Source organism: Beta vulgaris, chromosome 3 (genome assembly GCF_026745355.1).
Source record: "Beta vulgaris subsp. vulgaris cultivar EL10 chromosome 3, EL10.2, whole genome shotgun sequence".
In the NCBI taxonomy this organism is placed as follows: Eukaryota; Viridiplantae; Streptophyta; class Magnoliopsida; order Caryophyllales; family Amaranthaceae; genus Beta; species Beta vulgaris.
Genome location: NC_079204.1, coordinates 20,161,693 through 20,233,781, shown reverse-complemented (window position 1 = coordinate 20,233,781; position 72,089 = coordinate 20,161,693). Strand labels below are relative to the sequence as shown.

General features: G+C 34.6%; 6 protein-coding genes and 1 long non-coding RNA gene across 10 annotated transcripts; 5 read left to right on the top strand and 2 right to left on the bottom strand.

Moving 5' to 3' along the window:
- The first annotated feature begins 17,823 nt into the window (after positions 1–17,823).
- On the top strand, positions 17,824–18,632 carry LOC104906942 (monothiol glutaredoxin-S1). The gene has a single exon (XM_010695776.3). It carries the CDS (start codon positions 17,993–17,995, stop codon positions 18,299–18,301), a length of 309 nt encoding a protein of 102 aa, XP_010694078.2. The 5' UTR covers positions 17,824–17,992; the 3' UTR covers positions 18,302–18,632.
- Positions 18,633–20,843: 2,211 nt separating this feature from the next.
- On the top strand, positions 20,844–21,389 carry LOC104906941 (monothiol glutaredoxin-S1). Its single transcript, XM_010695775.4, has one exon. It carries the CDS (start codon positions 20,983–20,985, stop codon positions 21,289–21,291), a length of 309 nt encoding a protein of 102 aa, XP_010694077.1. The 5' UTR covers positions 20,844–20,982; the 3' UTR covers positions 21,292–21,389.
- A 5,274-nt stretch (positions 21,390–26,663) lies between these two features.
- Positions 26,664–27,521, top strand: LOC104906940 (monothiol glutaredoxin-S1). The gene has a single exon (XM_010695774.4). It carries the CDS (start codon positions 26,858–26,860, stop codon positions 27,164–27,166), a length of 309 nt encoding a protein of 102 aa, XP_010694076.1. The 5' UTR covers positions 26,664–26,857; the 3' UTR covers positions 27,167–27,521.
- A 633-nt stretch (positions 27,522–28,154) lies between these two features.
- On the bottom strand, positions 28,155–29,487 carry LOC104906939 (late embryogenesis abundant protein D-29). Its single transcript, XM_057393661.1, has 2 exons — positions 28,928–29,487; positions 28,155–28,400 (listed from the first exon to the last, which is right to left on the bottom strand). The coding sequence occupies exons 1-2, from the start codon at positions 29,175–29,177 to the stop codon at positions 28,276–28,278; spliced, it is 375 nt and encodes a 124-aa protein (XP_057249644.1). The 5' UTR covers positions 29,178–29,487; the 3' UTR covers positions 28,155–28,275.
- A 4,043-nt stretch (positions 29,488–33,530) lies between these two features.
- On the top strand, positions 33,531–35,990 carry LOC125496008 (uncharacterized). Its single transcript, XR_007272599.2, has 3 exons — positions 33,531–34,145; positions 34,911–34,975; positions 35,620–35,990. It is a non-coding gene; the product is annotated as an uncharacterized LOC125496008 (long non-coding RNA).
- Positions 35,991–50,098: 14,108 nt separating this feature from the next.
- Positions 50,099–55,387, top strand: LOC104906938 (uncharacterized). The gene is made up of 6 exons (XM_010695771.4): positions 50,099–50,266; positions 50,355–50,448; positions 53,863–54,002; positions 54,087–54,449; positions 54,582–54,644; positions 55,023–55,387. Exons 1-6 carry the CDS (start codon positions 50,198–50,200, stop codon positions 55,257–55,259), a joined length of 966 nt encoding a protein of 321 aa, XP_010694073.2. The 5' UTR covers positions 50,099–50,197; the 3' UTR covers positions 55,260–55,387.
- A 1,810-nt stretch (positions 55,388–57,197) lies between these two features.
- On the bottom strand, positions 57,198–64,215 carry LOC104906936 (protein TRIGALACTOSYLDIACYLGLYCEROL 4, chloroplastic). 4 transcript variants are annotated; one of them, XM_010695768.4, is made up of 6 exons: positions 64,055–64,215; positions 62,988–63,266; positions 60,973–61,219; positions 58,789–59,143; positions 58,276–58,613; positions 57,198–57,738 (listed from the first exon to the last, which is right to left on the bottom strand). In XM_010695768.4, exons 2-6 carry the CDS (start codon positions 63,257–63,259, stop codon positions 57,541–57,543), a joined length of 1,410 nt encoding a protein of 469 aa, XP_010694070.2. In that variant the 5' UTR covers positions 63,260–63,266; positions 64,055–64,215; the 3' UTR covers positions 57,198–57,540. The 4 variants fall into 4 exon arrangements, with proteins under 4 accessions (XP_010694070.2, XP_010694071.2, XP_010694072.2 ...); XM_010695769.4 differs by having other exon boundaries at positions 62,988–63,486; positions 64,055–64,213; XM_010695770.4 differs by having other exon boundaries at positions 62,988–63,482; positions 64,055–64,213.
- Between the last annotated feature and the right edge of the window lie 7,874 nt (positions 64,216–72,089).

The following is a 72,089-nucleotide window of genomic DNA, read 5'->3' as shown; positions in this document are numbered from 1 at the left end:
GTTATTTAAACATAATATTTGTGATATTAAAAAATAATAAACCTAAGAAAAAATAACAAACCTAAATTATAATGTAAATAAAACAAAAACAACTAAACCTAATAACATGAAATAAAAGAAATAATTCTAATAACACACGAAACAAAAGAAACTAAGTTAAGCAAAGATAATCATTTGTCATCATCAAAATAGTGAAACAACAGAAAGATTAAAAAAGTGAACAAAAAGTTAAAATTTATTTCCTTCACAATTGCTTGCAAAGAAAAAAAACTCATCACACTGCTTCAAGGATGGGTTTATTGAAAACTTTGTTGATTCATAGAATTGGGACATTGTTATTGGCTATGTTTTGGTTGATACTTCTAGTGACTTTTGCTCCCTCATTCTTGGTTTTTCCACCACATTTCCTATACATATTCCCTACCCTTACCTAAGCCCCATTACAACCCTGAAAAAGTCATATTGAGCTTGTGCTTACATTGTTTATTGGATTGATGTGGAGTCAGTTTGTCAAAGTTAAAGAGTACGTTCGCTACTTGACTCGACATGGTTAGGATGAGTGACATTATTACCTTTCTAAACACATGAGAGTGCGAGTGGGAAGGGTTATTATGGTTGGGATGGTGAGTGATCGGGCATATCTTTTGTTTGCCACAAAAATGTTGAGAGGAGTGACACCCTAGTTAGTGCCCTTTCGAGATTAGCTTGTCATATAAGGCAGCCGCATTTGACTGCTTATTTCGGTGATTGTAAATAGATTAATCTGAACAGTTGAACTTGAATTGTGCCTGCTTGAATGATTTATGAGCCTTATAAAAGATTTTGATCATCTCTGTTTTCATATATAAAGGGGTGAAGCTATCATATTCTTATTCATGTCATAGTTTTGCTTAGGGACAAGAAAAAGGTTAGCTTGGGGGATTTTGATGTGTTTATTATATATCGATTATTTACTCCAATCCCCTTAGTTTTGATAGTCGATTTGAGCTATTTTGAGCTCGTTTCTTGTGGATTTGATGCGTTTGGAGCTCTTTTCGTGTGTTGCATGTTTTGATGCAGATTAGACACTTGATGCCTTTATGTAACTCGCGACACGGGAGTCCTATGGTCACACAAGGTCCCAGGAGTATCCGGAAGATTGCACGAGCGATTCGGTTGGATTGCATGGAAAATACACGAGAAAACACACTCGCTTGGTCGACCGGGCGAGCTACAAAACCTGAGCTGCTACATATTCATTTCGCCCGGCCAACCGGGCGACCAAAGGAAGAAAAATGCTTACGCGCCCGACCGCGCGAATCAAGAAACTCAAATCTGCCAGTATTCACTTCGCCCGGCCAACCGGGCGACCAAAGGGGAAAATTCGCTTACGCGCCCGACCGGGCGGATTTGCTGATTCGTCGTAACTTGTCAATCACCGTCGCCCGGTCGACCGGGCGGTTTCTCGAGAAGGGTTTTTCCGCCTTTTTAGCCGGTTTTGTAAAAAGTATAAATAGGCTTTTAGTATTTTCGATTAAACTATCTTATTTTCTACGTTTTTAGGGCCAAACACTTAGTTTTTCTCTCTCTAGTTTTGTATGAACTTTTACCATTGAACATTATAAAGATAATTGATTTCGTTTTCCATTATTCCTCAATCATTTGGTATTCGTCCTTACTTTGTTTGATTTAATGAATTCTTTTACTTTGATCATGTTTATTGAATTTATTATTATCATGAGTGAGTAGTATATTTCTAGGGTTTAGAGAGGGAAGCAATGTTTATACCTTTTTTATTGTGGTTTAAAGTTCTTCGTTATTTGGATTGAATTAGAATAATTCATGTTGATTTGTTATGTTTGTTTAATTCCTGTAATTGCACAATATTATGAGTTATGTTTAGCTAATAAGAATTAGAATCGAAAGATCCTATTCATTAGAGGCTTGTTACAATAGCTAGGTTTGATTATGTTGAGTGACCATACTGGCATATGTTAATCTAAGAGTTGTTAATGCATGACCAAGGATTAATGAAATACTCTATTTATTCGAATCTCAATCCAAGTATTGTTGAACTATATTGTAGTGATTAGGTTGGTATAAGCATGGTAGACCGATCAATTGCCCTAGGTTTTCAATTATTTGATAAACTTACTACATCATTTTGTGTTCTAGTTTATTCTAGTTTAGTTATTAATTCATCATTCAATTTTCTCTCTTGAAGTAGTTAAATAATTGACCATAAATCTGTAGAACTCCTCTCCCTGTGGATCGACCCGTATTTGCCAGTTTCCGCTAAACAGACACCTGCACTTGCGGTATATTTTAAAACCCATCAGTTTGTCAAAGATGCTGATTGTTATCTAGATGTTTCAATTGCTTACCAAATCCTACTAACAATGTCGATAACAGTCGCATCTGTAGAAAGAAGTTTTTCAAAGTTGAAGTTAGTGAAAAGTTATTTGAGATCAACAATGTCATAAGAGAGATTAAATGGTTTAGCAATGTTAAGTATTGAAAAGAATATGTTGGAAAATATTGATGTTGACACTATCATCAATGATTTTGCATCTAGAAATGCACGGAGAGTCGGAGACAATGTTTTTTATAATAATTATTTCTATCATTCTATGGATAAATATTATTTTTAAGATTGATTTTTGATTGTAATTGTAATCCCCCGTAATTTTAAAAAAATTTCATAAATATATTAAAGTATTTATGTAGTTATATTTGAAATCCAAATGAGTTTGGAAAATAATTTGACTTTTAAAAAGGGTTGACTATTTTAAAAGTCAACTGAAATTATTTTTCATAGCTTAATAAAATTTGAAATATTTTAATTAAGCATGTTTTAATAAGAGTTTTAAATATTAAAAGTATATTGAAAAGGTAGTTAATGGAATCGAAAGCCCAAAAAGTGATAAAAAGGGAAAGAGTCATTTGATGACTAAAGTTTTAAATAGCCCATCTTATAAGTCATCAAGTTTCATTAATTAAAAGCTCTTTTCCTAAGCCCACAAGTACAAGCATTTATATAAATATCCTAAAAACCCAATTATTTTACCCTACACACTTATTTTTCTCCACTTCACACGTAATTTCTCTCTCTCTCTCACTTGGCATTCTCTCTCTCTCCTTGTGCGTCGTTTATTCATCTTTTCCTCTCAAAAGTTCGTTTCTTCTTCTTCTAGTAACGTTTCTTGTTCAACAAGAAACGTCACAAATCTTTTCTTTGAGCCAGGAACCGACCGACCGTCGGTCCCCTGCCATGGCTGCTGCTGTCCGACGCCTTTTTCCTCATTATTGTTGGTTGTTTTTCTTTCTTCCTCTCTAAGATTCCATTAAAATACTAGTTTTTATGTTATTATATTGATATTTATCATGTTTATGATTAAAGTACTGTTTTATTTATATAAATAATTTTCGGCTATTATGATTATTATTATAATAAATTTCAGATTTAATATGTTAAGTTTATTTTAGTTTTTATCATGAAATTTATAGTTTTTAGGGTTTTTAATTACTAGAAACTATATATATAAAGTATAAATCATGAGATTTAGTACATAATTTTATATGTATTGAATATATTTTCAGAAGATTATTATATATTATAAGTGCTGTAATTTCGAAAATAAGTATTTTAAGAGTTTTAAAGGATTCTTAATCACTAGAATAGTTGTACTATACTAGGGATTAAAAATAACGGAAGTTTGGTACGTAAAAACGATTTTAAAACACGTTTAAGGGGGTTTTGATCGTTTTAAAGTTGCTGTAAATTTTTAGTTCGAGATATTTATTTCATTACTTTATTTTCTAGGCGGAGATTTCGTTGTAGGAGACTTTTAGCGAGTAAAAGTGGCCTACCGATTGGTTTATACAAGGTACGTACATCGTCTACGTGCTATGTGATTTAGAAGCATGCTCTAAGAGTATTTTATTTATTAGTATCATGTATAGGACGACTCTATTTGTTCATATATATGGTTACTGGAATTATTTTTACATGTTATATGCTTGTGTGCTACATGTAAACCAGAAGTGATTATATGATTATAAACGTTTATATGGAAGATTGATGCAAGTAGGATAAGTCAAGTTTATTTATTAATTCGTGAGTGAATTAAAATAAGTTAGAGTGAATCATGTCTTACATGTATTCTTTGAGTATTATTTACCCTATCTTATAAGGACCGTGGATCTTATTTGGTAAGTTATAAGTTCTACCTATATAAAGGTAAAGTTTATTGTTGGCTAGGTTCAACAAGCAAGTTAGTAAAGTATATAAAGGAGTTAAAGGAGTCTTGATTGATGAGTTGTGATCACTTGTTAATCCAAAGATAAAAAGAGTTTCTGTTATGACTGTTTGAGTATTAGTTATGTGTTGCTTGTTTGTTGTGTCAACACAAGTAATGAAATATATTCAACGTAAAGTGAAACGAGAATAGGTTATAGACTTTAGACTGGTGCACGTCTAGAGTTGGACACTAAGGGTTGGAATGCATGGTGAGCTGCCATGGTTCTTCTAGGAATGGATTGATCACCATCCCTCTTTCTGTTCAAAGGTTCCTCGATATCGCAGGTCATTTTTGGAATATGTGGTAGCTCCTATATTTCCTATTTTTAGATAAGTCAACTCGTCCAATAACTATTCCATTTAAAGGAAAAAATAAAGTTTAGAGTCTAAGTTCAGTAATAGTTGTCTGCAGATTATTATATGTTTAATTATATTATTATTTGTCCCTGCAATTTACTTTTGTAGTATCATGTTTAGGATTATTTATGCCTGATATGTAGTACTCAGCTTTGCTGATTACGTGCTTGTTGTGTGTGTGATCATGGCTTTGCCTATTGATCCTGTGGTAATCCTTCGGGGGAGCAGAGTCGAGAAAGCATTGACATTTCAGGTTCGCAGATGCATCTCATTGGGAATCCGGAATGGAGAGACTCATTGTATTACTAGTATTATTTAAGTTGCTTTCGTAGGAACATTTACTTTTCAGACATTAGTTTTAAGTTGGTGTGTTTTAGTTTCCGATATTGTTATTGATTTCATAAGCTTTAATAAAGTTGTTTTTAGTAAGTTGTTTTCCGCTGCAAAATTCTGAGTAAGCCGAAACGTTATCACACGGGCGATAATGCCTGGGTAATTCTCTAAGGTTTATTATAAAAGTATTTTCTAGAAAGAGAGAATTATCGGGGTGTTACAAAGTGGTATCTGGGAGCTTTATTTAGGTTAGTTTAAGACTCATAGGCACCTAACTAACTAGCTTACTAAGTGATTTTAGCTTACTAAGTTACCTAGCTTATTAGTTATTTGAAGGAAACCTTAGAATTGCTCCTACGTTTTCATTTCGAAAGTTGGTCATAAACCGAAATTTTTTTTTCCGGAAATTCAGATGGTGCGTTTTTTATTTATTGTTCGAAAATTTTTTTTTATTCGAAATTTTTTTCGAAAATTATACGAGTTCGAAATTTTTTCGAAACATCTTGATTAGTCGGAAAATTTTTTCTGTAGGACGAAATTTTTTTTTTCGGGTGCATAAGTCCCAAATTTTTATCTACTTGAAATTTTTTATTATTCGGATTTTTTTTAGACACTTAAGTAATGTTATTCATAAAAGTGTCTGCATTATTTTTCATGCCTTTAAGGTTTATAGTATTGCATTGTGAGAATGGGTAGTATAAGAAGGGCATATAGGATAGAAATATTATATGCCTGCATTAGAAAGTTAGTTCAGCATCATTATTATTTTCTTCCCTGCAAATAAGTGCATTATTTTACTTCCCTGCTAATGATGCATGAATATTTATTTTTCCTCCCTGCTAACCGTTTATAATTCTTGCCTGCAAAGTTTATATTTACATGCCTTTGTTTTGTTTACCTCTTGTTATTTGTGGGAACACGTTAGAGAGAGTGCTAAACCTTCTGGTTTATTGTGTTGTAGCTCTACGAATATGGCTGCTAATCTAGGCAATTATTTTAAACCCATCGTTCTGACTGACAATGAAGCCGACGACTTTCATGCACCCATTGACCATAGAGAGTATGAAGACCTGCATTGGACAATGCGTTGCATTTTGAGGAAGGAATTTGCTAGGGATGATGAAGTCATCATAGAAATGGACCGTGCTAGAGGTACCACTAGGGACGATATCTATGATGCATGTTTCAGGTATGCATCTGAACCTGAAGAGGACGAAGACACCATACCTATTAGAAGATCTAAGATCCAGAGAAAGTTCATCAATTATTATGAGGACGAAGAAGAGGATGAAGCTAGTGATGAAACCTTCATACTTGAGCAGTATAAGGAAGATAAGGATAAAGATGGCAATGTAGTGCCATAAGTTATATATATACTTATATACTTTTTTTTTAATATATATAGATATACATAAGATATTAGGTATAAATAATGTTGGATGTGTGCCAACAAGGACAAAGGTGTTTTATAGAGTTATTATTTTAGGAAAAATATAGATACTAGTGTGTTATTTTTATTTCACATTTTTCCCTTCTATGGAAGAATAAAGATATTGTTCATTTTATTGGAGGAGTAAGAATTTATTTTGGGCATATAATGGGAAATATTTTTATTTATTTTATTTTCATTATGTGATTATATTTTCTTGCTCAATTCCATTTCATGTTGATATGAATTTATTTACGTGAACAATTATATGAATATTAGAGAACATTTCATGATTGGAACAAGTGGAATTGTATGTTGATGCGATCTTTAATGATCAAATCAAGTGTTGCCTTGCTTAGATGACTATATAAGTATACTGGAAACCTGAGTAGAGTTATATTACTTTCAGGTCCCGGAGTAGAATGGCTAACAACACTGAACTAGCTGATGCTATTTGCCTCTTGGCGGAGAAACTGAATCAGGACAAGGTCGAACGTCCAGAGACTGCTGGAGAGATGTTCGAAAGACTGGCCAAAGTGAAACTACCTTACTTTAAGGGGCAATCTGACTCTACCTTCCTAGAAAACTGGATTAGGGAATTTGAGAAATTATTTGAAGTAGTAAATTGCCCTGCTGAGTTGAGGGTAGGCCAGGCTGTATTATATCTAAAGGATGAGGCCGATTTGTGGTGGAGAGAAAACGGGGCTAGATTGAGTGCTGCTGAGGGATTCAATTGGGAAGCCTTTGTGGTTGTGTTGAGGGGAAAGTTTTACCCTGCCTTCATGAGAAAACAAAAAGCTCAAGAGTTCATCAACCTTAGAATGGGTAGTATGACTATCTCTGAATATTATAGTGAATTCATAACCCTGTCTAGGTTTGCACCTGAGGTGGTAGCTACTGAGGAGCTTAAGGCTCAAAGGTTCGAACAAGGGTTGACTGATGAAATCCAGTTGGAATTAGGGGGTGAAACCTTTACATCTTTAGATGTGGTGTATGGGAGAACTTCACATATTTATGGGTTGCAATCAAGGAGAGATAAGAGGAATGTGGTAATAGGCGAAAAGACAAAAGAGGTTAGTACTGGGGGAAACCAAGGTAATTTTAAGAAAAACCGAAGTGGAAATGGGAATTTCCAAGGGAGGAATAACCAGGATAGTCGCAAAGGGAAACCTGAGAGAGTGCATCACTGCAAGTTTTGTGACAAAAACCATCCTGGGAGAGACTGCAAGGGAGATTTAGTAACCTGTAACTATTGCCAGAAGAAGGGTCATAGGGAGTATGAGTGCTTCTCCAAGCAGGGGAAAGATCTGAGGACTCAAGGGAATGGTAATCCGGCTAGATCAGGATCCAATCAGTCAGGGAACCAGGGTCCTAAGCCTGGAGGTCAGAATAACCAAGAAAACTATAGTAAGCCTGTAAATGAGAATCCTACCCAGAATAAGCCAGCAGGAAAAATGTTCGTGATGAGTCGTAGCGAAGCGGAGAGGTCCGCTGATGTGGTCACTGGTAATTTCTCTATTAATTCAGTTTTTGTTAAAACGTTATTTGATTCGCGGGCGACTTATTCTTTTATTTCGTCTTCTGTCCTAAAGAGTCTGGGGTTAGTAGAGTATGAATCAATTGACTTGTCTATCAGTATTCCTACTGGAGAAGTCATAAAGTGTACTAAGTTGTTCAAGAACCTGCCTTTGAAGATAGGAGGGAGTGTCTTTCCATCCGACTTAATTGAGTTTAACTTAGGAGACCTAGATGTGATTCTTGGGATGAACTGGTTGAGTCTTTACAAGGCCAGCATTGATTGTGAAGTTCAAAAGGTTGTAACAGCCCGTATTTTTTAAGCAGGTTTCATTAAAAGATAATTATATTTTATTATCTTAATTGTGTGTTAAATTATAGTAAAACATCTTTGAAAAACTTTTTCTTTAATGTTTAAGTAGAGGTTAGGTTTAAGTTATATTTTGGAAAAATATAACTAAAAGAAAAGCAGAAACTATTTCTCTCTCTCTCTTCGTGGCTTAGTATGGTGTTGCCAAATTAAATAACATCTTTGAGTTATCAAAATACCAAAGCTTCATCAGATTTTTTTAAGGGTTTAGATATCTTGCAACTCATTCTCAATTCTAGAGATTCATCAACCAGAAAATCAAAGAAACCCAAAACCCCAATTTTTCTTTAATGCGTCTGCCTTCTTCCTCTAGTTTCAATCAAACTTCCGGCTAGTTTTCTGTCCGGCGTTGCGCGCTCCGCCGCCGCTGCTCGCATCTATTCTTTCTCTCTTCTCTGCTTTGTCGATGCTGCTATCACAAGTTCCGCTGTCTTTCTCTTTCCTCTGCTTCGCCATTACTGCTGTTGTGTATCGCACCTCCGCGAGTTGGTGTTGCGAGTGCTTCGCTGGTGGTGGTCGAGTGCATCATTGTTGCCCTCGGTTTCTCTCTCCTCTATTCGGTTGCTGCAGTATGTTGTTGTTGCTGTAGCTTCAGTTCTGGATTACGTTGGGAAAGTATAATTTTGAGTATTGTGAATCTTATTTCATCAAGTTCAATCTAATTTATATATGAATAATGGTTCTGATTTTTATGGTTGAATTTGTGATTGAGTTGGAAAATCAGATTATGAGTTTTAAATTGGTATTATTTGGGTTATTGATATTAAAGAATGAATCTTTTCACTCTAAACGATGGGTTAAAAGCTCAAAATCTATATTTTTGTTTCTTAAGATTAGTTTGAGAATTGTTGTTGATTATGCTATTTTTGTATTGAGGTGATTGTTGGAGAATGCTTTTGAGAAGTATATAATTCAAGCTGAAGGTCAAGTTCATGATTCTTGGAGATTGCATATAATTGTTCTTGAGTTTGAGGTAACCTTTATGTTCAGTAAACTGAATTTACATGCCCATGTTATATTGTGTTTTCAATATCATACATTGTTTATAGTCATGGCCATGGTTATAGATGCATTTACATGTGTGAGTTATGAAATTATATTGATTAATATAAAGTATGTTTGATTTAGTTATTGGAATTGTTCGGAAACTATAAAGTATTCTAGAAATGTGATTTGAGTATGATAATGAGAAAATATTTTCAAAATGGTTTTAGCTGGCTTAGTTTATGAACTGAGATGAAGAGTGGGCAAGGTACATGTGGAGTAAACTGATTCATATATGAGTTAAGACCAGATAAGGTCGAATATTATGTTAAGTTATGTTATAAGCCTGTACTTGCCAGCGATTTATGTAATGTGATTAAGCTATGCCAGCGATATATTTAAAAGATGAATTATTTTCGAACAATTACCAAGTTGTTTCTGATATGAAAAATGTTTGCGAACCAAAACCGTTTTGACGGGCTGAAGTAAAGTTACTGAGTTTTTCGCTCATTTTAGTTTTGTTTTTCTTTTGTATTTTCTTCTGTAATTTGCAGGTTTGTATTGGGAGCTCATAGTGGATCGAAAGTAAAGAGTTGATTATTGAATTGTAAATATATTAGTGATTCGAAGTTAGACATAGAATATAAGTTATTGAATATAAAGTCCTCATTTCGTGTTTAAGTATTATATTGTTTGGGAATAAAGTAAATTGTAATCTGTTATTGGTTGTGAAGTTATTATGTTGTGGGCCCTGACCCACAGGTCCAGGATCGTGTAAGAAGGTTTTGTTTCGCTGCAAGATAATGTAAATTTGAGGTTATGAAGTATTAATTGAGTTTTATGAATGTTAAGTATAATTAGCTAGCAACTCGGAAGTGCGGGCTGTTACAAAGGTAGTATTGAGAAACCCTTCGGGAAAATTGACCTCATATAGACGTTTTGGGAAACCCAAGAAGTTTTGAGTTATCTCTGCTATGCAAGTGCAGAAATTGATGAGGAAGGGGTGTGAGCTATTCTTCTGTAGCGTGCAAGATGTTAGTAAGGAAGCTGAACTAAAACTTGAGGATGTTCCAATAGTGAACGAGTTTATGGATGTATTTCCAAGTGAGATTTCGGGTATGCCGCCTGCAAGAGCTGTTGAGTTTACCATAGACTAAGTTCCTGGAACTGCACCTATATCTAAGGTACCCTATATAATGGCACCTCCTGAGATGAGTGAGTTGAAGACGCAATTGCAAGAGCTTTTGGATAAAGGTTATATCAGGCCTAGTGCATCGCCTTGGGGAGCTCCTGTATTGTTTGTGAAGAAAAAGGATGGGAGTATGAGGTTATGTATCGACTATAGGGAGTTGAACAATGTTACCATCAAGAATAAGTACCCTTTGCCTAGAATAGATGACCTATTCGATCAACTGAATGGAGCGAGTGTGTTCTCGAAGATTGACTTACGTTCTGGGTATCATCAATTGAGGGTAGCCGATAAGGATGTGCCTAAGACTGCCTTTAGAACGTGTTATGGTCACTACGAGTTCACTGTAATGCCATTTGGGTTAACCAATGCTCCTGCTATATTTATGGACTTGATGAGTAGGATCTTTCATGAGTTTTTTAAATAAGTTCGTAGTGGTTTTCATTGATGATATTTTGATATATTCAGGAATGAAACCGACATGATGAACATTTAGGTTATTTTGGAGACTTTGAGGAAGAACCACTATATGCCAAGTTCTCTAAGTGTGAGTTTCGTTTGGAGAAAGTAGCATTTTTGGGTCATTTTGTGTCTAAGGAAGGAGTCTCAGTAGATCCTGCTAAGATTCAAGCTGTGAGTGAGTGGCCAACCCCAATGTGTGTAGCATTAGGAGTTTCTTGGGTTTAGCTGGCTATTATAGGAGATTTGTGGAGATTTCTCAAAGTAGCAAGACCTATGACAATTTAATGAAAAAGGAGTCAGTTTGAGTGGAATGAGAAGTGTGAGGAAGCTTTTCAGATCTTGAAGGATCGTTAACCATCACCTGTTTTAACCCTACCTGATGGGAATGAGGGATTTGAGGTCTATAGTGATGCTTCGAAAAAATGGTTTGGGTTGTGTGTTGCAACAGAATGGTAAGGTAATGCTGTATGCATCGCGTCAATTGAAACCTTATGAGGCTAATTACCCTACCCATGATCTAGAGTTAGCTGCCATAGTGTTTGCATTGAAAATTTGGAGACATTATCTTTATGGAGCAACTTGAAGATATTTACAGACCATAAGAGTTTGAAGTACATATTTACCCAAAAAGACTTGAATATGAGGCAAGAAGATGGTGAGTTGATTAAGGATTACGATTAGACATCCAGTATCATGAGGGGAAAGCAATGTGGTGGCTGACGCCTTGAGTCAGGAAATCGAGTCATAGCTTGAGTCTTTGATAGTCCCTGAGGAGTTGTGTAGAGATATGCAAAGGTTGACCTAGAAATTTTAAATCCTGGGGAAAGTGAGGCTAGACTTGTAATCTTTCTTTGGGAGTGTCGTTTTCGACGAGATTATTGAGGGTCAAGTCGGGGATGAGCACTAGACAAGATAAAGAGAAAATGAAGCAAGGAAAGGAAGTAGACTTCAAGATTCATGATGATGGGAGTCTAAGGTTTAAAGGGAGGTGGTGTGTACCACAAAAGTGCAAGACCTTAAGAGACGTCTTATGGACGAGGGGCATAACTCCATATTCTGTGCACCCTGGGGTGACAAGCTGTATAAAGACTTAAGGTGACTATTGGTGGCCAAACATGAAGCGAGAAGTAGCGAATAGTGTCTAAGTGTCTAACCTGTCAGAAGGTGAAGATGACCATAAGAGACCCATGGGGAAAGTTCAACGTTAGAGGTCCTGGATGGAATGGGATTCTATTTCTATGGACTTTGTGACTGCCTTACCCAAGACGAGGAGTGGAAATGACACCATTTGGGTTATTGTGGATAGACTGACCAAGTCCGCCGTGTTCATACCTATTAAGGAGACATGGAAAAAGAAGCAACTCGCTAAGCCTATATCAAGCATGTAGTGAGATTGCATGGAGTTCCAAAGGACATTATCTCGGATCGTGACTCTAGATTTCTATCTAAGTTTTGGAAAAAGGTCCAATTAAACCTTGGGACAACATTGAAAATGAGTACCGCCTTTCACCCTGCGACCGATGGTCAGACTGAGAGGACTAATAGACTATGGAGGATATGTTGAGAGCTTGTGCAATGATTTTCAAGGAAGTTGGGAGGACCAATTAGATTTGATTGAGTTTTCTTACAACAATAGTTACCATGCGAGTATAAAGATGGCACCATTTAAGGCATTATATGGACGGAAATGTAGAAGTCCCATTTGCTGGAATGACTTTAGGAAATATAGTCTTGGGGACGAATTATTGAGGAGACCGTAAGAATGTCAAATTGATTCAGGCTCGAATTCAAGCTGCGCAAGATAGGCAGAAAAGTTATGCAGATTTAAAACGTCCGAAGATGAGTTTGCTGTAGGTGATAAAGTATTCTTGAAAGTATCACCCACTAAAGGCGTTATGAGATTTGGGAAAAAGGGCAAGCTAAGTGCTAAATATGTAGGCCCATATGAGATTTTGGAGCGCATTGGGAAAGTAGCTTATAGATTGGCGCTGCCAATGGAGTTTGAAAAGATGCATGATGTATTCCACATCTCCCAACTTAAGCGCTATATCCCTGATGAGCGTCATGTGTTAGAGCCTAAAGGGGGGTAGACTGTAATCCCCCACAATTTTAGAGAATTTTCATAAATATATTAAAGTATTTATGTAGTTATATTTGAAATCCAAATGAGTTTGGAAAATGATTTGACTTTTAAAAAGGGTTGACTATTTTAAAAGTCAACTGAAATTATTTTTCATAGCTTAATAAAATTTGAAATATTTTAATTAAGCATGTTTTAATAAGAGTTTTAAATATTAAAAGTATATTGAAAAGGTAGTTAATGGAATCGAAAGCCCAAAAAGTGATGAAAAGGGAAAGAGTCATTTGATGACTAAAGTTTTAAATAGCCCATCTTATTAGTCATCAAGTTTCATTAATTAAAATCTCTTTTCCTAAGCCCACAAGTACAAGCCTTTATATAAATATCCTAAAAACCCAATTATTTTACCCTACACACTTATTTTTCTCCACTTCACATGTAATTTCTCTCTCTCTCACTCGGCATTCTCTCTCTCCTCCTTGTGCGTCGTTTTCTTCATCTTTTCCTCTCAAAAGTTCATTTCTTCTTCTTCAAGTAACGTTTCTTGTTCAACAAGAAACGTCACAAATCTTTTCTTTGAGCCAAGAACCGACCGACCGCCGGTCCCCTGCCGTGGCTGCTGCTGTCCGACGCCTTTTTCCTCATTATTGTTGGTTGTTTTTCTTTCTTCCTCTCTAAGATTCCATTAAAATACTAGTTTTTATGTTATTATATTGATATATATCATGTTTATGAATTAAGTACTGTTTTATTTATATAAATAATTTCGGTTATTATGATTATTATTATAATAAATTTCAGATTTAATATGTTAAGTTTATTTTAGTTTTTATCATGAAATTTATAGTTTTTAGGGTTTTTAATTACTAGAAACTATATATAAAGTATAAATCATGAGATTTGGTTAGTACATAATTTTATATGTATTGAATATATTTTCAGAAGATCTATTATATGTTATAAGTGCCGTAATTTCAGAAAATAAGTATTTTAAGAGTTTTAAAGGATTTTTAATCACTAGAATAGTTGTACTATACTAGGGATTAAAAATAACGGAAGTTTGGTACGTAAAAACGATTTTAAAACACGTGTAAGGGGGTTTTGATCGTTTTAAAGTTGCTGTAAATTTTAGTTCGAGATATTTATTTCATTACTTTATTTTCTAGGCGGATATTTCGTTGTAGGAGACTTTTAGCGAGTAAAAATGGCCTACCGATTGGTTTATACAAGGTACGTACATCGTCTACGTGCTAGTGATTTAGAAGCATGCTCTAAGAGTATTTTTTTATTAGTATCATGTATAGGACTCTATTTGTTCATATATATGATTCTGGAATTCTTTTTACATGTTTATCTCCTGTGTGCTACATGCAAACTAGAAGTGATTATGATTATAAATGTTTGTATGGAAGATTGATGCAAGCAGGATAAGTCAAGTTTATTTATTAATTCGTGAGTGAATTAAAATAAGTTAGAGTGAATCATGTCTTACATGTATTCTTTGAGTATTATTTACTATCTTACAAGGACCGTGTACCTTATTTGGTAAGTTATAAGTTCTACCTATATAAAGGTAAAGTTTATTGTTGGCTAGGTTCAACAAGCAAGTTAGTAAAGTATATATAAAGGGTTAAAGGAGTCTTGATTGATGAGTTGTGATCACTTGTTAATCCAAAGATAAAAAGAGTTTCTGTTATGACTGTTTGAGTATTAGTTATGTGTTGCTTGTTTGTTGTGTCAACACAAGTAATGAAATATATTGAACGTAAAGTGAAATGAGAATAGGTTATAGACTTTAGACTGGTGCACGTCTAGAGTTGGACACTAAGGGTTGGAATGCATGGTGAGTGTGCCATGGGTTCTTCTCGGAATGGATTGATCACCATCCCTCTTTCAGTTCAAAGGTTCCTGGATATCGCAGGTCATTTTTGGAATATGTGGTAGCTCCATATTTCCTATTTTTAGATAAGTCAACTCGTCCAATAATATTCCATTTAAAGGAAGAAATAAAGTTTAGAGTCTAGTTCAGTATAGTTGTCTGCAGATTATTATATGTTTATATTATTATTTGTCCCTGCAATTTACTTTTGTAGTATCATGTTTAGGATTATTTATGCCTGATATGTAGTACTCAGCTTTGCTGATTACGTGTTTGTTGTGTGTGTGTGATCATGGCTTTGCCTATTGATCCTGTGGTGATCCTTCGGGGGAGCAGAGTCAAGAAAGCATTGACATTACAGGTTCGCAGATGCATCTCATTGGGAATCCGGAATGGAGAGACTCATTGTATTACTACTATTATTTAAGTTGCTTTCGTAGGAACATTTACTTTTCAGACATTAGTTTTAAGTTGGTGTGTTTTAGTTTCAGATATTGTTATTGATTTCATAAGCTTTAATAAAGTTGTTTTTAGTAAGTTGTTTTCCGCTGCAAAATTATGAGTAAGCCGAAACGTTATCACACGGGCGATAATGCCTAAGTAATTCTCTAAGGTTTATTATAAAAGTATTTTCTAGAAAGAGAGAATTATTGGGGTGTTACAGTAATACTTCTCTTTTGATTAATTTAATGAATGATTTTCATTAGTATTTTTATATTGTATATATCTTTCAGCTTCTCGTGCGTTCGGGGCCCAAATTTTAAGCTCGCCCCGGGCCTAGTAATGTTCAAGAATTGCCCCGAAAGAGATGGGTGGGATTAATTTGCAAAGGTTGGTGTTTGGGAGAGGGAGGGAGCATGGTGGTGGAGGAGGGCGGGGTTAATTTTCGGTAGGTGGTTTAGGATAAAGAGGAAATTAATAAAAATAAAACTAAAAATAATAAAATAACATATTGCACAGGTTGTAGGTTTTGTAGCTTGATAAAAGAAAAATTCCCTATAAGATTAACTCATTCAGAAATAAGTCAATGTTTCATTTAATTTGAGAAGATAATAAGTCAATGTTTCATTTAATTTGAGAAGATAGTATAGTGAAAAGATTAATTTATTGTATGCATTTTTTTCAATATATTTTGAACAAACTTAATATAGTTTCAGTAGTCCATGCTTCACAATTAGAGAAACTCTATATTTCTAAGTTCTAACCATCTATACTAATATATTAAAAGGCGTGTCTAAACCAGGAACGGTGCCATGTGGCGCTTTCCCTAAGGGCGTTATACTCCATGTCATCCACAACAGTAAAAAAAGTTAGAAATTGTATAGTATTATCACTAGACCAAATAACATTTAGTATTATCATTTTTAAGTACAATATTAATAAATTGAAAAATTTTCCTTACTAGGGGCGTAGCCCGGGTCTAATAACTAGTTATAAGTTATAACAAAGCAATTTACACCAAAAACTTCTTTACTCTTCCCAAAAACCCTTCCTATTCTCCCTATAGCTGCCCTAAACACTTTGGTATAACTTATAACAGTTGAGAATATGCTGACACCTCTTCACAAGTACCATACTAACGAATCCGTTTATCTAAAATTGTACAGTTAAGCAAATGCATCAAATCATTCAAATCAAAAATACAGCCCAGTGTTGATATCCAAAAGGAATATTGACTGTAGTAGTGTACAATGCAATCTAGATAGCATAACAAATAACATGGAAAAGGCAACTAAAAAAGAAGCCAGAGTCGTGATCTTAATTCTTTCCCATGTAAATATTGAAGTTTATATGAGAAATAAGTGACTAAAATCTGATATATATTCCTGCTGTACGTGGAGACTGCAGTACAACTGATAATAATCCTCTGACAGTAGCATGTCCTTATCGTCTCACTTCTTTGATTGCGCTCCTTATTAGAGCTTTGTAGGAAAGTTGCCAACAGAATTGGCCATTGGCTTCTCGTAGGGCCGTCTTTCGGAAGCAAAGGCTAGTTTTTGGAGTTCTGCACATCAAAAAGAATATGGTACTCTTAACAACTTGAAGGATACCTTTATATTCGGATAAAGCTGAAAAGAATCAATTTTAGATGGTATGTTCATATATTGCTAAGTAACTAGTTTCACCATAAGAACAGTTAAAAGCTACGTGTATAATATATGATCATGGAACTTCAGATTTCAGAATATCTTAACATATAATCAGAACAGCAAATAAACTAAGGCTTATTATAGCTAACATGCTTATAGAGTCAAAGAGTCAATGGTTACACTAATGATGAATTGCCTTATTTGAGGGCTCATTATCTTCACCTTACAAGAATTATTTTTAGTATAATAATTTCAAAGAAGTTCTAATAGGTCTAAGGTCTAACACCTTAGAAAATAACTTTCAGTAAATTCAAATAAGATCAGATAAGTTCATTAGCAAAAATAAGCTTACGAGAACGCATACTTAGTAATGTTTGTCATTGCATAACTATATCAGCTAATGAACACAACAGTTTTATGAGTATCCAAATTACACTTTGATATGAGCTTTTATAAGAAAGAATGTGTATAAACAAACTATGAAGGCCATAATTCCATTCAACTTGCCCTCTGATATCAAAGCAGAAGAAGCATATTTACTGCTTTTCTAGCAAGAAAGGCATGTGAAATCATCAGGATATACCCGCTATCCTATTCCAGTAGTAGCATTTCTCATTGTAATGGAGAATATTTGAGGATGCTCTTAGGTGTCTTGTAGTGTGTAACAGTTGATAATATAACTTTGAATCTAGACATGATTTTTCACATCTTGTACGGTCTTTTGAAGCTCTACTAGAAAGAGCACAATCTATGAAGATTCCTTGCTACACATCTCCACATATTTGATCTTAATTTATTGCTTCTGTAGAACTCCAGAATAAAGTGGATACTCAACAGAATGATTTTGCTCTATAAATAGACGACTTCATAGCTCATATATACTCACAGCAAACCACATTAAATACTCATCTACCTGCTTCACTTTTGTATCTCAGGAGCTTCACATACACAAATAGAAAAACCTCTGCATTCACCACCAAATACTAAAACAGAAAACAAAGCCAGCTAATTTTACAAGCTAAGCAATGGATACTGTGAACCGATTAGTGGAAGAGAAGGCGTTGGTAATCTTTAGTCGAAGTTCTTGCTGCATAAGCCACTCGGTATTGCAACTCATAAGCAGTTATGGAGCCAATGCAACAGTATACGAGCTAGATGACATGTCTAATGGCCAAGAAGTAGATAAAGCTCTTCAAAAACTAGGACTTAGGCCGGGTGTTCCTGCTGTCTTCATAGGCCAAAAGTTAGTCGGTGGCGCTAAAGAGATTATTAGCCTACAGATCCAAGGAAAACTTATGACAATGCTCAAGGAAGCAGGAGCTATATGGGTTTAGTTTATAAACAAATTATATAATAGTCCTATAATATATGCTATAATTTTCAGATTTATAAGTAAATAAGAAGAATCCAATTTCTTCTTATTGATTTTCTTCCATCTGAATTTTTTCCTAGTAGGATGGAAGGGTATCTACATAAAGCTATCCCCTAGCATAGGAAGTAGTCTTTTATAGTTTAAAGTTGTGTTCTGAAATCTAAAGGTAAATGAAGTATCTGTTTCACTAAACTACTGTAAGACCCCCCATATTGATGTATCATGATATTCATGTAATCATGTTGTCTCACCTTATTATAAAAGTTTAGCATCTAATGACGAGTGTTCCTAAATATCGATGTTTCCACAATGTATTTTAAGAATTTATGCTGAACAAAATTAGTACATCAATCTATTGATCAAAATGCAGAAACTAGAATTGCACTAATATTGCTACAGCTAGCAGCCAGGATTGTCCTTGACCAATATTACCCAAATTCCATGTGAATGATAAACTGAGGATGTTTCGTAGGTTTCAATCAGGAAAAATAATAAATAGCTTGTTTTACTAGTCATAGCTCATAGGCCATAGCTCCATGTTCGTCCTCCAGTGATATTGAAGAATGGACTTACACATAGTAATGCAGGAAAACTTCCCAAGATATCAGTTAAACAGTATTTATTTTGTTAGTACTGAGCATCAAATTGTATTTTGCATTCATAATGTTTTGAAAAGATTAAGTCACGCTAGAGATTTGGAATAGTGTATTTCATGGACTCTTAGGAGCCACATTGCCACAATGCCCACTTGCTATGAGATTTTCAAAAATTCAGCTAGTAAAATTTCGAGATCATATCAATCAAAATTTATAGCCTTATTTCTAATACCACTACAACTGATTATTAATTGCTATGTCAGACAATGGCTGCAATATTAGACTAAATCCGCATTATAAGTCCACATTGTTACTCTAAGAGCAAAGAAGTCTTATCGTCTAGGTGTAGTAAGGACGGCTATGGGGCTGTAGTGCTTGTTAGGGAGATAGGTATGGTTCTTGAAGTGTAACTTTGTCAATGTAAGCAGTAGACCATAAGAAAGTTTGCTCTGTATTCTTAGGTTGGGTAACAGATTTTGAGATATCAGAATTCAATGTAGTCCATGCTTCACTTTTATCTAATATCATAAGCGTTAAGCAAAAGTTTCTCTAAGAAGCACCTTAATCAAACTGAACAAATCAAATTATAATACCATGTGTTAATAAAGGAAAAAAAAAGAAAGAATATTGACTATTGAAGCATATCAATGAAACATAATATAAAAGAATACTAGCTATTTATAGTTTCCTCATAAAGTACTGTATGATGCAATCTAGACAGCAAAAAGTAAAAAAAGAATTGAAAAGGTGGAATTAATCTTAGTTGATTTAACTAAATTTAGAAGCCAGAGTTGTGATCTTCTTTCCAATATTGAAGTTTACGACTAATAAAAGACTCGAAAATTTGATATTCCAGCTCTGCTTGGAGACTGAAGTACAAGTGATTATATTCCTCTGACAGTAGCATGTCCTTATCGTCTAGAGTTTTATGATAAGGCTGATTGCCTTAAGATCCTCATAGGAAATTTGTCAACAGAATTGGCCATTGGCTTCTCGGAGGGTCGTCTTTTTGGAAACTGAGGCTATATTGTGTCTGTAGTTGTGCTCATCAAAAGAATATGGTGCTCCCAACAACTAGAAGGCAAGTCAGAATATTGAAAAGAATCAAGTTAGATTTTGTGACCATAACTTCATAAACAAAAGAATAGCTACGTACGTGTATAATATATGAGCATGGAATCTGAGAACAATACAAGATATATTCAGAACCTCTGATAAACCAGAGGTTGTAGGCTTGTAGCTAGCAAAGCGTATCATGATGAATTAAACTTCATTATTATGAAGTCAGTGGTTAAACTAATGATGCATTATCGCAGCTATGATGACAATATTATGAAATGCCTAATCCAAATTACACCAAGAACTACAAGAAGCATATATAGTTAATGCTTTTATACAAAGAGTTGCATGTGAAATTGTTAAGTATATCTCTTGAGGAAGCTCTAAGGTGTCTTGCAGTGTGTAAACGTTGCATGATACTTAGAATCTAGACATGACTTTTTACATCATGTACGGTCCATCAACATAGGCCTTTCTTCCTATCCAAAGATCAATATAAGATGAGCAGGAACCACACTTTGTTCCATTCCGTGTGATACCTTTGTGCATCCGTTTGTCGTTTCTGCCAGCCATCAGAAGCTCCTTCTAGTAGAAAGAATTAAATCAATGAAGATTCCTTCTTAAACATGTCCACATATTTGATCTTAATTTATTGCTTCTATAAAACTCTATAATAAAGAGGATTCTCAACAGAACAGAACGAGTTCCATGGTCAGTGTCAACACTGTGTGAGTGAAGATCTTTTTGGAATCAAAAGATTTACATTCAGCATATATCACCCCATACACTACTTTTAGTAAAGTATCAGAGAAGTAATGATTTTCACCGACTTAGCTAGACTATAAATAGACGGCATCATAGCACAGATTAACTCACAGCAACACCACATTCAATAATCATCTACCAGCTTCATCTGTATATCCTGAAGAAGCTCCATATATAAAGAAACACCTCTCCACCTCCCAAAAACTAAAGAGAAAAGAAAGAAATGGACACTGTGAACAGATTAGTGGAAGAGAAGGCACTAGTAATCTTCAGCCGGAGTTCTTGCTGCATTAGCCACTCGGTAATGCAACTCATAAGCAGTTATGGAGCCAATGCAACAGTCTACGAGCTAGATGACATGTCGAATGGTCAAGAAGTAGATAAAGCCCTTCAAAGACTTGGGCTTAGGCCGAGTGTTCCGGCTGTTTTTATAGGCCAAAAGTTAATTGGTAGTGCTAAAGAGATTATTAGCCTACAGGTCCAAGGAAAACTTATGCCAATGCTTAAGGAGGCGGGAGCTATATGGCTTTAGTTTATAAGCAACTTATGATATTCAGATTTTGTAATTAAAAATGAAGTATCATTTCCACTAAACTGGTGTGAAAACCCCCCTCTATGATCTGTCATGATATTTATGTTATTTCAGATTATTGTAATAATTTAGTATCAAATATGTTCAGAGTTGCTTAACGATTTGAGCATTCGGCTTGTTAAAAGAGAAAGTAACTGAAGACTGAATTTCAGAGGTTTCTAACAGGAAAGCTAAAGAAGGGGAAGAGCCGTGTCTTCTTAAATAGTCTTACTCACAGTTCCATTGTGGTCTTCTAATGGTTCTAAAGAATTATTTACAGTCTACACAGGCTGTCTACAGATTATTATGCAGGAAAATTTTCCAATATGTAGGATCCATTTGGTTCGGCGTAAATTATTGTCAGTGTAAAATGATTTTCATGGAAAACACAATCCCAAAATTAATTTTTCGTTGTTGGGTGTCATGTAAGAAAAACGATGACATGGAAGGAAAAGTAAGGAGGTAGTGAGAGGATTGTACAAGAGAGATAAAAAAAAACGGAAGAAAAATAGTTTCCCCTTTATTTGCAAAGGAAAATGGTTTTCCATCATTGGGAGAGTAATTTTACTCCAAGAAAAAAAATGGTTTTACACTTCTTTGCAAACCAAACAATATAAAATTAAAAATAGAGGAAAATAGTTTTCTTGAAAAATGTTTTAGGCCCTACCAAACGGAGCTATAGTGTAACCATGTTTGTTTTCCTATGTGTGAGCATAGATATTGCAATAATATTTCACAAGAATTAGTCATGCTAGAGCAGGATAGAAAGTAGTATGTTTTTCGAACTCTTCGTTTTACCTCAAGAACATGCATGTGTGTATAATACTTGACCAGTGACAAATCCAAGAATCAATTTAAGTGGATTTAATAGGACAAGTTTTGGTCAATTAGTGAATATCATAAGAAAAATATGAATAATCTTAGGATTTACATGTTTTTTTTCATTTTTCTAGAATTTAAAGAATTTTTTCCACTGTAGCTGACACTATATTTTAGGGGAATGGACACGTAAAATTCACATATGACAAAAGAATACAAGCCATTTGCCTTTATACGGTCTACAAGACGATTTTTAAACATTATCACAATTTTTGACATAAGAAAACATACTATAATAGACTAATAGTTGATGTGTGGGAGTCACCAACAACCACCCGACATGGTCTGCCTTGTTGGTATACCAACATGTTAAGCAATAAAGGTGAAAATATGTCAGGCCGCCAAGGTCCCGACATGGCGATATTGGTCTTTGATACGACATATACAATCCCTTGGCATGATTGCTACCATGTTTAGTAGATGTCGACTGCCGTTGTAGCACGACAACACCTTGGCATGACGGTCGACAACCCGCCTTGACATGGTAGCCGCCATGTTTAGTAGATATCGACTGTCGTTGTAGCACAACAACACCTTCGCCTGACAACCGACAACCCCTTGGTATGATGGCTGCCATGTTCAGTAGATGTCTATTGTCGTTGTAGCACGACAATACCTTGGCATGTCGGCCAACAACCCCTTGGCATGATGGTCGCCATGTTCAGTAGATGTCGACTGCCGTTGTAGCACGACAACACCTTAGCATCATGACCGACAACACCTTGCCATGATGGCGGCCATGTTTAGTTGATAGATGTCGGCAATCATAAAAGATATGTATACCAATCTAATAAGCATGTCATAGTTGGTGCTGACAAATAAAACCTTGTCGGCATAGGCATGTGGACACTCATACATCGTACACGTGTACATACAAGATCGTACCAAGAAACCGACCTACATGAGCTATAAATAGACCACTGCACTATTCTCAAGCTACTTAATTTCTTACCCACTTTTACCTTGCCTCGCTCCACTTTATTTTGTTGACCTTGTCTAACTTAGGCATCAGAATGGGTTTCCTCGACAACCCCCCGATGTCAGTCATCTTTGTTACTTGTGCAGGCACTCGACAACTATTTGATCGCCAACTCTTAACGTCCCTGTTTCGAGATATCTTAAATATGCCAATTGAATTGAACAAAATTTCAAATGATATTGTTTAAAGTATTTGGAGGAGGGAGTAACAGTTGAGTAAAATTTTGAAAAAATAAAGAACAAGGATCAAGAAAGCACAATTGAGAAAGAATGAAGTAAATATTATAATAATATAACTTCATCATATCGAACCCTAATAGTAATGGTATTAGGGCTGGTAATTAGGTCGGGTCAAATTCAGGTCAACCTGTTTACATAAACGGGTCAACACCCCCAAATCCGAACCCGATTCGTTTACCTAAACATGTTAAAATTTCCAACTTGAACTCGACCTGTTTATAAATGGGTTGACTTGAACTCGACCCGTTTAACCTAATTTCTGAAAATTTCTTCCGAGGTTCAAGAATCAAGAATAGGTGGGCAAGTTCTCTATTGTGAGAATTATGTAAGAAAAAATATATGTAATTAATTGGGGACATTCCGCTCCAATAACTTTATCAATAATTTATTGAGTCCTTTTTAGTACTTGAAGCTGAATGTCTCTTCTTCTATTTATTTAATACTTGAAGCTGCAACAATGATTTCCATTTTCAATTATATGAAATTGGTTAATCTATGAGTTTCTTCTTCCCGCTTTCTCTTTCTCACTCTCTCTCTCTCTCTTCAAGAGTCCAACTTTACAATTAATTTAAACGGGTTAGGCTAGTTATTTTCGGGTCGAAATTTTCAACCCGAACCTAACCCGTTTAGTTTTTAGGTCGGGTTCAGGTCGACCTATTTAGTTAAACGGTTTGAAAACTTCAACCCAAAACCCGCTTATTTCGGATTTGGATCGGATTCTCGAGTCGGGTCAAGCCAGCCCTAATTGGTACCTTAAGCATGTTAATAAGTAGTAATTAGATCTTTATGGCAAATGAATAAAAGATGTTGAATAAGTTTCACGATATTTGTCTCTGTTTTGACTTACGCTTGTTATTGCAAATCTTTTGACAATTAATATCTCTTATCAATTATAATATTAAAAAAAGGTTAAAATTTGAAAAATATAGATTTAGTCTAATCCAACATCTTAGTTTTATTTATTTCTCTTGCGGTTTTACTTGCAACATTTTGACTTTCACATTTGCTGATATACTATTTCTGTTTCATAATAGATGATACGTTTTGACCTTTGCATGTACTATTCACACTATCATATTTGACCATGTTTTGTGATTTGTTTGCACTAAAAACTTATATTAATGTTGGATCTTGTTAGATTCGTCTTGATATATACTTTCACAATATCGACTTTATATAAATTTTACATTTAGGGAATTAGAGATATTAATAGTTAAAGTTATGCATTGGCAAGCGTATCCGAAGAAGTGTGTAAAGTATTTTGAAATAGATGAAGTATAACTTTGACCATCAATATCTCTAATTATATATTTGTGAAAATTATAAAAAATTGAAATCTTATAAATGTATATTGAGATAAATATAACATCTTACATGCTAAAATTTGCATTATATATCATTTCTAAAAAATCAGTTAGAGTACATGACTAATGCAAAAGTCAAAACATTACGAAGATGAAGAACCAGAATAAGTATAGTCAATGTTAATAGATAATAGTAAAATAGTCAAACAACGGCAAGGATTAAGAAGCAAGCACAGAAAGTACGTGTTATTATATTTTCTAAGATTGATTGTGTTACAGTATACAGCAGGAACTTTCTTCTTTCAGCATCTAGAAAGTTGGTAAAAGTAAAAATGTGGAGTAAGTGTTCCAATAGCGGAAAGGCCAAAAGGATAACAATGCATCAGATTTTGGTGCTATAACAGTGCTGTAGCAAGTTGCAAACATGAATATAGAATAGAGTACATTTCCAAATCAGCATAAAATATAATCCTCGTGTGATGCCAAGAACTGACACTGTACCCTTGCTAATGCTTTCATGCATCAGTTGCTTTTCGTCCGTATAGAGGTACCAACCATCGAATGATACTCAAATCTAACGTAACACATTCTCGAATCAAAAACTAATATGGCGCTTCTTATGTACCTGGTTGTAATCCCCTCCTTCCACCATGATAATAACGATATGATTCTTACCTCTTGCGAAAAGGATCTCCAATTTCTCCCCTTTATTTTAAAAGAATTCACAGTTCATGGATATAAAGGAGTCTTCCCCTAAACCAAAACTCTACCCAGGCCAGCAAATCCCCTTCCTAAATTCATTTTGCGTTCTGAAGTGATATGCGAATTATGTGACACTAAGTCACTGACCTTACCAGCAAAAGAGTATAGTGTTGATAAAAAAAGTATATATATTGATCATTGAAGCATACATTGTAGATTTTGTCTCGTAAGAGACCGTCTACTTTTAAATTAAAATAAATTAGGCAATGGTGAGCCCAATATTAAAAAGAGAATTAGCTCAATAATGACTAGGTTAATTTCTTTCGATGACTAATTTAATCTATTTATTGATTAGGTCTACTTTTATATTAAAATTAAACCATCTTTTTTATATTTTTTGTACATTGTATAATTTATACATGAATAAGCGAATAGCTATTTTGAGTTTCCTCATTAAGTATTGTGTCTGTATGATCCCATCTAGATAAAGTAAAAAAGGGCAAGTACGAAAAAGTGCAATATAAGTGTATTTAGCTGATTTTAGAAGCCAGACTGCCGGAGCCAACGTTGAAGTTCTCTGACAAATCAAGATATGATTCAAAGCTTGAAATCTAGTTGAAATTAAGGTATATCTGATTATATTGTATTCCTCTGACAAAGGTATGCATGTCTGATATCCTCTCAGTTATATTTGAGAAATGAGAAGGGTTGATTTCCTTAGTAAAACTGCCTACTAAAAATTGGCCATTCCTTTCTCGTAGGGCTGTTTTCTGGAATTCTCCTAATGGAAAGAATATCTCATGGTGGAACAACTACAAGGGAACCTTTATATTTAGATCATACTTCTATAAAGCTAAAAGGAATCAATTGATATGAGCGCGCGTATCGTAATAGAATAGCTACGTGTATAAGATATGATCATGGAATACTAGAACATACTTCTATAAGTTCAGGATATTATCACAACTTCGCATAAACCAAAGTGCAATGTGTAAAACTTCATCATACTGTTAATCTAGACTTGATCTCTACATCATGTATTGTCATAATAAGACATGACATCTCATGTGATCTATTCCTTTTGACGATACCTATTAGCATCAACTATCAAGCGTGACATGAACTTTTCCATTAGGAGCTCCTTCAAATGCTTCAATAGAAAGACGAGAATCAATGAAGATTCCTTCTTAAACATGTCCACACATACAGATCAATGAAAAAGCCAAGATATTTTGGAATACAAAGATTTTCATCCAGCACATATCATTTCCTTGCTCTACTTCTGAGTTAGACTATAAATACATGGCATCATAGCTTATAGGTTTACTCATTCTTATAATACAAACAACTCCAAACTAAGGAAAGACCTCTGCACCTCCAAAATACTTCAAGAAAAAAAAAACAGTCGGCCAGTTTTCCGAGCAATGGAGGCTGTGAACCGATTAGTGGAAGAAAAGGCGTTGGTTATCTTTACTCGGAGTTCTTGCTGTATAAGCCACTCAGTAATGCAACTCGTAAGCAGCTATGGAGCGAATGCAACAGTGTACGAGCTAGATGAGATGTCAAATGGTCAAGAAGTAGATAAAGCACTTCAAGGACTAGGGCTTAGGCCGAGTATTCCTGCTGTTTTCATAGGCCAAAAGTTAGTTGGTGGTGCTAAAGAGATTATTAGCCTGCAAGTCCAAGGAAAACTTATGCCAATGCTAAAGGAGGCAGGTGCTATATGGGTTTAGATTTTAGAAGATAAACAGCTCACATTCGTTATTTTCCAAGAAACCAATTTTCAAACTATCTGATATAATAGTAGATAAGAAGAAAGATGCTATTAGAAGAAACAAGCAGGTCAACACCAGTTTCTTCATACTGATTTCTTTCCATCTCTGTGTTTTTCTTTTAGGATGGAAGGATAGATGAAGCTACTAGTAATGTAAGCAGTAATGCAGTAGTCTACGCTTTTGGTTTGTTGTAAGCAGTTGTATACTTAAGAGTTACAACTTAAACGTATGGAGTATTATAACTATAAGCTCCAGCAAGTTGCAAACATAATGTACATAACAGAAATCAACATGAAATATAATCTTTGTGTGATTCAGTCATATCATCATATGGCTGTTAAATATCCCAACAACCTCATTTCCACAAATAAAGCTCGATCAAAGGGTAGATGAAGGAAAACTTATGTCAATGCTAAAGGAGGCAGGTGCTATATGGGATTAGAAGATAAACAACTTATAATCATTATTTTCTAAGAAATCAATTTTCGAAATGCTAATAAGAACATGTGGATGTACAAAAGGATTACAATGTTCATTCTAAGTTTCTAATTGATAGAGTATAAATCTATTTATGGGACCTCAACTGTTAGCTTAAGTTTTTGGTTAAGTAGTATCAAAAGCCAGCACGACAAGAAAATCACGGATTTGAATCTCATCTACTCCTCCTTTTTCAGTGTATATCTATTCATACGACCTCAACCGTAATCCTAACATTACTCAAACTAGTTTGTTAAAAGAGATACTAGAAATATTAGCAAAAGAATCTGCAATGTAAAATAAACCAAATTATATCCAAATACAAAAATATATCCTAATATTTTTATATTCTATCAATTTAAGTTTAACTTGTTTCGTCATCAGTTATAATAAAACCTTAACTAAAACAAATAAATGTCGTAGTCCCTTCAAAAAAAAAAAAAACAAATAAATGTAGCACAAGAAGAAATTAAAACACAAACTTTGAACTACTGCATTCTAACGTGAAGATCTCCAAAAAAAAATAGATTGTCCTCAACTCCTCACCAACTAACAGAGCAACTACTAGAAAAATAAAACAAGAAACACAATCATAGTTCCTCTTGATCAACAGCTTCGTGTGCTTTCTCCTTTCCTTGTTTATACGCGTCCTTTGCCTTAGTGGATACTTCTTTGCTAATCTCAGATATTTTTCCTTTTAAATTACCACTGTTCTCTGCAGGTTGAAGCAAAACATGATAAATCACATATACTTCCTCCATTCCACAAAAAATTACTCGATTATTATTGCCTATAAAGTCACATCATTTTGACCGTGTTTTCTAATTTCTATATATTTTTATTAATCATGTAAACATGTTCTTCCCAATTTATTTTCAGTTGAGTTCAGTTCAATTCATTTGCAATCAGTTCAGTTAAAACCACTTCAGTTCAATTCGATTTAGTTGTTTTTATATTGAAGAAAACAGAACCTTATCTACCATCTTACTAACATATTATTAAAGATATTATCGATTAAAGTTGTGCATGGGTGACTAATCGAGTCTCTACTTCCTTCAAGGAAATCAAGTGTATATACTATATTTCCAATGTTTTAACAAAATCACCCTATATCTCAAACTTTAGAAATAAATCCCATACCCCAGCGGTGATTCGTAAGAGTAAACTAAATTTTTTTACCATGCAATGGTTATAAATCTTATCCAAGTTGTAGAGATCGATAACTAAAAGGGAAATAATAACCTTGGCCTCCAGCGATCTTCTCCTTCCCCCAGTCAGTCCACGTCTCAGCGGACTCTTGAGCCTCCTTTCCTATCTGACAGCCCATCTTCTTTGCACCTTCCGTGTCTCCCCTCATCTCGTTCGCCGCCGCCTCACTGCTTCCCGAAGCCATCGTGTAGTTGCACTCCACCGTCATGGCTGCCACCGCAAGCAAGAGAACCACCATGATCAACCACCTAACCAACGGTTTTTTAAAAGAATAATGCACCATCTTCTTTTCTTAACGTTGAAGCCTTGAATTGAAGGTACCAGTATGGTAACTAATAAACCGTATAGAGATATGTATATATTTATGGATGGAGATGGAAATGGAGATGGAGTCTTGTATATAATATTTATTTGGTGCTGAAAATTAGTAGCAGTTAAAATGGATATTTGTTGCACAAAATATTTTGTGTTGGATGTGATGATGCTGTATTGCTGGTACGTGATGATCAGAATGGAATCAAAGAAATTTGGAGACGTGTTGAAGGGGTGGACGCTTGTCATTTAGTAAGAGAAGATTTTGGGGTGGCAGACTGCCAGTCTGCCAGTGGCTTCGTTGTTGGCTTACACCTTTTGCTAACGATTTGTTTGGTAAGTGCTCAAAGACGGTCAGATGGTTATGTAATTTAACATAAAGTTTTTCTTAGATAATAATTCCTCCATTTTCTAAAGATCTTCCTCTTTTAGTTTGAGTGCGTTTTCAAAAGATCTTTTCTCTGTTACTTTATTTTTTATTTGGAATTTTTTTCCTTTTTACCCTCTCATATTCCTATCAAATAGTCCATCATTACATTATTAATTCAAATTTACTCCTTTTCTCTCTCCTACTTTAACCCTTTTTTATTTGTTTATTTATCTTAAGCCATTTCCCTCTCCTACGTTACCCACCCCATACCCCACACCGCACACCCCACACAAATTGATTCTCATTGATATATATAGTAACGGTAACAAGCAAGATTTTTAGGACACGAAGGGAGTATATGATAAAACACAACTTTTGTAAGGAAATATGTAATAAAAATTTTTTGTCTAAAAATAACTATTAAAATACTTCCGTTTGAGAATAACAATCATTTTGTTGATTTCAGGCTAAAATACCAAATTGGATCTTCTACCAAAATGGACCCCGAAACGAACCCAAAACTTAAAATTCTAACCTAAAACACCTAAATATCACATTAACACTTCAAGTATGCATAAAGTAAGTGATGTGTGTTATTTTTGCTTCTATATGTAAGATTTAATTAGTTTTGGGAAGTAAAATAGTTGAAATTCAAAAAAATCGACAAAATGAACCTGAAACTTGTTAATTTCACCAATTCCAACTATATTTGACATATATAGTTCAAATATGTATAGATCAAGTGATATATGTTTGGTTTAGTTGTAGTTGCAACAATTAGTTTATTTTGGGTGAGAAATTCGATTTTTCACCAAAATCGACCCCGAAACGAACCAAAAACTGAAATTCTTATCTAAAGCACCTAAATATCACATCGACACTTCAAGTATGCATAAAGTAAGTGGTATGTGTTAGTTTTTCTCCTATATGTAAGATGTAGTTAGTATTGAGAAGTAAAATAGCTCAAATTCACAAAAATCGACAAAATAAACTTGGATCTTGTTACTTTCACCAATTCCAACTATATTTGACATCTATAGTTCAATTATGTATTAAGTGATATATTTTTGGTTTAGTTGTAGTTGCACTAATAAGTTCATTTTGGGTGAGAAATTGGATTTTTCACCAAAATCGACCTCGAAATGAACTTAAAACGAACCCAAAACTTGACCTTCTAAGGGCCTGTTCTCCCCAGCTTATTTTCAGTTCAGTTCAGTTCAGTTCAGCTCTAATAAGTTCAGTTCAGTTCAGTTCAGCTCCAATAAGTTCAGTTCAGTTCAGTTCAGCTCCAATAAGTTCAGTTCAGTTCAGTTCAGATCAGTTCAGTTCAGTTCATTCAGTTCAGCTCTATTCTTTTATAACCATTTGTTAATATATTATTATTATGTTGGTATAATTTATTTTACTAATTATTATTACTATTATTTAGGAACAGGTTTAGGTCAAACACAAATAACCCACTTTTTAGCCCATAAACCAACCAAATCGCGTCAAGACGGTTTATGATGTAATTTTCGCGGTCCAACCCAATCATTATTTTATTACTAAAATTTTTAAATTATTAAATCTATTATTAAAATAGTAATATTAATTATTCTTAGATATTATTGTTATTATATATCATCGTCAATATTAATATATTAATACAATAATATAAAATAATTATTATTAATTATCATTACTATCATTAATTATTATTATTATTAATTTCATGATTATTAATTATTTATTTATAACTATCATTTAAAGATATTCAAAATACTACTATTATTATTATTCATTATTATTACTTATCATTATAATTATTATTTAATATTCATATTATTATTGTTTAAAATATTATTTATATATTTATTACATTCAATTTTATTTCAATGTAATAAATTCAATTCAATTTAATTCAATTCAATTCAGTTCAGTTCAGTTCAGTTCAGTTCAGTTCAGTTCAGTTCAGTTCAGTTCATCAACTCTGATAAGTTCAGTTCAGTTCAGTTCAGCTCCGATAAGTTCAGTTCAGTTCAGTTCAGCTTTGATAAGTTCAGTTCAGTTCAGTTCAGCTGTTTTATGCCGAAGAGAACAGGCTCTAACTTAAAGCACCTAAATATAATATTAACACTTCAAGTAAGTGTGCATAAAGTAAGTGGTGTGTGTTATGTTTGCTCCTATGTATAAGATTTTTTTAGTTTTTGGAAAGTAAAATAGCTCAAATTCACAAAAATCGATAAAATGAACCCGAAACTTGGTACTTTCACCAATTCCAGCTAAATTTGACATATATAGTTCAAATATGTATATATTAAGTGATATATGTTTGGTTTAGTTGTATTTGCAATAGTAAGTTCAGTTTTGGTGAGAAATTGGATTTTTCACCAAAATCCACCCCGAAACGAACCCAAAACTTGAACTTCTAATTTTTTGCGTATAAATTTCACATCAAACTTAGAGTATGCATAAACTAGATGTTGTGTGTTAGTTTTGCTACTATATGTAAGATCTAGTTAGTTTTGGGAAGTGAAATATCCAAATTCACAAAAATCGACAAAATGAACCCAAAACTTGGTACTTTCACCAATTCCAACTAAATTTGACATATATTGTTCGAATATGTATATATTAAGTGATATATGTTTGATTTAGTTGTACTTGCAATAGTAAGTTCTTTTTGGGTGAGAAATTGTATTTTTCACCAAAATCGACCCCGAAACGAACCCAAAACTTGAACTTCTAATCTTTTGCATCTAAATTTCAAATTAGCACTTCAAGTATGCATAAAGTAAGTGGTATTTGTTAGTTTTGCTCTTATATGTAACATCTAGTTAGTTTTGGGAAGTAAAAATAGCTCAAATTCACAAAAATCAACAAAATGAACCCGACACTTGGTTGTTTAGCTTATAGTTGCAAGAGTTAGTTGTTATTATATATATTGTAAATGTTTGAATTGATCTTATCGATTCATTTTATTCATATTATTGCAAGGTTTATATAAATAATAATGCACCAAGGTTAGATGAATTCACAACTGAAGAATTGGATGAAGTTCTAAACAAGTTGGCATGCTACATTTGTGATTATTGTCTATAATATACTGGTTGGGATTTTTCTATAATTAGAGCTTGCTATTCGATTGTGTTAATGTATCTTTTGGTATTATAATTAATATAATATTGTCTTAATATGTACTATTTAACATTATTTTTATTATTATTTTATAAGTATATTATTACATAATTGTGAACTCAAATAAACTTGTTTATATTATTATATGCATTATGAGGTTGGTTATATTGTACAAAGCAAAGAAGAAAGATAGGGGAATGAGCAAGCATATATATATATAGCTGAATTTTTTTAAAAAAATTACACAAGGGTTGTGGTTAAGGGGAGAACCGCAACCCTTGGCATAATAAGGGATGCGGTTAAAAGGGAAAATCTTAGTCCTTGCTTCACCAAGGGCTACGATTTTCCCTCTTAACCGCAACCCTTATTTCGCGAAGGGCTACAGTTTTCCCACAACCGCAACCCTTATTTCGCCAACGACTGCGGTTGAAAATTGCAACCCTTCTTCAATATCAAGGGTTGCTGTCAAAAAAGATAGTCCTTGGGCCTGTAATATCCTAAAAACTTAACCAGGTTTAATGAATTAATTAATTATAATTAATCACTAATTTGACTAAGATTTAGATTTTCTTTTATTATGTTAAACATAAAATTACTAGACTTTGTAAAAAGGGGGTAATCCTATTCTTTTGTTTAACCAGAAAATATTAGACTTATATTTAACCATCACCCAACTTGGTGGTTGAAAGTTGAAAAAAAAATGACTATTTGCTGATTTCTTAAATTAAAAGAAAAATAAAAGTATTATATAAAACTGACAAAGTTGACTGCCTTCTTCCTCCTCCTTCAATTCCTTCATTTTCATGGCAAACACATGGCACACATGCAATACCTCTCTCTTCTTCTTCAGTCAAAATCTGTCACCAATCCTCACCATTGCTTCTTCAAGTTGACAAATTCAGATTATTTACTTCACCATCTTCCTCCCAACCACTGATTTTAACTCCAAATTTCCCTATAAATAGTCATGGATACAACACCAAGAACACACACAACAAAACCTTCATCATCTCTTCTCTCTAATCAGAAATTCGGTCAATAATTGCCGGAAAAATTGCAACTAAAAGAAACACAAAAGAAAACCCAATTTTTACAACTCTCTCTTCTGTTTCGGTCCCCCCTCAACGAAACACTCCCGTCGGCCACCGCGCGACGCCGGTCTCACGCCACGCTCAGTCGCCCCCCCTCACCTCGCCGTCGCTCGCCGGCCGCCTCGCACGTCACTCGCCGGAGATCCGAAGCACTCACGCTCAGCACTCTCTCTCCTCTTCGCACCCTCTCTCTCCTCTTCTTCGCGCGTCACTGCTGCACGCGCAGCACCGCCGACGACCCTCGCGCGCCGAACCACCAGAGACCACCGCCGGAGATCGTTGCTGCTCGTCACCGCCGTACACCGAGCCAGAACCGAAGTCACGGTGCCACGCTTTGTCGCCCCTGCTCTTAGTAGCAGAGGTAATGGCCTTTCCCTTTTTAAAATTCTGATTTCCTAAGTTTAATTCAAGCCCAAGTTTAATTTAACTCCCTTGTTAGTATAGTTTGGGCCTAAGAGACTACAATAGAACTTAAAGTGAAGTTTTATAAAGCTAATTTGTTATTTTGGGCTAAAAGATGTTTTAGACTTGTTTCATGGACTGATTTTAGTTAGTTTTATTAAACCACCTAGCTTATTTACTAAAACTATGTTTGGACTATAATTCCTAATAACTAAGTTGCTCGAGTTAACTAAATCTAATTAAAACTAATACGTTAAGCTCATTGTTTATAATTTGAGTTTAAGTTATGAGAACTTCATCAATTCTTAAGTTTACTTATAATATTTAGTTACTTGACTTGTTAGTTTTAAATGACTAAATAATATTAAAATAATGTTAATGGATCTATTATAACCTTAAATTTAATTAATTTATTAATGGACGACTAATTAGTTATTAACTATGAACTAGAATAATGTTATGTTTTCGAAAGGATATATAATATGTAGTAATATAACTTTAATGTTTCGATAATTCTAAAAATATAGCTAAATGAGTTATTTCATTAAGTGGTTGTTAAAGACTCACCTTAATTGAACAAAGTTATTAATGATTGAGAAATAATGACCTTTAAGGAGACCTTTACGACGTTATAATAACCGTTATGACCTTAATAAGGGCTAACCAATATTTAGGCTTAAAAGCTAAATAACGAAACTTTCATTAATAAATTATTCTTGAATAGATTAAAGAAGATAAAGGATATTACAAGCCTCCCCCGGCTATCATGATTGGTAAGCAGGAATTCAGGTAACGTCTACTGCTAACACCCGCATTCCCCTTCAAAGTATGTTTTGATCATGATTAATATTATGTTTTATATATGGATTGCGGGATCGAAATGAAATGTTTTATGATGGTTATGATGATATGATGCCATGAAATGATGATGATGATGTTATGATGAAATGAAAGAATATAATTATTCACGATGATGATGATATGCTTAAAAGAAATGAAACATGATAAATTCAAGTGAAAGACGGTTCTTGGCAAGTATTCTGTTATCCCGGGTCGTGCACGTACCTTCCGGCCGGTTAACCACCTTCCGTTTAGTGAGGGCTTTTGTCCTCGGGTGCACCGCGCATTTTGGGCAAATAACGCCACCTTCCGTTTAGTGAGGGCTTTTGTCCTCGGGTGGCTGCCTTCCGTTTATGATGTTATGATGTTTTGGGGAGACGTCCCTTCCGTTGTACTCGTCAAGTTACCAAAGTAAAAGATATATGATGATGAACATGATAAAGAAGATAATGTAACCTCCTATGATATATTTGTGAAATGTTTTACTTATTCTCTTCTCCCTGTTTTTAACTAAAATGATGTGAAATGAATTTACGATGTTAGAGTAGTATGTTACTGAGCCTCGGCTCACGACGTTTTGTTTTATGTTTTAGGTATGGAAGAACAGTTGTGGATCACTGATAGACTGCATTATGGAGATTATGTATGATTCTATGAGGTTTTAGGATATTTTGTATGATGGATAAACAAGTATTATTATACGATGAGTATTTGTATAGTGAATTTTTATTTTTATTTGTGGGCCATAACCCACATGATTAGGTTATGCTTCCGCTGACGATTAAGGTTATGTAATTTTGTCGGGGCGTTACAGGGCCACTTTTGACCGCAACCCTTGGGCTTTTTTCCTCTAGTGAGTGAAGCTCATATTAGTGTTTGTTTGCTTTTTGTTTCATGTTTAATTCTAATAGCTTCTATGTTGTAATTTCGTTTTTTAGTTAATGCAAATTTTCGCGATGTCAAATACTTAAGTGCTACGATAAATAATTCGATCAATCAGGATGCCGACAATGATAAAGCCATGTAGTTCAGTAGACTCATGAGGAATATCATAGTACACTAAGGCATTTATGAAGAACACGGATGAAGTTGTACGAGCTAATTTCAGAGAAAGAAAAATTAATATTGATCAAGAATTTATACTAATCTCTAAATTCTTTCAATTAAGGACGGATCTAGGATTTTAAAGTTGGGGTCCCAAGTAAATAGACAAGGATCCTAATAACATATTTATGAGAAGTTTGTTTTAACAATAAGAAAACCAAACTTTATATTATTCGAATCATGTATAAGATATACCTTCATTATATTGATATACCAATGTTATATCCATTTTTAGTAAATTAAATAGATTGACTTTTTGAGAATCATCAAGAGACACGACTCTTACCTTTAGTATCTTCAATTATATGTTCCTAAAGTTCCTAAGAAGTTGATATTAATTTGGTAAGTGTAAATAGAGACAAATCTGAATTTTACATAGTAAAATATTTTGAAGTGTATGTATATGAATCTTCGTCATACTTAATATAGCAATAGTGTACAATGTTAAATTGTTGGATTTATTTGAAAAAAAAAGGAAGGAGAATAATCATTATATAAAAATGGTTAAAATCAGAGCTAAAATTACGAGAGATAGATCTGTTCAAAATAATAAAATGAATATCCAATGTAGAAAATAAAAAATGGTAAAAGAGAAAACAGAAAGTGCAAGAAGGAAAAAAAGTAAAAAAAAAAAAAACAAAAAAAAAAAACAAGGCATCAAACAAAGGAAAAAAAAAATCATGAAATTGGTATAGCAGGGATTCGAACCAGCAACCCGCATCTGGTATACTACATATGCAATATTGTGTTGGAAAGTTTACCACTAGAACAAAATCAAACATCTTTAGTAGTTCTGCTCTGCTTCTAACGCTTTGCAACGTCTTTTGTTGTATTATTCTTCTCTTCTAGTTCCATACGAATAACAAGAACACCAAGAATCAACCATATTAAATTATTCTTTTCTTCTAGTTCCATACCAATAACAAGAATCAGCTATTAATTAATTCTGAATATTTTCTTAACGACTTCAACTCACTCTTCTTTTTCACCTCTCAAGTACAAGTACCTCACAAGATTATTATTTTTTTGTAACGGAAAGAAAAACTAGGAACAAACCCCTAATCAGGAGGTCAGCCTAAAACATCCTTGCGGATGGTGAGAGAAAAATCAACAGAGAACGGCGGGAACTTGTAGAGGAGGTTGTGAGCCGCATGGCCTTCATGAGCCATAAAATCCGCAACCCTATTACCTTCCCTAAAACAATGAGAAATAGAAAACCTATTAAACTTGCGCAACTCAAGCCTTGCATCCTCTAAAAGGGCACTGATGGCCCACGGGGGCTTCCAAATTCTTTGCATGGCATTGATAACCGAAATATTATCCCCTTCAACAATAATATGCTGCAAATTACAAAAACGGGCAGCCTTAATTGCTTCCCAGAGGCTTCAGCTTGAATAATAGAAAAATCAGACGGCAGAGAATTACACCCTGCGAGAATAGCTTCTCCCAAGTGATCTCGAATAACAAACCCAAAAGAGGTTCGCCCATCACTATACTTTGACCCATCAAAGTTAACTTTGAAAACACCCTCTGGAGGGGGAACCCAAAGCGCACACATCAAAAGATTCCATAGCATTAGGCCCCACCAGTCTGCCTAGATTACGAGGCTCAAGACAAACATTACTAGAATACATAGCTTCCAGTCTTCGATAAAATTGTGGACAAGAATACTAATTTTACGAATATTAAAAGATTCTTGAGAAAAGATAACTTTGTTCCGGGTGAACCAAACAAACCACCAGACAACAGCTAACTGGCAAGTCTTGGAGATCCCTAGGGAGTCAATGCAAATTTTTAAATTGTCCCTAAATGAGTCCAAGTTTGCAGAAATCGGGATCTGGGGCCACCCATAATCGTCATCAAGCTGATGAAGAATATCGAAGGTGACCTGACATTGAAAGAAAAGATGAGAAGCTATTTCCGAAGCACAGTTACAGAATTCACACTGCTGAGGAGTATAAACATGCACTTGTTCCAGTCGGGCCTTAGTTGGAAGACCATCATCACAAGCTTTTCACAAAAAAGTTTTGATTTTAGGAGAGAGGTTTGACTTCCAAATCCACTGATACTCAACCTTTTCATGCGCACCAATTTCGTGGTTAATAATCAGTTGGGCCCCCGATTTAACAGAATAGCTCCCATCAGAAGAGAGAGCCAAGAAGACTTCATCTTCCACATCATTACTGGGAAGAAAATTTTTTGAAATCTGAGTGCAAATATCCCTAGGAAGGATAGAGCTTAGAAGTTGTAAATTCCATGTCTTATCCTCCAATATAAATTCACCCACCCTAGTCAAATTATTAATACTGGGGTGTTGAACAATTTTACTCAAAGGATGAGGGAAGACCCAGTTATCATGCTTGAAATTAATTTTTCTCCCATTACCAACTTGCCACCGGAGACCAGTTTTAAAAATTGAGCGTAAAGACATGAGTTTTTTCCATTGCCAAGAAGAATTTGGAGACACTTTACACGAGAAAAAATCTTTATTTCTACAATAATTTTTCTTAGAAAGTAACACCCAAAGGTTGTTATCGTTTCTAAGGAGTTTCCATAAAAGTTTCATTTGGCTAGCCATGTTATTAACACCTGCTTTCCTAAACCCCAGTCCACCACATTGTTTCGGGGAGCAAATTCTATCCCATCCAATCAAATTTGGGGCCTTAGAGTTCGAATCTTTATTCCAAAAAAAATTGCGATAATTACTATCAAGTTTGGCTAAAATAGATTGAGGAAGGAGGAAACTATGCATTTGATAGTTGGCTTTAGAAGCCAGATTAGCTTGCAGCAAAACAGCTCTTCCTGCCTGCGAGAGAGAGTGAGCTTTCCATTTCGGGAGTTGAGCCTGGACTTTATGCACAATAGGCATAAAGGTTTCCTTAGTAACACGACAATCAATGATAGGGCAGCCCAAATAACTCTCCAGCGAGTATGAATATGTCCTACCAAGAATATGTTGAAAAGCCTCTCTCTCATCAGGAGAAACATTCTCCGTACATTTAAAAGCCGATTTATTATAATTAACTAATTGTCCAAACATTAGACAATATTTATCTAAGATTGATCTGATGGCCCTATAGCTATCCACATTTGCCTTAGCAAAAATCATTGTATCATCAGCAAAGGTTAGAAAAGGGACTTTCACCCCTGACTCGCCAACAGACACACCCACTAGCTTCCCATTAGCCACATATTATGATGTAGTTGACGAGATAATAATTCTACACTTAAAATAAACAGATTTGGAGACAGAGGGTCCCCTTGACGAATTCCGCGAGAAGGGAAGAATCTTTCTCCGGGGATGCCATTAGCTAATACAGAGAAAAGACGGAGGAAAGACAGGCTCGGATCCAATAGATCCAAGTTTGGCTAAATCCCATATGCTCTGACATGGCAAAAATAAATCCCCACTCCAACCAGTCATAAGCTTTTTCCATGTCCAATTTGATGGCAATCCATCCTTCCTTACCATATTTTTTCCTGAAAGAATGGAAGACTTCATGAGCTATTAAAATATTATCCCGGATAAGACGCCCAGGGACAAAAGCACCTTGGAGAGGATGAATAATCCGTCCAAGAACAACTTTTAGACGGTTAGCTAAAATTTTGGCAATTATCTTGTAAATAGTGGAGCATAGGCTAATTGGTCGAAAGTGCGAAGTTTCCTCCGGGTTTTCAAATTTAGGGATAAGAGCCAGAAACGTGTGGTTAATCTCAGTTAATATATGACCAGAATGAAAGAAAGCTCTGATGGCCCGAACAACTGATGGACCAACTAACGTCCAATATTTTTGGAAGAAAAAAGGAGGGAACCCATCAGGGCCAGGGGCTTTGTCAGGGGCCAAATCAAACACTGTTGCTTTGATTTCATCATCTGACACAATGTCTGTAAGATTACGGTTGTCCTCCTCTGTGATTGTGGGTGTTATAAGATTGAAATCAATAGGATTGTCAAACTGACATCGCAAGTTTGAACTAGATCTTTCCTGGAAAGATTGGGTGAGGATGCGAGATATCTCATCCGGGTTGGAGATAGAATGACCGGAGACATCATTAATGGATTTAATTTGATTATGGTTTCGTCTGATAGATCCAAATGCATGGTAAATTTGGTATTCTGGTCTCCCAATGATATGTGTTGTCCCCGATATTTTTGCTTCCAAAAAGTATTTTGGTAAGAATATAGTTTTTGTTTTTTGTCTAGGAGACGCTGCTGCTTACATTGAAGGGCAGCATTGTTAGCATCTGCACATAAGAGGGATTGAATTTTCCTAACTCAATATCTACTTTATGTTGCTGCGTGAAAATATTACCAAATTGGGTTTTATTCCAAACTTTAATGTTAGCTTTGAGTCATTTGCATTTTTGCACTAAACAAAACATATATGATCCATTAAATCTAGAGCACCATGTTTTCTTAATAAGGGTGTCAAAATCCTTCCTTTCGCACCACATTTTCTCAAAACGAAATGGAGACGCTTTGAATACCGGAATTGTTCCCAAAGAGAGAGAAATGGGACAGTGGTCTGAGGAAGAGAATATATGATTCATAATCTGCGCATGAGGGAATAGAGTCTACCATTCAATACTTGCATATCCATGATCCAATTTTTCATGAATGTTATCAGGGCCATGAGTTTTTTTCCTCCAAGTAAATGGAAAACCTTTAGAGGGGAGTTCTTTACATGGGACTAGAGATGTGAAATTAAGAAGGCGATCAACCCTCCTATAGAAAGTTGAAGCACCTCCTAATTTATCACACGGTTTACCTATTTCATTATAATCACCCATTACAACAAATGGAATAGAAAGAGAGTTACAATATGTAATAAGATCACACCAAAACTCATTTTTGAAAGCAGAATTTGCAGGACCATATATAACACCACACTGGACTCTTTTAATGATTTTATGAGATTTATATGACACAAAATAAACCAATCACTTTTATAGACTACTTCAAGCTTAAATGGAGCTACATTGCATGATTTCCACATTGACCAAAGACCACCCGCCATACCAATAGTGGGAACATGGTCCAAAAACATAAACCCACATTGTTGGGCATAGAGATTCAAGGGAGGAGACTTACATTTTGTCTCGCATAACATACAAATACTAATTACATTAGCTTTACAAAAGTCCCTAACCTCATCAAAAGCATTTTTTCTTCGGCACCCTCTAATATTCCAACATGCAATATTCATTTAAAATTAACAAAAGATATCACAAAAAATATTTTGATAGTCAAACAGCTAGAGAGATCAGTTTATAGGCCTCTTCAGGGAAGAGGACACACTTTCTTCCTCAGGTTCCTCAACCTTCCTCTTGGATGACTCGGATTGAGAAGTGTGCTCCATAGGGGAATACTGCTCAACCCCCAGTTGCTCAATTTGTTGAACAATAGAATTATCAGATTGCAGGGACTGGAAAGAGTTTTCAGTGATAGTCTTTACCTCATCATCCTCATTAAGAGGCAGATCCAGAAAGAAAACCCCACTACCAGATTTTTCAGCACTCCCAGGAGGAGATAGAGCAGCAGCAAACTCATCATCACATAGCATGTCATCATAATAGGACTCAGAGAAGAGGTGAGAAGTATGGAAGACTTTGATAGGAGGAAGAGCAGGAACAAGGGGTAAGTCCAGCTCCCCTATGTCTCCAACATCATGCTCAATCTGAGTATTACCAACCATAGAGAGAGGGAGCATAGAGGAAAGCCTCCCTAAATCCTCATCATCAGAGGAGATATCAACAGTGGGAGAAGCAATAAAGAGCTTACCCTTACCTTTATCAAGTACAACATCTGTTCTTTTTTTGTTCTCATCAATTATAGGAGGAGCTAGTCCACCCTCAACATCCTTACCATCAGACCTGGGAAACACAGCAGGCTCCTTGGTAACAATACCATGACTGGATTTCAAAGCAACATTTTCAGGAATAACCACAAGAGGGTTAGAATCATCAACACCTTCCTTTAATACATTAGTTTTCTTAGAAGAAGAGTTGACAGGATTATAACGTTTTTTGGGGGGAACCACCTTCTTCACAGTCCAGTGTAGTATTGGCTACATGCTTAGCCTGAGCTTGAACTACATAAGCTTGCTCAGCTGTAGTATCAAGATTAGCTTGGCCAGCTTTAGCTAAATTATTATAGAGACATTTCTGTTTGGGATTTTTCATAAGACAGGCTTTCATCTCCTTTTTAGGGGAGGTTAAAAGAGGACAACAGTCAATAATGTGATCATCAGACCCACAAAAGGAGCAACCTGAAGAAAAGTCTTCATACCATATAACATAACCTTGAACAAGGTCACCATGCCTACAGACCTCAACAAAGTCTAACAGAGGGGATTTAATATCAACACGCGCACAAGAACGAGCAAATCTAATCTTATGCCTTAACAAGGATCTAGGATCAAGTTTTATAAATGCACCAATACCATTGGCTGACAACAAACTAGCCACGGAATCAAAATTAAGTAACTCAGCAGGGAGTCTAGGAATACGAATCCACAAGTCTACCCACTTTATCTCCTCAAGGTATGGATCAAAAGAAGGGCGCCAAGGATAGATCACAAAGATATCACCCTGAACATGCCATGGCCTCTCACTCCATACAAGAGAGAGGTCCCCAGGGTTAGAAAATGTGAGCATAAGCCACCCATTACCCATTTCAAGATACTCCACCTCCCCTTTGACAAATTTCCAATCATCTTTAGTACGAGAAATAATGATACGAGTATCAATATCATAGCTAAGCATTTTACCTATCAGACAAGATTTTGTGAGCTCCACAATATCTTGCTTAACTTGAGGGAGTTCATCCAAAACCACAGAAGCCAGAGCAAATTGTGGAACAGCAGGGTCTAGCACTGAAGCACCTCCATCAGCAAGAGCATCAGTAGCTACTGAAGAGCCAACAACATTCATAATATTCTCAGAAGAATTAGGGTTAGCAGAAACAGAATTAGATGAAAGGAGAACTTCCTTGAAAGAGGAAGATTGTTCCATACTGAGACTAACAAAATAATAAAAACACCTTTGATAATCAAAATAATGAAAAAATAACAGAGAGCAAGAAGTAAGGATATCAGAACCAGTTAACTGAACCTCCTTTATATAGTGGGTTAGAAACTTACCAGCCCCACTAAAAGGGGGGAAGGGATTCTGAAACAAAAATCTCGAAACCTCATTCGCATTAAATGCAACACCCTTACAAAGACGCAAAAGCAGTGCCACCTTCACCTGAACACGCATTGAATTACCAGACGACAGAGTAATGCACTCCACTGCAAGGACGATTAAAGCACTAGCATCAAATGCACCCAAATCGCAAACCCTGAATCGTGATTTCATTTTGTACTTGAACGAGAGAAACCCTAACTCATAAATCCTGAAAACCTCAGGCCTTTGATGGAAGAGTGAGAAACAGCTCACCCTAATTTGATTAGACTGAACCAAAGGTTGTTGGGTTAAATGATTTGAAGAATTTGAAAGGATGATTACACAATTGAACCTTTCATCACCTAAACAACACTCAAAGTACCTTAGGTACAGATGGAAAGCAACTAATGTGATAATTATGCTTGCAAAAATCGCATTCAATATATTTGCATAATGATATCTATAACTGACACTAGAATTAGGTAAGTTATGGCGAATTTGCAGAGAATGGAGTCTAGGGTTTTGCGAAATTGGATGGGGTATTTGGGAAAAGTGCTTTTTTGCCTTTTCTCTCTTCTTTTTTCTCTTTATCTCTCATCTCAAATAAGAGAGATAATTGATAAATGCACAAGTACCTCACAAGATAAATGAGGGAAGAACAAATAGACCTAGCAACCATCATAACCTAATCTCAGCATTATAATCTACCAAATGTAGGTTCATCAATGGATCCAAGGTCTTTAAATCTTGTAAAAGGATTGTACACATACTAGGCTTAGGTACAAACCTTAAAAACAAGGTAAATAGAAATGTGTTAGCTTTGAGAACAAAGTCGACCAAACAACAAGATTTAAGAAGAATATGTAACTTGGTGCACTGACACTTAAGGCTATGTTTAGTTCATTCTGATCTGAACTTATCTGATCTGAACTTATTTTTTCTGATCTGATCTGAACTTATTTTTTCTGATTTGATCTAATCTGAACTGATCTGATCTGAACTTATTTTTTCTGATTTGATCTAATCTGAACTGATCTGATCTGATCTGATCTGATCTGATCTGAACTGAACTGATTTGATCTGAACTGATCTGATCTGAACTAATCTGATTTGATTTACAAGATCTTATGTTTCATAAAATATATTATGACTATTATATTATTACTTTGTAATTCATTATTATGCAATACATTATAAGATCTTATTTATAATATTACTATTATAATCATTTTATTTCTATTACAACTTTTACACAACTTTTATTATTAATAATAATTATTATTATCATTATTATAAGAACAACAACAATAATTGTAATCATAATTATTATTATTACTAAAAATAATTATTTTTAGTAAGATTATTAATTTATAAGAGCACTTATGCAATATTTCATACTTTCCCTTTAAAAAAATGTTTCACACTTGAGAAGTCGGCAAACTCAACTCTTTTTGTTATAAATAAAATAAGATATACAAACAACTATGATTTGCGCAAAAAAGAAAGAAATAGCGTGCAACTTCAAATAGCTAGAGAGATTTGGAATTCGGTAGGAAGAGGTATACCGAATCTAAATTTATAATTTGAATCTCGTACTTAGCTTATTTTGAAACTAGCATTTTCTGCACGCGATGCGTGCTTGGATTTTTTTCAAAACAGAAACTCGATTTTTTTTCGACGTATGTAAAAGTCAAAATTTGAACATTAGACATACAAAGTATAATTGTTTTTATCTACAAAATTTAATTGGTTTAGTCTCTGTCACTTAAGTCTCTCACCAGCAATCTTTTTTTTTTTTACTTTTCAAGGTCAAAATTCTTTAAACAAAATAGAAATTTTATTGAATTTATCTCTGATTTCTAATATTATAATTTTTTTAGTTGATTTTGAATTAAGTACACTACTTCATATACTGTGAAGAAAGTGGACACTTGGATTTCAAGTCAAATTTTTGTGAGTATGTATTGACGTTGTAGTGTATTGGTTGTAGTTTGTAAGTTAATCTTTTGGTTTTTGTAAAGTTTCATCATTTGAGTGATTTGTGTAATGTAAATTATACAATTCTATGATTTTAGTTGACTTGTGAGTGATTGTTATAATTTTATTTCCAGTATTTTTATTTGAATCTCCATTTGGTTTGTAAATGGATTTGTAATTTAGAAAGGAAAAGGGATAAAATAGTCTCTTCATTCGGGGACACCATGGCTCCCCCTTCCCTTATATAATAGAGATATGTTGTACTTTAATTCTTGAATGATATTTTACATAAACCTTTTTACCTTGATAATTATTCGCTATAATATAATAGAAAGAGATAGGTCCAAATATATGTAAGAGTTTCATTATATATAGGAAACACTGAAAAAGTAAATAATTTTTTTTCCTCGTCTAACTTCTAAATTATAATTTCACTACAAATACACCTCAGTTTTTTATCCTTGTATAACTTCTAAATTTTGTTTGTGCACATTGATATTTAAAAATTTCCATCATTTCAAATTTGGTCCTTTTCTAAATTTTAACACTTTTAGCTTCAATTATATTTGAAATGAAATTTTGATTTTTTCATACACAATTTGATATTGGAATTTTTTTTTTTAGAAAAACGAAAATCGTTACTTTTTGCAAATTAATTTAGTTTTTTTTTTTCTGAAAATGGATTTTTGCAAAAAATTGTTTGCAAAAAGTTTGATATTGTTTTGTTTTTCAAAATTTATTTCTGAACATGGATTTTTTGCAAAAGTTTTGGGCAAAAATTTAAATATTGGCATTTTTTTATAAAAAAAACTAAATTTTTTTTATATGAAAATAAATTAAATTTAAGTCTGATTGTATAAATGCCCTTTTGAACTCATTGTTGTCGTCTCCATTTTTTTAACTACATAACAGTCAACTAATTTCCTATTGTTTATTTCAACTAATGTGAAATAATTTGGAAGTTCGCAAATTATGCCGATGGATGCATGTGTGATATCACCGTCAAAATCTTATGTTTTTCTCAAATTTGTGTTTATAGGTAACTTTTGTGAGTATTTGTAAGTAAATTTTTGTAGTAAATGTTTTTTTATGTATTGATGTTCTAGATTATTAGTTTTACTTTGTATGTTAATTTTAAGTTTTAATAAAGTTTTTTGATTATTTGAATGATTTGCAACATGATTTTCTTAATGGTATGAGTGATTTGTGAAGTTTCTTCTTTTAAGTGATTTGTGAGTGAGTGTTGTAAATTAATTTTTGGTAATTTTTTTTGAGTCTCGATTTTAATTTTGAGATTCCTTTTGTAATTTAGAAAGGGAAGGGGGGCAAAATAGTCAGTTGAAAAGAGGACATCATAGCTCTCCCCTTCCGTTATATAATAGAGATGTAATCCGAACTTAGTAGTTTTGTTGTCATGAATTTGAGCTATCATATTTTATACATTTCTTATTTTTGCGTCAATCTTATGTTCTTAACACGTGGCTTCTAATTTTATATTATTTAATAACAACAAAGTAACTTAAAATAATGATAACAATACATTTATAATGATAACAACAAGACTAATAATAATCACCAATATTAATAATTAATAAGTACAACAACAACAATAATAATCCTTTTGAACAAATGTACTAGTAAAAATAATACTCCCTGTGTAAACTAGTTACCGAACGAAATTATGAAAAAAAAAAAACCCTAGCCTCCCCCCTCTTTTTCTCTCTCTCAAACCCTAGCCTCCCCAACCCCTTCTTCATCAATTAGGGATGCCATGGATGTTTTCATCCATGGTACGCCCCTTTTTCCCTTTTATTTCCAGTTTTTAATTCATTTTCTTTTTTGTTCAATAAATAAGTCTCTCTTTATGAGATTTTCTCAAACCCTGTTATGGGGTTTTTAGTTTCTGTTTTGGAAATCTCCTTCTCCCCTATGGGAGTTGTGAGTATGGTTCTTTTGTTCTAGGTATGAGGAATTATTCTCATTGGTTGAAGTTCGAGACTCAACATGAAGGTATTGGAATCTCGGATGCGGTCAACCTGACTCGATCAAGAATGTTCTTCCCAAACTATATCAGAATGATAGACTTCCTCATCAATAGGTGCTTGATTCAGCAAATACAAGAGGGCTTTGTTGTATTGTTCGATCGGGTTCATTGTAATTTCTTCGAAGACGAATTTGATTTAGTCTTGTTTAATTGTATCTTGTTTTACTTTAATACCTATTGTAGATGTCGTTTGGCCTTCAATTAATGAAATATCTCTTTGAAAAAAAAAATAATACTCCCTTTGTATTTTATTTATTTATTCTCTCTTAGAATCTTGACACTATTCACAATTAGAGAGGATCTTTTAGATTTTTCTCAATATATAAGAAAAAATGTAGTCATATGGGTTCTTGTTTGATTCGTCTCAATGAGTACTTTATTAATATTCAATTATTATAATTTTTACTAATATGTAATGAAAGATATTTAATAGTAATAATGAGTTTTCAAATATAAGCATGACCTGATCTGATCTAAACTGATCTGGTCTGATCTGATCTGAACTTATTTTTTCTGATCTGATCTGATCTAATCTGATCAGATCTGAAATAAGCAAAAATAAGGTGAACATAGCCTTAGTATTCCAAGTTTCCAACATCACAACTTACTAGTGCCAAAAACATAATTCATTAGCGTGTAAATAATATTTTTGGAGTAGTAACTAAACACTTATGTATCCTTTGTATTTTCTACTCAATAAACTAAACTATTTATGTATAATACCACCAACGAATTAATAGTATTTCGTTATCAAGATTACTCGTATATATGCAGAATGGTTGATAATCCATAATAATTTAAAATTTTGCTTTTTTAACATATAGTTAAATAGCCTTGCTAGACAATAAATAAATAAAATCGTTTATAGGAACATATTGACAACATAGGACAAAATGAAAACTAATCTTTAGCATACATAACTAGTATAGACATATTGAGTAGTTAAGCCACGACACATTAATACCAAGAATATATACATAATTTGACATTTGACACTTTTCTTAAACGCCCATATCCCTATATCTTTTAGAAACAAAATATATCATCAATTCCCCTCAAAAAAAAATATCATCAATGAAAAATATCTCATATTAATATATTTATTATCCTCATTATTATATGATCTTTCTACCCTTTTAAGTCATTCTTAATATAATATGATCCTTATATAATATGAAAAAAAAAAGCCATTCAATTGTTGAAGTATTTAATTTTTTATTCTCAAATTATTTTATTCAAGGAAAAGATGAAGTGATTCATTATACTAAATCTCAACCCCTATATATAACACGAGCATAAATGTTTTTGTGAGACATATGACTTGATATTAAGAAGGAGCTAGTTTTCTTTTAGCTAAGATAGATAATTGGTCCGTAGAACAACTTATGCCAGGCTTTCAGTCCACATATACAATCTAAGAGGTTGGGTACAAGGATAAATAACTCATAAGACAACATGCCTAAAGGTCCATTGCCAACACAAGAGAAATCTCAACAAAATGTTGCAATGAAGATTCAAACCTTTGGCAAAGCACTATAGTTCGAGATGGTAATTCAACTAACAAAAAAGGTTCATCAATCTTTACACGTCATCTGAACATTATAACATATATTTACGAACAATACAAGTCCAAATTCGAAAACCCGTAGAAGTAGTATTCTTCAAAACAGCCAAACACGACCTATTTAGATCAATTTGTCATTTTATGTAATTATTCTACAATAATAGTAAAATTTTATATAAAAAAAACACTAAACACAAGAACAAACACGAACACGACCCAATCCAACACGTTTGCCGCCTCAAATAAATGATGCAGCCTAAAATGCGCTTGTTGTCCGAGTTAAAGTTCTCAACCCAGCCCTAGGCCTGTTTATTGGGGCGGGGGCCCAATAAAACCCTTTAATAACCCCTTTTAAAATACATATGACCCGACCCTTATTTTAAATGGGGCGGGTCCTTAGAGGGTCAGAGAATAAAAGGGCTGAAACGGGGCGGGGCGGGTCTTGAGAGGGCTTAAAAGATTTTTTTTTTAAAACAAAGCCTTCACTCTTTGTCTCTTTCCAACCATTCCATCAGCATCATTTTTCCCCCAAATCTTTTTCTCTCTCCTAAATTTTTTTTCTCTCTCCTCTTCATCAGGTCTCAATTCGCACATCTCCTGGATTTTGTTGTATGTTTTCTTTTCTTAAACTAACGTTTTGTTGTATAACAATTGTATCTGTCCAATATATTACCCTTTTTTCACCTTTTTTTTTCCCCTGAAACTGACCAAATTAAACCATGAGAAGCAGCTGCAGAGCAAAAAAAGCCTCCAATGTGTTTATAAAGATAGTGGAGAACTGTGAATTTGTGATACAAAAGTGAAACAAGATTTGTCGCAAATTCAAAATTGAACTGGTGATCTTCAAAGTAATGAATTTAAATACTTCATTTTACTTGATTGTTTATGTCTGTAGGAATGAAAAACACGCAGAATGTCTCTATTTTGTGTTTTTTTTTGTTTCTGGCTCTTAATTTGGTACTATGTAATATACCGTACTGGTTATTGAGTATGAAAGTCATAAAATTTGAATGCATTTCAAGAAGAAATAATTGAATCATATATGTTTTGCATCAATATTAATCAAGTAGTTATATGGGCCGGGTCGGGTCGGGTTGTAATGGGTCTGACCCGACCCGACCCGTGGATCAACACTCTTGACCCGGCCCGGCCCAACCCGTTAACATGTTGACCCGGCCCGGCCCTGACCCGGCCCGATAAACAGGCCTACCCAGCCCACAAACCACACGGCTAAAACCTTCGAAATAGGAAAAAGAAAAAAAAGGAACTTTATCCGGTCGGTCGCAACTCGCAAGTGCCACCGGAAACTGGGGGAATGAGTTACGCAATCGCTACTCCGTTGCCTGTCAATCTTAACTCCTATCATTCTTGTCACAGTTCTCCGGTAACCTCTCTCTCTTTTTTTAAATCTCTCCTCCATCTCTCTCCCTCTATTGTCTATCATATGCTTGAAATTTTGAGCCAATTAACAGATTTCAGGTGGGGAAGTTTTGGAAGTTCCAACACATTCTATTTCTAACTATAAATGGCGGCTTCTTATAGCTTATGATGGTACCAATTATGCTGGTTAGTAATTTTTCACTCTTTAATGTCTTTGTTTTTTTTTTTTTTACGCAATGTTACAGTGTTACTCTATGTCTTGTGATTTTTGCAACATTCGACTATTACACTTATCACTCCACAATATCGTGATAATTGTAACAGTTTGACTAGTACACTTATCAATGCACAAGCTTCACTATGAGAAATGTATTATCTATTAGTAAATACTCCCTCGGTTTCATTTTACTCTCTACACTTCTCAATTCGCGGATTCCTAGGTAATTTTATGGAGAAGAAAGAGGTAGAGAGTAAAAAGAAAAGGGACCCATGTGAGAGGAGAGAGAGAGAGTTTATTGCCAAAAAAGAAAGTGTAGCAAGTAATGTGAAACTTCCCACAATGAAAAGTGTAACGAGTATTATGAAACGGACGAAGTACTAAATATGGTGAAAGATATATTTTGAAAATATATTACCAAAAGTCAAGGTGGCCTATGGCTATGTCCTATGTGAATACTGAATAGTGCAAAATTGTTTTCATGTTAAGGAGGAAGCATTTCTAGGAGCTTATTCCATTCAACTTATTTTCACTATTATGAACTTATCTTAATTGACTTAGCTTATCAACTTATTTGAATTCATCTTACGTGAACTTTTGGTACTTAATGAAATATTTATCTATAAGGCTTTGTTTGCTTGGACAAAAATGTTTTCCAGGACTATTCTCCGTTGTTTAGTTGGATAAAGGATTTAAAAAGGAAAACTATGGTGGAAAAGAGTTTCATATCCATTTGTAAACATATTCCTCCAACATTTGAAAAAAAAAAGCATTTTCCTCAGTTCTCTTTTTGAACCTCTTGAGTTTCCCATTCTTAACTTAATAGTTTTCCATCAAATTAAATAAAGGAAAACTAATATTTATTTGCATTTTACACTCGAGAATATATTCCATCGAAAATCATTTTACATGGAAATTGTTTCCCATCAAACCAAATGGATCCTAAGTGTTAAAACTTGACTTATTTGAACTTATGTGAAATTTTCTTTTTCCAAACAGGACAAAACCTTAATGTGTTTCATGTGTGTCGTGTGCTTTTATATTTTTCTGCCGTTCGTTCACAATCTGATTGAGATATTAAGGGCCGGAGCAAAGGGTGGGAGGAGAAGAGGAAAGATGACTGTAATTGGATGTTTGATTAGTATGACTATGGAGGAATATATCTTTTGTCATCAAATGTCTTCCTGAATATAGACTCTCAAGTGTTTTGACTCCAATACAACTGCCTTATTTTGTTAGGAAAACTGTAAATCGCTACTGTGTATTCTCATAATGCTAAAAAGTCTCCCTAAATAGGTTTATCCTTGCCTTAGTGGTCTATCTCGTTTTTTTTTAAAAGGAAGAAACTATGGGATGAGGAAATAGATCGGGCGTAAACACTAAGAAACAAACAAAAGAAAAACACGCGGAGGGGGGAGGCACGCCTTACACCAGCCGTGAGGCTAGGCGGCGGCCTCCCCAAAGGGATTTTTGAGATAGGATTTGGGGTTTTTTCTTTGGAGGGGAGAAAGGGTTTTTTTTTTCCTAAGAGTATTGGTTTATATCGTTAGGGCAAGTACAAAATGCAAGATAGTTACTTTTGTATCAAACGGTCCAATCGTCCCATTACACAAAAATTGCATCAAATGCAAAGCAAAATTAAAAAAACTTAAATTGATCTGGTGCAACCTAATTGATATTAACTTCATATATTGAGTTTTATAGAGATATAGTGAATTTATATACCTCCTCCGTTTTTTTTTACATGTTACACTTTCTATTTTAGGAAGTTTTAAATTAGATGTTACACTTTATTTTGAGTAATAAGTTCTCTCTATCTCTCTCCTATCACATGTTCACATGGGGCTCTTTTGTTTTCTTTCTCTCTATCTCTCTCCTATCACATGTTCACATGGGGTTCTTTTGTTTTCTTTCTCTCTATCTCTCTCTACTCTCCAAAAATTGCCTAGGAGTCCATGATTTGAAAAGTTTAACATGTAAAAAAAAAACGGAGGAAGTACAATACTTCCTCCGTTTCTTTTTATTTACTCACTTCACTTTAGGGGAGAACCAAGGAGGAAGTACAAAAGTATGAATGATAAACAGAAAAGTGAGAGAGAAAAACAAAAGAGAGGGTTAAAATATTAAAAAGTGAATGACATGGGTGGAAAAAGAGGAGAAAGTAGATGTGATATGTTACCAAAAATAGAAAAAAGCAACAGTGTGTAGATTAAAAATAAACGGACTAAAAAGAAAAGTGTGTAGATTAAAAAGAAACGGAGGGAGTATAATGGATTTTATTAACGAAAAACGTATAGTGAAGTTATATGCAATATAGTAGAGGATTTAATTTTAATATTTTAACATGCAAGAAGAGGTAGGTTTCGTAGTATATATCATGACATCTGCTTTAACATATAGAAAGATGTAATTTCTGCATTATATAGTGAGTGTCTGCATGATATAGTGAGTTTTTGCATGCTATAGTTAGTGTCTGAATGATATAGTGGATTGTTAAGAAAATTATATAGATTCTGCATGATATAGTGAGTTTATTTATGATATAGTGAGTTTTTGAATGATATAGTGGATTGTTTAGAAATGATGTGGTTATTGCATGATATAGTATGTTTAATTTCTGAATAATATAGTGAGTTTTTGCATGATATAGTAGGTTTTTAAATGAGATAATGAATTGTTCAGATATGATACGTGCTTTTGGCATGGTGCACATTAATGTTTACGTGAACCGGATCCACGCAAGTCAAATTGAAGCAAAATACATAAAATTAAAGTTACCATTTATTAAAATTGAAGCAAGATAATTTTGGTGTTTTTTTTTGTGTAAGGAAAACGTAGTATGACCAAATATGTGCAGACGTTATAATTTCTGCTAGGCTAATTTGATAAGGTTAAGCACCTCTTCTATCTATATGTAAAGTCCATTGGTAATTCGTTCAACCACAAAATCTCTCATAGAACTTCAATGAGTAGTCTTTTGGTTGGTCTACATATCTTCATACTAGGTATGCTAGAGATGCAGTAGTTCAGGATTATTCATTATTTTACGAAAAAGGGTTCTTCTAATTTCTGTATCTTAGAGATGGTTCTCCTATGCTGTATGCCCAATCTAGTTGCAATGGAACATCATCTGTGTACATTGTTCTGTTTCTGTAGCAGCATTTGATGAATTTTAAAGCTGCAAGTATGCTTAGGAGTGAATTGCATAATCAACCTAATTTTGAACGCATACACAGAGTTTAAAGTAGATCTATATCCAGCTCCGTCATAACTTCGAATTAACAATTACTTAATTGTTGATAAAACAATCCACGGGAAGAACTTTTTTGAGGATGAAGAATTAAGTTTGATATTGACAAAATATGTACACTATGCTGTATCAGGGTGGCAATATCAAGCATCACCACCAACAGTACAGTGTGCCATAGAAAAAGCATTAATTAAAATCACACATTTAGACCGAAAGGAGCTCAGTGTAGTAGGTGCCGGCAGGACAGATACAGGAGTCCATGCTTGGGGCCAGGTCTGCCTTTCGCTTTCTCACTCCTAAGGAGATTGATAAGACAGCCAACGCTGATTGGAAAGCTTACATGACTAAAAGTTTCAGGTTGCACATTTTTTCACACCTTTCAACTATGATTCGTTGGATGAAGTTCATGCGGCATTTAATGGTCTTCTCCCATCTGACATTCGTGTACGGGAGGTGAGCCCTGCATCGCCACAGTTCCATGCTCGTTTTTCTGCAAAGGGAAAGATATATCGTTACAGCATTTATAACAGCAGCTTCATGGATCCATTTCTGCGTTATCATGTATATCATAGTACATATAAGCTGAATGCAGCTGTCATGGCAGAGGCTGCCAGATATTTCACCGGAAAGCACGACTTTACAGCCTTTGCTAATGCAATACGTAATGATAGAGTACGGGATCCTATCAAAACTATATCCCGATTCGATGTCACTGAAAGGGTAATTGTTAACTTGACCTCAGCTAGTACTTTAATAGCATTTTCTAGATGATTTGAGTCTTCACAATTGTATTACCACATAAATAATGTTGGTTTCTTTGAGTGTATTGTATGATATTTTGTTGTTTTATAGGGACCTCTTTTGGAGCTAGAAGTTGAAGGGTCCGGTTTCTTGTACAGACAAGTTCGAAACATGGTATGACTTGCTCGCTCTCATCTGTTACTTTGTGGTTAATTTATCGATGACTATATCTGCTTCTTGGAGAACTTTAATATATTCAAGTGTGCTTAATTTGTGTATAACCTGAACATGTTGGAAGCAAAATGCAAACCTACACGATATAACATTTACCTTTGTTTATGAGGGATTATAAGTTCATCTTTGAGATGAGCAAAAAGATCCAATCTCAGGGGAATATTTCGATATTTTTCACAATTTAGGCGTTTTGGGATTTCACTTAATAAACAAGCGGTATTTTTGGGAAGAAAAACCCTAAGATTGTACTCTTTTGTCCATTTCACATAGGGTTATGCTTTAGAGATTTTATGTTCTAAATGATTTCTTAACATGAAGGTTGCATTATTGCTTCAAATTGGAAGGGAAGCGATTCCGCCTGATATAGTCCCAGAGATTTTGGAAACAAGAAATCGTAGAGAATTGGCGAAATACACCAAGTCTACACCACCTCACGGACTGAGTCTAGTATCAGTGAAGTATAATGAAGATCATCTGAAACTTCCATCTGGTTGTCCTCCAGTAAGTTTGGGTAGGTATCATACTATTAGAACATGTAAACTTCCTTTCTATTAGCACATTTGTTGCAAGTGAACAGTTTCATTCTTTTTAGCCTGTAGTTATGGAATATTGAGGTTTAGGTGAAAAATAACCCTGTTTTTTTGTCCAATTTTCTACCAATTCCAAAGAAGTTTTTGTGTGAATGCAAAGCAAGGGCCAAGGCCGTTCACTTTTGAATTCGAAATGTAATCTGGTTACTTGAGATATATACGAATTATACAAGATAGATCTATTGGTGAATCAAGCAGGCCGTCACTTTAAAACATGTAAACTTCCTTTCTATTATCCTGTAGCTATTTGGATCTTGAGATGAAGTTGAGTCTGTTGAGATATAGTAATCTGTAATTTGTCCAATTTACTTCCACAAAATTGTCAAAAAAAAGTATGTGAATATGCAAAGCAAGGCCGTGTGCTTGTATATATCCGATGCAGTATATGTGAGAAGTGGAGTAAAGATGATTCTATCGATCTGATCATTCAGAAACATGCCCTCCATTTAGTTCTTTATCTTTTCTCTCTTTACTTAACCGAACCTTGTGTTGAATAGATAAATGGGGAAAATTGAAATGGCAAATTCTTGAAGAGGACAAATTAATTTGCAGAAATAATGCTTTAAATGCAACCATTTGTGTTACAAAAGTTCGACATAGCTAAGTGGATAAAGAATACTTGGGCTCTATTTAGTTGGACGAAAAACGTTTTTAGGGGGTGTGTTTGATGTGAAGTAGAACATTTTCACTTTAAGTCTTTTTCCATGAAAATCAAGGGGCACGAGATGGCTCTTTCTAAGGAACTTGATTAAGTATCCATGTAAGTGGCAACAAGGAATGCTTCCTCATAAAGGGGGTCAAAGTGACCAAGCCCATGCCATTTTAATTAACAACTATGCCCATATTTACTGTCATATGCCGCCAACATTTTCTCATAACAGAGATTATTATAGATAGAGATCATTAATTGCAATTACATTAATGTCATGTATAAAGGGGTGTGTAATAACAAATAAAATTTCTTTTTTTTTTTTTGACATCAGGAAATCGTACATTAATTAAAAGAGAAAGTACAATCTAATGCTAATACAATCCAAACGAAAACAGATACATAAATCAATGTGACTCACTACTCTCGAGCGTGAGTATGTCAGGTTTCTCTTTGATGAAAGAGAAACGCTGATAATTGGGCGTGCTGTAAACCCCCAGATGCAACTGGAGTGCCGCCTGCAGATTTGAAGTTTTTAAGACAAGGACCATGAAGGTCAATGCCAAGCAAAAAGAGAGCCAAACAAGTTGAGCCCTCGAATACACCGCCGGTTTTCAAAACCGGTAAATACACGTCCCAATAAGTTCCAACCAGGTTCAATAAGTTGAATCAGGTCCAATCAAGTTTAATAAGTTCCAATAAGTTCAGTTCAGGTTCAATAAGTTCAGTTCAGATAATGTCCAATAAGTTGAGGGCCAATAAGTTGAATAGAGTTAGAATAATCAAAAACAAAAAACATCACTAAGAACAAACGAATCACTTAACTTGAACAATCACCGTCCCTTTATAAAACTTGGTTGATCCAGTAGATTACCTACTACTATCAGAATTTAATATAAGGTGAAATCCAACTTAATATTAACAATTATTTTTTTAATAAATATATAAAGAGTGGATAATCTATGGGTAAATATAGTTATATCCTGTAATAACACGTTCTAAACTTAAGACACCATATCTGTTAACTTTATAATATGGAGTAAATTCTAGTATTATGATTGGAGTTTGGATAAGAGACTCTGAAAGATCAAGTCCAAACCTGGTTTGAGATATTGTGGACTCAAACATTTGAGTTAATATCTATTCCAAACTTGTGCGAGTTCATTTCAAGACGACAAATTTGGATAAAATAAGATATGACTTTAGACTTTAGAAGTCTATTTACACCCGAGTAAGGTAGCAAATAGTGCGAAATGTTGGGAAAGGAGAGTGAGGCGTTTATCATTTAATTCTAGATACTAAAAAAATGTGAATCCATTACCAATACAAGATGGTTACGCCATAGAAAAGCTCTACTTCCCTCTCATTTTGAGAGCGGTAAAGGTGGTGAATACAATTCGAGCCAGGAGGAGAATCATAATCCCTGAAGAAAGAGTAAGAGTTATCTCCATTCTCCAATATTACCTAATTCCCTAATTTCCCCGCGGATTGCGAATTGAGAAAAGGGAATTATAGTGGTTTTGGTTCATTTTTAGCCCATGATGGGCAAATTAGCGAATTCAAAAGGCGAATGAGATATCGAATTAGCTAACACTGGTTATCTCTCAAAAAATCGGAGCTCCACCATGAATTCCTTCTGCTTTGGTGCATACCAAGCTACAGCTTTTGCAGAGAAGAGGACCTGTAGAGCATATTCAATCGCAAATACTGGATTGTCCAAGCTTACTTTGCATCCTTGATTCTCCAAATTGACAGCAATTTTTGAATCAACTCTAAAACTGAAGGGTCCTACAATCTGCAAGGCAGCAAGGATATATAATCAACACGCTAAGTGAAGCCTCTGACAGACTGCATATTTCACATCAGGACAACAACTCTAATTGAAAAACAGCACTTTAAATTCACACCAAGACAAGCTGCAACTAACAATGTTACTATGCTTGAATTCTTAAAGAAACATCAGCTTAAGTCATTTCATCTCCACATAGTTTTCATGATACCACTCCCTCAGTACCTTTATAAAATTAGCATCTCTTGTTTTTATCACAAAAAATAAGAGTCCCATTTCAGTAAGATACTTTCCTGTCTAATTTTTCCCAAAAGTTGGGCCCTGGTCCACCATATCCACCCACTTTTCGATCTACTTTTCAAATCTCTTAGTCTCCATACAAATAAAAGATTATTTATTAAGGGACAACGGGAGTATATTATCTCCACAAGGTATTAACTTATGTTATACTTCATTTATCTGCAAAATGATCTGTGACCGATAGGTTATACAGTGTTGTAGCAAGAATTAACACAAATTCACATCTCTGAACATATTCCGCACCTGTTGCTGAAAAGAAACCATGGGATTGGGACAAACTGCTTGTACTGCTTCTACGGAAAGCTGTTGAGACTTGTAAATATCCTTAGCCAAGCATGCCGCAGCTGAACAGAACTTGGAACCTGAAGGAACATCTAACCGACCATGGATCCGCGTTAAATCAAAAAACTTCCGTTGGAAGTTTCCATACTGAGCTGAGAATGACAAAGTTGCAAATAAGTCTGCAAGGAAAGCTGATTTTCCTCTAGATGCATAAAGATCAAGACGCCTATAATCCTTTGGTTGATCATCTAGTGGTGATCTCAATGAGTTATCTCCAACTAATGCAGTCGCAACAACACCTGCAGGAATGAATAGATGAGTATACACACATAAATCGTCTAAAGAATGACGCACTAATATGCAATTTAAGTAAGTCTAATTTGAAATATAGATCCAAAATCATTACATCTGGTGATCGTATTATACTCTTCAGCACGTTTTAAACCTAACATAGAGTAACAGTGTACGACTCACCAATGAGACCTGCACCAGAAACATGGGGACTTGATAAGAACAAATCAAAAGGCTGGACAAATTTTAGCTTCTTTGCCTGACTTCTCCAGAAGTCTATATTCTTCTTAAAGGAAAACGCGCTTTTAACATAGAGCCCAGGAAGTAAAGTGGCCGGAACATCACTGGACTTATTCCCTTCAACTTGTTTTGCTGCACCTGAGATATGCTGCAAAGACAAGTGATAGCGAGCTCCAGAGTCAGAAGTGACAGATGCAAGATCAGCTGCCAGAGTAACTGGTACGTCCCAGTAATTCCCATGCTTGTCAATAAATAGTCCAGGCCAAACTCTCTCCACTGTCAGATTAAGATGGGGAAACTGCAAAGATAATATACACATTATATGATCAGTAGGAAGGATAAAAGGTTTGATCTAATCAAAGAATAATGGCACTTCTTTAGTTAGGTGCCAGGAGGTATGGCATAATGTTCTTGTGCTCCTAACCAAAAAAAATGTATTTCAGTGTAGTATCCTGACGATAATGCCATCAAAGTCTCCGTTAAAGGTGAGTCACAAAGCAATAGTTGATCTGAATTTTTTTAGATTTTTGGCACTACAGCAGTAACAAACAAGAAATATTAGCTACAAGATTTAGATAACATGAATTAGCTTGTTCAGTCTTTTAGTTTCTTATATTGCATTGGACTTAAAAACATTAAATAGAAAGAGGAAATTCTAAATATACACTTGATAGAGAGGTACCCTCGTATCTCTTTGTACCTATTGAGAAAAAATTTAGTGCCTTGATGTATGATAATTTTCTACTCTCCGTATTTCTCCTTATATATAAAAAATTGTGTCGCTTTAGTGACTTCACATCCCAGATTCAAGTCACTAGTATCTCCATTCTTCTTGTAAGTCCTTCAAAGTAATATATATATATAAGGAGAAAATGGTCAAGATGATACACTACAATAGATTTGCAGATGCCAAACAACAAGACAATATCAGAGAGGAAAGTTGAAAGATATCTAAACATGGTTTTGAAGCCTATAATTAGCAAATCATTAAGGGGGCGTTTGGTTGGAGGGTTTCAAGAAAGGGAAAGGGAATTGAGTTCCTTGTTTCCCTTTGTGAGTGTTTGATTAGTGTTTTTTTTCAAACCCTTTACCCCTTTTTCTTATTAGGATTACCCTCCTTACCCTTAGATTGATTCTCCACCACCCCCCAAGGTTTGGGATTACCCCATATCCCTCTACCATAAAATTATTATTATTATTATTATTATTATTATTATTATTATTATTATATTATTATTATTTTTTTTTTATTTTTATTTTATTTTTATTTTTATTTTTATTTTTTTTATTTTTTTTTTATTTTTTTTTATTTTTTTTTATTTTTTTTTATTTTTTTTTATTTTTATGTTATTTTTATTTTATTTTTATTTTTATTTTTATTTTATTTTTATTTTTATTTTATTTTTTTTATTTTTATTTTTATTTTATTTTATTTATTTTTATTTTATTTTTATTTATTTTTATTACTATTATTATTTTAATTTTATTTTTTTAATTTTTATTATAAATATTTATTATTATTAATATTATTAATATTATCATTATTATTATTTATTATATATTATTATTTATTATAATTAATATTACTATTTATTATTTATTATTATTATATATTTATTTTTACATTTATGTTTATTATTTAATAATAATAATAATTATTATTATTTATTATTATCATATATTATTATTATAATTATTGTTATAATTATTTATTATTATTGTATTATTATTTATTATTATTATTATTATTTATTATTATTTTATTATTATTATAATAATTTTTATTTTATATATTTATTTATTATTATTACTATTATTATTATTTATTATTATTATTATTTATTTATTATTATTATTATTTATTTATTATTATTTAAAAACTATTATTATAAATATTATTATTTTTATTAATATTAATTATCATTATTTATTATCTATTATTATTATTTGTTATTATTATTATTTTAATAATAATAATAATTTTCCATTTTTTTTGATGTTCCTAACCAAACAACATTTTTAATCAAAGGGAAACCCTTTCCATTCCTCTTGTAACCCTTTCTCATACCCTTTCCCTTTCCTCTCAACGAACCAAACGCCCCCTAATAGAAGGATGGACATACTTGCCTTATGATGAAAAACTGCCTTTTTTCGAGCAGTCTTTGTGTCACCAGATGCTTCATAAGAAAATAACAGCGTATCTTCAGATGTTACAAGGAACTCAGAACAAAAACCAAATGCATAAAATGATTTCTCAGATAGATGTCTTCCGAGGATTTGCATCCAGGATGAATCTGAGAGCTCCTCTGACTTTGCCTTTCTGACAGCAGATACAAACTTTTGCAAGTTGAACTGACCCAGCAAAGTAGTAAACCTGTGTTTCTTTGACATAAGTATCAATTAGATTGCAATGTTGCGCTGCAAACAAGCCAATTAATAAGCACTTCTAATGCCACTAAATACAGGATATCTTAACCAAGCCTTCAACTGCGAAAAAGCCTGAACTCAATCGAAATTCTGAAATGTCCTGAGTTAATTGATCAAAATACGTAGTTATTTGTTGCACACACACATCAAGACTAATTGCAACTTGCACAGCCACAAGCGCAACATGACCTAGAATACAATGCAACCCCTTATTAGAGCTCCTGCAGATGTTTGAATGACAGAACACAAGCCTTCAACTGCGAAAAAGCCTGAACCACATTGCATATGTAGATACTTCATCGATCACTTACTTTTATCATTTAGTATTACTACCTCATGTGGCCTAGTGTTGACAAAAGTAACTAAATTTAGAGACTTGAGAAAAGCTGAGGCCTTTTAACCTAGCAAACTAGCAACAATATACATAGTTCATCTATCATTGACTCAGTATACTCGGTACTTCCACAAGCTAAATTTATTTACGCGACTACTGACTAGTTGCAACAGAATCCCACAGATTGAAGGAAGAACTACTTTCAATATACAAACAGAAGAAGCTTGATCGCAAAATGTACAAAATGTGGTATTGCGCCATCGAAAAGCATAATTAATTAAATTTACTAGACAAGAGAAAAGAAGTTGCCTGCTCTAGAACATTAACAAGTATCGCATTGCACTAACAGGTTAGTACAGTATGAGGAGGGGGTTTTTAAGATAATTTCTCAGAACTACAGGCATTCACATTACATTCGGATCTCTGAGATATTATGACATATTGACATGCATTTAAAGTTGGCATTATAAACCTGGTAAAGCTTGGCATTGGCATTTAATGAGTTATGGGAAAACAGAAGACTGAATATCAATGAATCATATTAAAGTTGATGTTAGGATAGTATCATTTCACATAAACACTGCACCTTATTTAGAGCACTACACTACATAAGCATTCTTGGAGTTGTTTCGAATTAGATTAAAACATAAACCCTACTAAGATATTCGATAGCTTATTACCCTGATCATCTCCCACATGACGGGATGGGTCAAATCCTCACCTCAGCCTATGAAAGACCCACTCCCCTCACTCATCAGTTCCTCACCTATGTAGCAGTGAAATGGTTGGGGTTTCAAAAACAGAACCATTCTCAAAACGGGAAACCTCAGGTCCCAGGTCACTTCCATGCTTCATTAGCAAGTGGACTTAGTTCAGGAAATTCTATCCCCTGAAATAAATCAAACCATTTTTGACATCTTCTAAGAATTTTTTGATCCTTTACATTCTTCAAGAAGATTGACAACATTCAACCAACCATTTGAAATATGAATACGATTATTAGATTACAATCACAATTCCAAACACAAAGAATACACAAACTACAGCATATTATTAACATAAAAAAATAAAAGATTAACCCAATACATATGTTACTCAAACTCAAGAACCCATGTCCGGCACGTGTCCAAGTGTCCTACTCGGCAATTTTGTGGAACTTTTTCAATTTTTGGCCCAGAGTGAAGTGTCCAAGTATCCCGCCCATGTCAGAATATTGAGGATCCGACACGAATATTGGACGTGAAATGAAGAGTCCGAGTAATACAGGCCAATATTCCCATATAACAAGAATTCAATAAGCCTAATTCTCAAAATATATAGAGATAAAGTACCAGAAATTCCCATCAAGTTTAAGAAAGATAAGGAAATTAAAAAATGTTACCAGTCATTGCCAGAGGGAATAGTGAGTGCCCGTTGGAGAGAGAAACCGTTGCTGTGAGACCCACCAGAGAAGGAAGGAACGAAGGGGGCAGCCATGAATCTTTGGAAGAAGTCGACTTGCTTGGGCCAGGAAAGCCTGGTGGCCCTTGAAAAGCCCAGAGGAAGTGGGCCGTCAATTGGTAAGGGCCGGGCGACACCATCTATAGTTCTGGGCGTTGATATGTCCACTTCCCAGAACCCTCCTCCATCCATTACCCATCTTAATCTGTTCATTATTCCACTGAATTTTGTTGAGGAAAAGGTAGAAAGTGAGTGAGTGGAGAACTAAAGGGAAAGCATGGGTTTTAGAAGTGGTGAAGAAGCAACAACTCAACAAGCAAAAAAAGTGATCCAAATACTAGTAGCATTGTAGATTTTTGTAGTAGTGAAGTTGGAAACTTGGAATATAGAGTTCAATGGTGGATCCAGAAATTTGCAGATGGTGGGTCACTACCGTCTACCTACCAGTTGTAACCAATTCATGTATATTAAAAAAAACATTTCAAAGAAATATCCATTACATAAGTAATAATAATTCATATTACAATCAAATAATACCTAAAAATTGTTAAAATTGTTCTCGACCAGTTTTCATGTTTGCATATCAATCTATAATATGCTAACTTCCCAAAAAAATCTCTCTCCAGATAAGTAATGAAGCAACCATTCAACATTGATATCCCACGCTATTACACAATTTATCTTCCACTTGCGTCATTCCCGAAAATTTAAGTTGCAATGTGAATAATATCTAACAATCTAATATTGAGAAACAATTTCAATATCACTTGCAAGTAGTACTAATTTAGAATTCAGATGTTATGCGATAAAGTAATTTAGAATCTGTTAATCAAAGTGAGTATCCAACTATCCATGCTCCAAATACTAGAAGTCTTAAACTTGAGTAGAACTTCATTTGATTGTAAAAATATATCAAATTGAATAAAGATAACAAATTAACACAAAAAGCAACATAACAACAAACAACTAACATTAGGATTTAGGTTATTAGATTTAAAGTTAAATCACCTAAATTCGGATTGTTGATGTTGGCTGTGGAGAGGGGTGGTTCAGCCGACGAACGTGGCAATCAGGCGGTGCATGGAGCCTTCACTTGTTTAGTGCCTGGTGCCTGGTGGTGTGGACGTGTGGGAACTGGAAAAACTTGAAAGTGTTAAATAAGTGACTTCAGCTTCAGCCTTTTATCCGTTCCCGGGTTATTCAATTTGGCTTGTAGCCGTAGTGGTAAGTGGTGGACAATGAGCGAGCTAAGGTAGGTTCAAGGACAAGCTAGTCTTGCACCCGGCACACCTAGGGTAGGACGAACCAAGTAGGGTCATGGGTCACGTCTATGGGTGTGTCACTTCTCAAGACGAGTCTTGGATAGGGTCAGATCATAGGACCTGGTTAGTGTTTAGTGCCTTAGTGGTTTGTGTATTTTATATTTTGTCAATTTTTTTTTTGTCAAGTTGGGTTAGAGTTAGCGCGGACTTCACCAACTTTGCGATGGAGAAACTTGATCTGTTGCACTCATGATTTGCAACCCGGAAGAATCGGCTTGCTAGCCACCTCTAAAGTTGAATTGTTCATTGGCCAGCTCTAGGTGAAGTCGAAATTGATATCATTTTTTGTTTCTTTTTTATCACTAGAAAGTGATTTTCAAGCTTGTTATGCACAATCTTTACTATTAATATCTTTAATTATTAATAAAAAACAAAAATTGAGTTCGCGGGTGAGGGTACAATATAGCCAGAAACTATATTGTCCATTGCTGGCCTCTATTAAATACCAATTCATTACAGATTTTATGCAAAAGAATAATCATATAATGTTTTCATACACCCTAAAAATAATTAATCTATGTTGGTTCAGGAAACACATAAAAGGCTAATTTTTAGTGACATGTGATTAACAATCAGATTACTGGATTCCTAGCAGGTTGTCCATATCATCTGATTTAGTTAGAACATTTAATTAAGTCTTGATTAACAATAAATACAAGGTGATAAATATTGCAATCTGGCATAAAAAATAATATGTTCATAAAAAGAAATAAAAATAAGAAAATAAAGTGTTGTAGGAAGTTAATATAATATATATAATACTTACAATTGCAGGAATATATTAACAACCCACATCATGAATAAAATGTTAGTAATTTCAAGAAAATAATAAAAATAAATAAAGAAATAAAATAAAGTTAGTTGATTTAGTTGGCCCTCAAAAATTGTACCACCGTCTGAGGTCATTGATTCGTATAAATCTCGGAAAATTGAATAGTTGTACGAGTGTTGAAAATTGGTTGCATTGAACTAATACTTGCGTATTATAGCCTTGAAGGTAAATAAATACAGCAAACGTATTTTTGTGCGAAGATGAATTGTAGGTATTGATGTATGATGTTGGTAACTTGGTATTAGTTTATAGTAGCAGTATTAGGATGAACTAGATGGGATTAGTGGTAGGCGTTGGATTTAGGTGTAGCGCTAGTGGAGGATGTAGGGGTGGGAATAAGTTGAGCCGAGCCCGAATAGTGTTAGGCTCAGCTCGAGCTCGAGTTTCTAAAATGAGGCTCGACTCTAGCTCGAGGCTCGTTGAGCTTCAAACATGGAGCTCGGGCTCGGGATCGTGTCATGGAACTGGAGGCTCAGTTCGAGCTCATTTGGGGCTCGAGGCTCGTGCTCGTTTGAGGCTTGAGCCTCTAGGCTCGTGCTCGTTTGAGGCTTGAGCCTCTAGGCTCATGCTCAAAAAAATGGCTCGAAATCTCACAAATAAAAAAAAGTTATACACCAATACTTAATTTATAAGCGAAAAATCTCACAAATAAAAAAAAATCTCCAACAAGTAAACACAATTTTTTTAAAAAAAAAGCAAACACAAAAAAGAAAGTCTCCAAGTAAAGAAAAATAAAAAAAAGTCTCCAACAAGACATACATTAAAAATTCAAATAAGTGTCACCATCAAAGTTTACTATAATGCAAGTTGGTTTAATATTTCATGCCATGAATGTCGATCTTCACAAATTTTGTGCCTAAACAACTTATGGAATAGGAATAACGATCTCTTTTGGTTGATCGTCTTCAATATCCTGCATTAGTGTACAAAACAGTCCAAAATCAGTCAAAACAACATCTCAAAAATCCTTAATATGCCCAAAACAGCAGCACATAATAAAAAATGGTTGGACTTACTTTGTTCTTTCTTTTAATCCCAAAAGTCAACCTAGTCCAATCTCCCGTGAAAATTAGCATTTGCACAGTTTTTGGCAGCAATGAATCTCGATAAGAATTGATAACACGACTCCCTGCACTAAATGTAGCCTTAGATACAACAGTAGTAATCGGAATAGCCAAGAGATCAGCAGCAATTTTCGATAAAATGCGATACTTCACAGATTTTTCTTTCCATTATTTCAATATATCAAACTTTCCTCATCATTGTATTCTTCCTCAAAACACATATCAACTTCCGATTTCTTAAGTTGAGTTTTTTTCCACTTTTCACAGTTTGTAACACCTTAGACATTCTGGGAAGGCTCCCTTCATTATCATTTGAAGTTCCATAATCACATTCTCCAACTACTCTCCTTGGAGAAGAATACAAGGTCTTATACTCATCATACAACTCGTAAAAAGTATCTCTAACCTTAAGGATGTTACCTCTAACAAGTTCTGATGGAAATATTTGGGGGGAAGTAATGTCAAGTACCTCCATTTTCACATGAGGTACAAGATACCACCTATGGCCATGATCAAATTACATTCACCCTAATACTTATTCTTTCATGTTTTTTACCATGTCTTTCCCAAAATCATCATACGAGTTTATCTAAACAACATGTAAATTACTCCATAAGAAAGACATGTTGGCACAGTCACATTAAACTCTATCAGTCATCCACTCATTCTCAAATCAGTCTATCATTGTCCTCATATTGAATTTAATTTAATGCTCGTGCAAAAGTTGGTAAAGATAATAATTGTACTGTGAGTTTTAATGGTTCTCATGTTTTTGTTAAGGGAAATCGGTCAGGGGCGGTGCTTCAAAAAGTTTATATTCAAGGCAACGTCTATTCCATCACCCTCACCCACCATCCTAGGAGGTCAGTTCCTCTTTTGTCTTTTTCTGCATCCTGTTCTACCTAGCATCGTTGTCTTAGTCATCATGGTGATAAAGTGTTAGGTGCCTTTAAGCAAAATAAGGCCATTGTGCCACTAGTCATTTTTTTTATTGTGTTTCGTGTTGCTTAGGCAAGTCTCATCACTTACCTTTCCATGATGTAATACACTCTTTTGATAAACTATTGCAATTAGTTCATTCTGACTTATGGCAATCAAATATTTTATCCAATCTTGGTTTCAAATATCATATTTGTGTTTGTTGATGATTTCTCTCGCTATACTTGGCTATATCCTTTAACACACAAATCAAATGTGCATGATCATTTTTTTAGATTTACAAGCTTTAGTTGAGAATTATTTGACTGCAAAATAAATATTTTCAAAGTGATGGGGATCTGGAAATTGATAATCAACCTTTACTTGATCATTTTCGAAAATGTGGTATTGCTTTTCGCAAATCTTATCCTGAAACCCAACAAGAAAATGGTGTTGTTGAACGCAAGCATCGACATCTAATTGAGCTAGCTCGTACGACGCTCATTGAATCATCGCGTCCTGGTCAATTACGGGTCAATATTACGTACAATGTCGCCTACATTATCAATCGTTTGTCAACTCCAGTCTTGCATGGTTTATCTCCTTTCGGAAAACTATTTTCAGTACCTCTTGATTACTCGTTTTTATGTGTTTTTGGTTGTTAGTCTTTTCCAAATTTCTCTACGAAACCATCAAACAAGTTGACTCCCCAAACTGTGCAATGTGTCTTTCTTTGTTATGCCCGACCTATATAGGGTATCGTTGTTATGATCCACAATCGGATCGTGTGTATGTGAGTCATAATGTAAAATTGCATAAGTCGGTGTTCCCCTATCATCTTTTGTCGTCTTATCCCTCGTTGTCGACCACATCTAGTAATACGGACCCCTTTATTCTCCACTTACCATGGTCCTTGGCTTCATTGACCACTCCTCACCCTCCCCTTGTGTCTAGCCGCCCTCCCGGTTCACCTCTCTCTAGGCAGCAAAGTCCACGGGTTGCCTGTAACACCCCGTAAGTTTCACCCTTTATTTTTGGTGTTTGTTTATATTAAAATGATATTTTTCGTAAAAATAAATAATTTATTATTTAATTTATTTTGGAACGTTTATGAAAATGTGTATATATTTTTATATGTTGTGATATATTTACGTATATTTATTTTTAAAGGTTAGTTATTTATTTTAAAAGTTATATTAGTTTCATTATTTATTTAGGCGTTTAGGATGCGGTGTTGTCACGTAGCGTCTTTCTATCATTGATGAACCGACTTGAGTGATGAAATGTTGCACCACATGTGGCATGTCATGCTGGCCGAAAATCAGCAATTATGGTGTGGAGCATGAAGAGTTTTGGTGCTCATTAAGCTAACCTTTGAAACTCTTGTAACCCCCCTCTTTTAATCCCCCATTAACCCACCTTAATGCACCCTTAAACCTTTGTTTAATGAGGTGAATAATCTCAATCTTTTACTGAACTTTAAGCCCCTCTATAATGCTGGAAACAAGTCAGGAAATTCGTGCATAACTACTCATCTTCTTCTCTCTTCTGCATTTTCAGCCATTTCTGCACCCCTATCTTGTTTGCGTCATATCTCCTTCGTCTCTTATAGGAATTGGATGTGTGAGTAGTCAAAATTTATCTACTCGGAAAGATATTGATCATGGTGTAATTTGTTTTTGAATAAAGTGAAAGACGCGTCTGCAGTTTTCTTTTCAAACAGATGACTCGTCCGGTTTTCTTGGAGTTTTTTGGAGCAATGTTATTCTCTTCTTTCTTTGTCATTCTAGTATTATTTTTCCACCTAAAATCTAGGTAACTAGCATCACTTCTAGCACATTAGGATTAGAGTAGTGATTTTGGTATTGCTAGGATTTATGTTAGTAAGCTGGAAATCATGTTATTAGGCTTAGGAATATGTTTGGATACTATTAGAATTGCTCTTATTGTTATTTTTATTCATGTTAGTATCATGTTAGGATCGTATAAATGTTATTCTTCATGCCTATTGTTACGCTTGTGATGTTATATGTATTTTTATCATGAAAATATTAGGAATTTGTGAAAAATTAGTAACATGATGTTAGGTTTATGTTTAAGCATGTTTGTTGTATGTTGTTTAAGGTTGGATGTGGTTTTGGATGAATTTCGGTGGTTTTAGTGATCTGAAATTTATTTATTTTTGAGATATGATTCACGTATTTTGTGATTAATCATGTTAGAATAGTTAATATATGTTGAATTATCATGTTTGGGGGATGTGTAATTTATGTTTCATGTTAATCCTATTCTTAAACTAGTTACTTTATACGGTATAATCATATATTAGCTTGGGTATACTTCGTTATGGTAGCCACAACCCAACTGTGGCCTTCACTGGTTTGAATCCCTAGCAGCAGCCCCCCCCCCCCCCCGGTGGCCTCTTACCCCACTCCACGTCCATGGTGTGGCCCTTACTGCCTCAATCCCCAAGCAACCCACCCTCCTCCCCTTGCAAGTCTGTCGAGGCCTCGGTTCCCCAGCGTGCGCTGGGCCTTCCCCACGTTCCCTAGCGCATCTGCCTGGCCCGTTGGGCACCCATCGCCACATGGGGTTCCCCCTTGAACTGCTGGTCCCCTCGCTAGGCCTCCATCGCCTCTTGGGGTTTCCCTTCCTTCCCCTTGTGCTGCTGATCTGCACAACGACCACCCAGCGCCTGCTGTGTCTCCTCCTAGCCCCATGCCCCTGGCTTCCCCTACCCCACCAACTCATAGTGTGCCTCCATCCCTTGGTATTTCCAACTCTCGCCCCTCTTCCTCTTCTTCTCTGTCCACCAGTATTGCCTCTTTGAATGCATCCCCCCCGCATGATGTCTTTGTTGTTTCGTCTTTCCAAAATATTAATGACATGAAAACTTGTGCTAAAGACGGCATTTTTAAACTAAAGTCCGTCTTAAATTTGAACACTCTTGAAAAAGAACAAGCTCCGACTTGTTTCTCTAAAGCAAGTAAACTTCCAACGTGGCGTCAAGCCATATCGGAAGAGATTAATGCAATAATGGTCAACAAAACATGGGATTTGGTACCGTTTGATGATCAAAGAATTTGGTTAGTGCAAAATGAATTTATACGATAAAAACTTATGAAGATGGTCATGTGATTAGGCATAAGGCTCGTCTGGTTGCTCGTGGGTTTGTCAGCAGGAAGGTATCGATTATTCCGAGACTTTTAGCCCTATTGTTTGATTAACTATCGTTCAGTTGGTCCTGTCATTAGCTATTTCTTATTAGTGGGTTATTCACCAAATCACCAATTAGATGTGAAAAATGCTTTCTTACATGGTGATCTCATTGACGAGAAAGTCTATATGAAACAACCTGCACAGGTTTTATTTATCCTGATTTTCCTATCACATTTGTCGACTTCAAAAAGCTATCTATGGCTTGAAACAAGCTCTTCGAACTTGGTATCTTCGGTTTAGCAGTTTCTTACTTCAACAAGGCTTCTTTTGTTCCCAATCTGATACTTCTATGTTTATCTTTCGTCGTGGCAAATATATTCTCTATCTACTTCTCTATGTTAATCATATTATTGTCACCGGCAACTCTGCTCCTTTGCTCACCAAATTTATCTCTCTACTATCTGCTGAATTTGTTAGTAAATATTGAGGTGATCTTCAATATTTCTTAGGTGTTCAGGCTATCCACTCTTCCCCTGATTTATTTTTGTGTCAGGAGAAGTATGTTCATGATCTTCTTCTCAAATTCCATCTGCACACTATTAACCTGTTCGCATTCCTCTTCCTAGTCGAACTACTCTTTCGCTTACAGAGGGTGATCTCTTATCCGATCCTACTGAGTATCGCGGTATGGTTGGGGCTTTACAATACTTGACTATGACAGGACATGATATTACGTATGTTCTGCATTTAGTTCCCAATTTACACATGTTCCCCGCACATCTCACTTGTTGGTTGTTAAGCGTATTTATATGTACTTGTAGGGTAATTCAGAGTACGATCTCTAGCTTCGCCCCTCTAAGACCATGTCAATTATGATTGTCTATTCTGATGCTGATTGGGTAGGTTTTCTGAATAGTTGTCGCTCCACCACTGGTTATGCCATCTTTCTGATCGATGGTAACCTTATCTCTTGGCGATCGAAAAAGTAACCCATTGCGTCCAAGTCTTCCACGATTCTGGACACCCTCTCGCTTCACTCATTATTAGTTGAGTTGGGACTCATCATCCGTGCTCCTGTTATGTTGTTTCGTGATAATGTTTGTGCTTCTTATCTTGCTGTCAATCCTTTTCAGCATGATCGTAGTAAGCACATTAAGATTGATTATCATTTTGTTCGGGAGCGTGTTGCTCATGGTGATTTAGTTGTACGTTATGTCCCTAGTGAGTTACAAACTGCTGACATCTTTACTAAAGGTTTGTCTGCGTTTTGAGTTTTTGAGGTCCAATTTGCATGTGGTTCCTCCTGCTCAGATTGAGGGGGTGTAATAGAGAATACTAAGGCTATTTGTGTAATTGTACTCTTGTACACTTACTATATATATGAGTCCTAGACATACGTATTAGGGCTAAGTCGTATCATTATTCTCACAAATTTTAATAATATAAGCTTCTTATCCAAAAAAAAAACAATCTTATAAGTCTCTATCTCGAAACTATAGCTCTATAATCAAATACAATTCCTTGAATGGATGTTAATTTAGGGTGGTGAATCCATCTTGTAAATAAAAGCTCTCTACGCCTTGTAGCTCAGATATTGATGCTAGAAAACACCAACTCTAAACTAGCCTGTTTTTCCAGTTGATGTTAGAAAACACCTAACTCTAGACTAACCTATTTTCCAGTTGATCTCAAGCATGATATGGCCAATGAAGCTTCTCTTACAAAGTTACACTAGGATACATATTTAG

Excerpts from the sequence above, each read along its gene's own strand:
- LOC104906940 (XM_010695774.4), top strand. The coding sequence starts at position 26,858 with ATGGAGGCTGTGAACCGATTAGTGGAAGAAAAGGCGTTGGTTATCTTT.
- LOC104906936 (XM_010695768.4), bottom strand. The coding sequence starts at position 63,259 with ATGAACAGATTAAGATGGGTAATGGATGGAGGAGGGTTCTGGGAAGTG. Across the intron at positions 61,220-62,987 it reads ATTCCCTCTGGCAATGACTG|GTTTACTACTTTGCTGGGTC; the intron begins GTAACATTTTTT and ends AAAGAAACACAG. Across the intron at positions 59,144-60,972 it reads AGGCAGTTTTTCATCATAAG|TTTCCCCATCTTAATCTGAC; the intron begins GCAAGTATGTCC and ends TTATCTTTGCAG.
- LOC104906939 (XM_057393661.1), bottom strand. The coding sequence starts at position 29,177 with ATGGTGCATTATTCTTTTAAAAAACCGTTGGTTAGGTGGTTGATCATG. Across the intron at positions 28,401-28,927 it reads GAAGATCGCTGGAGGCCAAG|AGAACAGTGGTAATTTAAAA; the intron begins GTTATTATTTCC and ends TTCAACCTGCAG.
- LOC104906941 (XM_010695775.4), top strand. The coding sequence starts at position 20,983 with ATGGACACTGTGAACAGATTAGTGGAAGAGAAGGCACTAGTAATCTTC.
- LOC104906942 (XM_010695776.3), top strand. The coding sequence starts at position 17,993 with ATGGATACTGTGAACCGATTAGTGGAAGAGAAGGCGTTGGTAATCTTT.
- LOC104906938 (XM_010695771.4), top strand. The coding sequence starts at position 50,198 with ATGAGTTACGCAATCGCTACTCCGTTGCCTGTCAATCTTAACTCCTAT. Across the intron at positions 50,449-53,862 it reads TGATGGTACCAATTATGCTG|GGTGGCAATATCAAGCATCA; the intron begins GTTAGTAATTTT and ends ATGCTGTATCAG. Across the intron at positions 54,003-54,086 it reads GAGTCCATGCTTGGGGCCAG|GTTGCACATTTTTTCACACC; the intron begins GTCTGCCTTTCG and ends TAAAAGTTTCAG.